The sequence below is a fragment of the Ovis aries genome, chromosome 15 (assembly GCF_016772045.2).
Source record: "Ovis aries strain OAR_USU_Benz2616 breed Rambouillet chromosome 15, ARS-UI_Ramb_v3.0, whole genome shotgun sequence".
In the NCBI taxonomy this organism is placed as follows: Eukaryota; Metazoa; Chordata; class Mammalia; order Artiodactyla; family Bovidae; genus Ovis; species Ovis aries.
This window is the reverse complement of record NC_056068.1, coordinates 53,777,023-53,849,111: the sequence shown is the minus strand read 5'-3', so window position 1 is coordinate 53,849,111 and position 72,089 is coordinate 53,777,023. Positions and strand designations below refer to the sequence as shown.

Here is a 72,089-nt window from a genome sequence, read left to right as displayed (position 1 = left end):
TCTGGAATTGAGCTGCAGGAGTTGCTTGTATATTTTTGAGATTAGTTGTTTGTCAGTTGCTTCATTTGCTATTATTTTCTCCCATTCAGAAGGCTGTCTTTTCACCTTGCTCATAGTTTCCTTTGTTGTGCAGAAGCTTTTAATTTTAATTAGATCCCATTTGTTTATTTTTGCTTTTATTTCCAGTATTCTGGGAGGTGGATCATAGAGGATCCTGCTGTGATTTATGTCAGAGAGTGTTTTGCCTATGTTCTCCTCTAGGAGTTTTATAGTTCTGGTCTTACATTTAGATCTTTAATCCATTTTGAGTTTATTTTTGTGAATGGTGTTAGAAAGTGTTCTAGTTCATTCTTTTACAAGTGGTTGACCAGTTTTCCCAGCACCGCTTGTTAAAGAGATTGTCTTTAATCCATTGTATATTCTTGCCTCCCTTGTCGAAGATAAGGTGTCCATAGGCGTGTGGATTTATCTCTGGGCTTTCTATTTTGTTCCATTGATCTATATTTCTGTCTTTGTGCCAGTACCATACTGTCTTGATGACTATGGCTTTGTAGTAGAGGCTGAAGTCAGGCAGGTTGATTCCTCCAGTTCCATTCTTCTTTCTCAAGATTGCTTTGGCTATTTGAGGTCTTTTGTATTTCCATACAAATTGTGAAATTATTCATTCTATCTCTGTGAAAAATATCGCTGGTAGCTTGATAGGGATTGCATTGAATCTGTAGATTGCTTTGGGTAGTGTACTCATTTTCACTATATTGATTCTTCTGATCCATGAACATGGTCTATTTCTCCATCTATGAGTGTCCTCTTTGATTCCTTTCAGCAGTGTTTTATAGTTTTCTATATATAGGTCTTTAGTTTCTTTAGGTAGATATATTCCTAAGTATTTTATTCTTTTCATTGCAATGGTGAATGGAATTGTTTCCTTAACTTCTTTTTCTGCTTTCTCATTATTAGTGTATAGGAATGCAAGGGATTTCTGTGTGTTGATTTCATATTCTGCAACTTTACTATATTTATTGATTAGCTCTAATGATTTTCTGGTGGAGTCTTTAGGGTTTTCTACATAGAAGATCATGTCATCTGCAAAGAGGGAGAGTTTTACTTCTTCTTTTCCAATTTGGATTCCTTTTATTTCTTTTTCTGTTCTGATTGCTGTGGCCAAAACTTCCAGAACTATGTTGAATAGTAGCGGTGAAAGTGGGCATCCTTGTCTTGTTCCTGACTTTAGGGGAAATGCTTTCAGTTTTTCACCATTGAGGATAATGTTTGCTGTGGGTTTGTCATATATAGCTTTTATTATGTTGAGGTATGTTCCTTCTATTCCTGCTTTCTGGAGAGTTTTTTTTTTTTATCATAAATGGATGTTGAATTTTGTGAAAGGCTTTCTCTGCATCTATTGAGATAATCATATGGCTTTTATTTTTCAATTTGTTAATGTGGTGAATTACATTGATTGATTTGCGGATATTGAAGAATCCTTGTATCCCTGGGATAAAGCCCACTTGGTCATGGTGTATGATCTTTTTAATGTGTTGCTGGATTCTGATTGCTAGAATTTTGTTAAGGATTTTTGCATCTATGTTCATCAGTGATATCGACCTGTAGTTTTCTTTCCTTGTGGCGTCTTTGTCAGGTTTTGGTATTAGGGTGATGGTGGCCTCATGGAATGAGTTTGGAAGTTTACCTTCCTTTGCAATTTTCTGGAAGAGTTTGAGTAGGATAGGTGTTAGCTCTTGTTGAAATTTTTGGTAGAATTCAGCTGTGAAGCCATCTGGACCTGGGCTTTTGTTTGCTGGAAGATTTCTGATTACAGTTTCAATTTCCGTGCTTGTAATGGGTCTGTTAAGATTTTCTATTTCTTCCTGGTTAAGTTTTGCAAAGTTGTACTTATTCTAAGAATTTGTCCATTTCTTCCACGTTGTCCATTTTATTGGCATATAATTGCTGATAGTAGTCTCTTATGATCCTTTGCATTTCTGTGTTGTCTGTTGGGATCTCTCCATTTTCATTTCTAATTTTATTGATTTGATTTTTCTCCCTTGTTTCTTGATGAGTCTGGCTAATGGTTTGTCAATTTTATTTATCCTTTCAAAGAACCAGCTTTTGGCTTTGTTGATTTTTGCTATGGTCTCTTTTATTTCTTTTGCATTTATTTATACCCTAATTTTTAAGATTTCTTTCCTTCTGCTAACCCTGGGGTTCTCCAATTCTTCCTTTTCTAGTTGCTTTAGTTGTAGAGTTAGGTTATTTATTTGACTCTTTTCTTGTTTCTTGAGGTATGCCTGTATTGCTATGAACTTTCCCCTTAACACTGCTTTTATAGTGTCCCATAGATTTTGGGTTGTTGTGTTTTCATTTTCATTAGTTTCTATGCATATTTTGATTTCTTTTTTGATTTCTTTTATGATTTGTTGGTTATTCAGAAGCATGTTTTTCAGCCTCCATATGCTGGAATTTTTAATAGTTTTTCTCCTGTAATTGAGATCTAATCTTAATGCATTATGGTCAGAAAAGATGCTTGGAATGATTTCAATTTTTTGAATTTATCAAGTTTAGATTTATGGCCCAGGATATGATCTATTCTGGAGAAGGTTCCATGAGCACTTGAGAAAAAGGTGAAATTCATTATTTTGGGGTGAAATGTCCTATAGATATCAATTAGGTCCAACTGGTCTCTTGTATCATTTAAAGTTTGTGTTTCTTTGTTAATTTTCTGTTTAGTTGATCTGTCCATAGGTGTGAGTGGGGTATTAAAGTCTCCCACTATTATTGTGTTATTGTTAATTTCCCCTTTCATACTTGTTAGCATTTGTCTTACATATTGTGGTGCTCCTATGTTGGGTGCATATATATTTTAGTTGTTATATCTTCTTCTTGGATTGATTCTTTGATCATTATGTAGTGGCCTTCTTTGTCTCTTTTCACAGCCTTTGTTTTAAAGTCTATTTTATCTGATATGAGTATAGCTACTCCTGCTTTCTTTTGTTCTCTAGTTGTGTGGAATATCTTTTTCCAGCCCTTCACTTTCAGTCTGTGTGTGTCCCTTGTTTTGAGGTGGGTCTCTTGTAGACAACATATATAAGGGTCTTGTTTTTGTATCCAAAAACAAGCCAGTCTTTGTCTTTTGGTTGGGACATTCAACCCATTTACATTTAAGGTAATTATTGATAAGTATGATACCGTTGCCATTTACTTTATTGTTTTGGGTTCAGGTTTATATACCCTTTTTGTGTTTCCTGTCTAGAGAATATCCTTTAGAATTTGTTGGAGAGCTGGTTTGGTGGTGCTGAATTCTCTCAGCTTTTGCTTGTCTGTAAAGCTTTTGATTTCTCCTTCGTATTTGAATGAGATCCTTGCCGGGTACAGTAATCTGGGCTGTAGGTTATTGTCTTTCATCACTTTAAGTATGTCTTGCCATTCCCTCCTGGCCTGAAGAGTTTTTATTGAAAGATCAGCTGTTATCCTTATGGGAATCCCCTTGTGTGTTATTTGTTGTTTTTCCCTTGCTGCTTTTAATATTTGTTCTTTGTGTTTGACCTTTGTTAACTTGATTAGTATGTGTCTTGGGGTGTTTTGCCTTGTGTTTATCCTGTTTGGGACTCTCTGGGTTTCTTGGACTTGGGTGATTATTTCCTTCCCCACTTTAGGGAAGTTTTCAACTATTATCTCCTCAAGTATTTTCTCATGGTCTTTCCTTTTGTCTTCTTCTGGGACTCCTATAATTCAAATGTTGGAGCATTTCATATTGTCCTGGAGATCTCTGAGATTGTCCTCATTTCTTTTAGTTCGTTTTTCTTTTTTCCTCTCTGATTCATTTATTTCTACCATCTATCTTCTATTTGACTAATCCTATCTTCTGTCTCCGTTATTCTACTATTTGTTGTCTCCAGAGTGTTTCTAATTTCATTTAGTGCATTATTCATTATATATTGACTCTTTTTTATTTCTTCTAGGTCCTTGTTAAACCTTTCTTGCATCTTCTCAATCCTTCTCTCCAGGCTATTTATCTGTGATTCCATTTTGATGTCAAGATTTTGGATCATTTTCACTATCATTATTTGGAATTCTTTCTCAGGTAGATTCCCTATCTCTTCCTCTTTTGTTTGGTTCAGTGGGCACTTATCCTGTTCCTTTACCTGCTGGGTATTCATCTGTCTCTTCATCTTGGTTATATTACTGCGTCTGGGGTGGCCTTTCTGTATTCTTACGGTTTGTGGCATTCTCTTTATTATGGAGTTTCCTCACTGTGGATGGGGTTGTATCAATGGCTTGTCAAGGTTTCTTGGTTAGGGAAGCTTGTGTTGGTGTTCTGGTTGGTGGAGCTGGATTTCTTCTCTCTCGAGTGAAATGAAGTGTCCAGTAATGAGTTATGAGATGTCAGTGGTTTTGGAGTAACTGGAGCTGCCTGTATATTGAAGCTCAGGGGTGTGTTCCTGTGTTGCTGGAGAATTTGTGTGGTATTTCGTGCTCTGGAACTTGTTGGCCCTTGGATGGTGCTTGGTTTCAGTGTAGGTATGGAGGCATTTGATGAGCTCCTATCGATTAATATACCCTGGAGTCAGGAGTTCTCTGGTGTTCTCAGGATTTGGACTTAAGCCTCCTGCTTCTGGTTTTCAGTTTTATTTTTACAGTAGCCTCAAGACTTCTCCATCTGTACAGCACTGATGATAAAACATCTAGGTTAGATATGAAAAGTTTCTCCACATTGAGGGACACCCAGAGAGATTCACTGAGTTACATCAAGAAGAGAAGAGGGAGGGGGGAGTTAGAGGTGACTGGAATGAGATGAGGTGGGATCAGAAGAGGAGAGAGCAAGCTAGCCAGTAATCCCTTATGTGTGCTCCACTGTCTGGACCACTCAGAGATGTTCATGGAGTTATACAGAGAAGAGGAGAGGGAGGAAGGAGACAGAGGTGGCGAGGAGGGTAAAAGAGGGAAATGAAAAGGAGAGAGAGAGATCCAGCCAGTAAACAGTTCCCTAAGTATTCTCCACCGTCTGGGACACAGAGATTCACAGAGTTGGGTAGAGAGGAGAAGAGGGAGGCAGGAGACAGAGGCAACCTGGTGGAGAAAAAGGAGAGTCCAAAGGAGGAGAGAGTGGTCAAGCCAGTAATCTCGCTCTCAAGTAAAAATGGGTACTGAAGATTGGGTTTTTGAAGGTACAAAATTGATAACAAATACCAAAAAGCAAAGATTAAAACTCTAGAGTAGAGGTTGGATTTTCAAAAATACAATATTAAGGAAAAGATGAAGAAGATGAAAGAAAAAAAAAGTCACAAGAATTATTAAAAAAAAAAAAAAAACAACCACCAGGAAAAAATATATGGTGTTTGCTTTAAGAACTTAAAAATTAAAAAAATATTAACATTTAAAAAAAAGAAGAAAAAGAAAAGAAAAAACCAAGACAACAAAAAAAGAATGATCGTAAAAATAGTAAAGGTATATCTGGGACTTTCTCTGGTGTTGTTGTGGGCAGTGTGGGGTCAGTTCATTTTCGGATAGTTCCTTGGTCGGGCTTATATTTCTTAAGATGTATACTTCCAAGGCGGTTCCCTCTGTTTTAGCTTCTTCTGTTTGCTGGTCTCTTCAGTGTCTGTTTTCCGCCTTGACACAAGGGGGACAGTGGTGGGCACTTTTTTTTTAAGGCTCACTTGTTCAGTCGTGCTGTGGGGAGGGAGGGATGCTGCAAACAAATAACACAGGCATTTGCTCGCAGTGTCTCAGCCACACTGGACCTGTCCCCGCTCATGGCACACACCACTCAGGCTCTAGGTTGCTCCGCCGGGAACCGTCTGAGGCTGGCCCTCGGCTGCATGCACCTCCCTGGTCTGAGCCGCTCAAGCTCAGGCACTCACGTAGTCCTCAGAGGAGCAGACTCAGTTTGGCCTGCATTTTGTGCCCTTCCCGGGTCCGAGCAGCTCGGGAGTTTGGCGAGAGCAGTTGCTGTGACTTATCACTTTTCCCATCCCTGCTGCTCAGTTTTCTGTGTATGCAACTGGCGCCCATTTTTAGGTAGATGGTGACTGTCCAGAACCCCAAGAAGTCTTAGTTAGCAAAGAAACTTGCTTGCAGTTTGGAAATTTTTCTGGGGCTGCGATTGCCCCCTTCTGGCCCTTCTGGCTCTGGTTGCCTGTCACCAGAGGGGGATGGTCTGCAACTGGCTAATTCTGTTCCATCCTTTGTTCTGTGCGCGGTCCTGGCGGTGTCTTCTGTTAGAGCTTTTCACGTGGTAGCTATCCCACAGTCTGGTTTGCTAGCCCAAGTTAGTTCGCTCTGGTTACGCTTGGGGCATTCCAGCCCGATTCTTAAAAGCACTGCAGCCTGCACCTCTCTGCCCAGCCCCTGCTTGCTAGAGACGGATGCAGGCGTCTGCGCTGCTTCTCCGCTGGGGGAGTTACCGTTGGGCTCGTAATCTGTTGCTTTTAATTATTTATTTATTTTTCCTCCCTGTTATGTTGCCCTCTGTGCTCCCAAGGCTTGCCACAGACTCGGCCACTAGAGTGTTTCCTGGTGTTTGGAAAGTTTTCTCTTTTAAGACTCCCTTCCCGGGATGGAGCTCCCTCCCTACTTCTTTTGTTTCTTTTTTCCATCTTTTATATTTTTCCTACCTGTTTTTGAAGACAATGATCCGCTTTTCTGGGTGCCCGATGTCCTCTGCCAGCATTCAGAAGTTGTTTTGTGAAGTTTACTCAGCGTTGAAATGTACTTTTGATGAATTTATGATGGAGAAAGTAGTCTCCCCGTCCTATTCCTCTGCCATCTTAGGATGGCCCCCCACCTTATGCTTTTGATGTACCTGCTCCCCTGCCTCAGCTTGGCTCAATCCAGGTACCACCAGATGGCATACAGGATACTGATATCCAGGATCTTGTGAATAGAAGGGCTATGAAGACCACACTGCAGAGAATGACTGGGAAGGGCAGCAGGAGCATTAGTGGTTAGCAGTGTGAAGGAATGTGCTCTCCGCATATGCCTAGCACCAACAGCACTGTCCTGCCCAACCCTCACCACAGGAGGAAGGAATCAGACTCTTTTGACTTCAAAGAAAAGGGAACACAGCCTGGGCAGTGTCACATTGGGAACCTGGGTTTGAAGCCACATAGATCTAATTTCAAACTCACTTGTTTCCACTGCACAAGGCCACTTATTCACTCCAGTCTTCCCTTCCATCTCACTCTGTCTAGTTAAGTATTCTGTATTTACCACATGCTTAATAAATCACTGGGAGAGTTGTGATTGGATTAATTGTTTCTAGTTTATACTGTTGGGACCTCAGAGAAAAGGAGACATTCTTTCTGCCCAGCCCCTTTCTACCTACCCTCAGTCCATCTTTCCATAGATAAATCCCACCAGATCTCCCCTCTAATTCAACTTCTCATAACTTTCAAGCACAGCCCAAGCAGCTCAGCCTGGCATTCAGGCTCCTCACAGCTGGCCTGAATTCCTCTTGCTCCAGCCTTACTCACCCACATGCACCCTGGGCTCCTGCCACACTGAACTACTCAGTGTTCTTAGAACTCCCTGAGCTCCTTCAACCTCTTAGCATTTACTTCTGCACTATCCTCTGCCTGCCCTGCCCTTTCCTGCTGAATGAGGGAGAGAGAAAGAAACCAACCTGTCACTGACCTGTAGGCCAGGACTGAAGCAGGGCTACAATCAGGCCCAGTGAGGAATTTCCCTTTGACCTATGACTCTGGGTCCTTACCACAGGCTAATCCCAGCTTCCTCTCACAGGTGGGGGATCTGTGGGGCTGAAACTAATTTGATGTCAGTAGAACCTCATTCTCAGGGAACGTTGCTCCCCCTTAAACCCACTCACTCCACTCCACACCATACACTCATACTGTTAAAGAAGGTCAATTTCCACTTTCACTCCATCTGAAAATAGAACAGACTGTGCTGTCATTCCTGGTAGGCATCCAGGAAGAGGGGACATTTGACTCAATTTAAATAGTAGTAAAATTCATAAGCCAGACAAAGTAGGTTGAAGCTACACAGAGCCCCTATGATGCATCAGGTGCTGGTGATACAACTGTGGACTGGCAGAAATTCCCGGCCTTCTCAAGCTGACTCTCACAAATCTGGAGGAAGGAGGTAAAATGTCACTGGAGACAAAGTGTCCAGGGTTTTTACTTGAATTTTATTTATTTATTTTGTCACTACAGTATGAAAAGTCAAAGTCACTCAGTCATATCCGAATCTTTGTGACCCATGTATATCCATGGAATTCTCCAAGCCAGAATACTGGAGTGGATTGCCTTTCCCTTCTCCAGGGGATCTTTCCAACCCAGGGATCAAACCCAGGTTCCCACATCACAGATAGATTCTTTACCAACTGAGCCACAAGGGAAGCCCAACGTGAAGCAAAAGATAAAGAGCAGTGTGGGGGAAGAGCAGGGGAAGAGCCTTGCTAGGTCTCTGCCCTTAGGCATAATCAAGTCTGTGTGGGCCACTCCCACGTTCAGAAAACCAGCTCTAGAGAATAAAACCAAGTTGTTAATAATGGGGAAAACTTTCAGTTTTAGGACAAACATTTTGTTTAGATGTGTTACAAGAGCATGTGTTAGTTTTTTATTTAGAAAAAAAAATGTTAGGAAAAACCGCATTCCCCCTTGACCAAAAGACCTCTGCCACGCTCCCCCACCCCAACCTTGCTCTCACACTGGGCTCACCCTTTAACCCTTGTTAGCAGGCAAAATCCTAGCTTGGGAGTCTTTCAGGGCTTCCCTGGTGGTTCAGAGGTTTAAAGCTTCTGCCTGCAATGTGGGAGACCTGGGTTTGATCCCTGGGTCGGGAAGATCCCCCGGAGAAGGAAATGGCAACCCACTCCAGTATTCTTGCCTGGAGAATCCCATGGGCGGAGGAGCCTGGTGGGCTATAGTCCATGGGGTTGCAATGAGTCAGACACGACTGAGCTAATTCACTTTCATTTCAGTCCTGAGGAAGGGAGACCCACTTCTTTTATCTCATAACACCAAAGGGGAAAAATGTAAAACCTTCCCTTACAGAGGCCCAGAGAGGGTATGCATGTTGGCAAAGCTCACACAGCAAGCTAGTAGGGTGGAACCTGACATTCAATTCTACTATTTTGGCTCCGTTGTGCACTAAACATTCATTTATTCAATAAACATTTATCAACACCATTCTTCTAGGAGCTGGAGATGCAACTGAGAACAAGACCAACTATTTGAAAGGAGCTTACCTTCTTGTGTGAGTGTGTGAATTATAGGAGGGAGGAAAGAAAACAGTAAAGAAAAAAACAACCCACTGAAAAGTATTTGTTTCTGGGCCCTGAGTCCTTCATGACAGTCTTAGTTGACTTTTCCAGCCACTGCTTTTCCTCTCCACTAAATGCCTGCTCTATGTCCAATGTGAACCAGCTGTTTAATATATGTATGGTGTTAGCTTCTGCACTGGAAGCCCTTAGTCTCCTGTAGCCTAAAAGCCCTGTCTTGTGGACCCATCTCCTAACTTTCTCAGGAAAGGGGCACCTTCTGTCCAAAGTGCCAGTCTCCCTATACCAGGGGAAGTAATCTTTTCTTAAAGACCCTGCTTAAAGATATTTATACTATGACAATAAAGAGGCAACTTGGAGAATATCACATAAACACATGACCATTTAAAAATGTAAAAATGCTCACACCTTTGACCCACCTAGGGCCTTGCTGTGTGGGCATCTCAGCCTGTGTCCTCCAGGCAGACAACCTCCTGCAACACCCAGATCACTCGGGTTGCCTAGTCCAATCTCTGAGGGCTTGTGGGCTGTTGCTGTGCTAGTGCCTGCAATACACCCTCAGTTACTTCACTCCAGGTGTCACAGCATCCTATGGATGTGTCAGCTGGACTTAGGGCCTTGCATGGAACTGATAAAGTGAGGCAGAATTCATGGCGAGTGACTCAGAGATTAGGTTGTAGAATGTACGTGGTTTCTATCTGTGTGTGTGTGTGTGTGTGTGTGTGTGTGTGTGTGCGCGTTAGTCTCCTTCTAGAACTTTTGCTCTATCTACCTTGTGACTGGCTTACTCTGGAGAATCCTGGTGAGTAGCAATTGGCAGCATGATGGAGAGGCCCACATGCAGGGCTCTTAAGCCTTCTGCCAGCAACTGCATAGAAGAGCTTGGGAGTGAATCCTCCAGCCCCACTCTAAGCTCTGTAACTGTCCCCTCCTGGAGCAAGTTGACAGCCTCCTCCTGGGTGAACTGAATTGGAACCTTTAGGTGCTTCCAGTTCCCTGGGGACATAGTTGACAACTCACTTACTTATTGTCACGGCTTCTTCACTCCAAGCTAGCCTACAATATGAGTAACTAACTGGTTGGATGGCATCACAGACTCAATGGACATGAGTTTGAGTAAGCTCTGGGAGTTGATGATGGAGAGGGAAACCTGGTGTGCTGCAGTCCATGGGGTTGCAAAGAGTCAGACACGACTGAGAGACTAAAATGAACTGAAATGTGATATAGGACTCTGGGTTGGGAGAGCAGGTTTTCAGGTTAGGTGATGTGTGCTGGCATCTGACAAGAAGTGGACTTCAGTCATTTATTTTGGCCATGCCATGCAGTATATGGGATCTTATTTCCCTGCATGCACGTGTACCAAGTCGCTTCAGTCAAGTTTGACTCCTTGTGACACTGTGGGTTGTAGCCTGCCAGCCTCTCTGTCCATGGGGTGCTCCAGGTAAGAATACTGGAGTGGGTTACATGCCCTCAGCCAGGGGATCTTTCCGACCCAGAGACTGAACCCATGTCTCTTGCTTCTCCTACATTGGCAGGTGGGTTCTCTATCACTAGCACCACCTGGGAAGGCCCTTAGATCCCCGACCAAGGATATAATCCCAGTTCCCTGCACACCTGCATTAGAAACATGAAGTCTTAATCACTGGACCTCCAGAAAAGTCCCAGGAGGTGACCTTTGATTGCACAAATTGAGGAGATAAGGAGTCAAAGGAAAGAGATCAGCAGTTCCCCTGACACTGCAGGTGGAAGAGCAGGAACTCTGAGAATAACCATCCAGCCATCCTCAGAGATGTGGACATAACAAATCCTTGCCCCCTTTAGCCACTAATGTCTGCACCAGTTCAATACCCAGTACTAGAAAACTGCAGTGGGCAGGTACTTCTGTCTTGGCAAATCTTGCGCATCCTTCATGGTCCTGTGCACTTGCCACTTCCTCCCTCTTCCTTGGTGGAAACCATCATTCCCCCTCTCAACCACACTGCTCTTGATTTCCACCTCTCTTGAGACCCTATAGCACCCACCTCTTAGGGTCAGAAGAGGCCAACATGAGATATTGGGCACATTTACAACCAGAATCTAATTACATCTACTCCCCATCACTCCTCACAAGCCATAGAATGACCAGTGATCTCAAAATATTATTTTCCCCACTCATAAACCCAAGCTATGAATTGTGATGCTTTTTTCTCTGAAAACAAAACTGAAGTTTAAAAAGGATGTGACTTGCAAAGTCACTGAAAAGGGCTGGGCCAGGCTTAGACCCAAATTTACATTCACAAAATAATCCCACCTCCATTTGTACATATTGGTGTGATTGGCTTCTGGAAGGAAAATAACTTGCTTTCCTACTCTAGATGTGAGAGTTCACAGTACTGGCCCTACCCTACCATCCTGTCCCTCACTCCTGATGTGTGTAGCAGACCCAGTGACCCAGAATTCATCTCATCAGAGGCATGTCCCCATCTGCCCTGCTTGCAGACACTGACCATTCACTCCTCATGTTCCTTCTCTGGCTGGTCTGCCCTGTGTCTGCACATAGCCTCCTCCTTGTCTCCCACAAAACAGGGCAGAGGTGGTAAGTTGGAGCTGACTGGTGAGGGAGGAATAGGTAACATGCCATTCTCTGGCCTACCTGAGCCACCATCTGGGAAGGGGACACAGGGCAGCAGGGCTTCAGGGCCAGACTGGGATTAAATGGGAGGCTTTGACCAGTGCTCCCAGATGGGGAGTAGGGTGGAGGAAAAGAAGAAGACTGAATCAATCCTTTCATTGATGAATTGACATTTATGGAGGTCCTTTCTATGTCAAGGTCAAGGCTGAAGTTACAAATGAGGAGTAGTGGCCACATCATGGAGCTCTCAGCCCATGTGACATCAAAGTTGAGGTCAGAGGTCATCACAGTCCCTTGGGGAAACTGAGATTCAGACAGAGGGTGAAGAGGTCTGCCCCTGGTCATTCATCCAGTGACAGAGCTCAAGTCTCTTTCCGTACTTTAGGGCCCTTCTGGCTGGCACTCTGGGGCTCAGAGGATTCAGAAACTCAGAAGTGCAAGGATAAGTCAGGGGATTGTGGCCTTACCCTCCTCTTCATCTCAGGGAGGGAGGAGCTGAGACAGGCAGGTTGCAGGATGGAGGAACTTGTATGAGAAAATTGCAGCTGGGGGCTGCTTCTGTGCTATCACTCAAGGCAGAGGAAAAGAAACCTGCTAATTGGAGCTGCTCTTGTCCTGCCCATTGAGCGACAGGACCACAGATGACGGAGACATAGACATCATTCTCTCCAAGCATCTCTTTCATTTCTCAAGTGGGCAGAACCAAGGAGAGGGCCCACTACAGAGGAGTCAGTGCAGGAGAGCAAATCACTGATGCCAGAGTCTGGTCTCCTTTGCCACAGAGCTAGCTGTGACCCAGGGCCTGCCATGGGGTGGAGATGCAGGAATCAGCGAAGGCTCTGGAGATGTGTTCAACAGACACTTCCAGGAAACCTTCTGGGATCACAGCACCTCCCTCCATCCTTCTTAATGCCAGCCCTGCCGTTTGGGACAGCCACTCCTCTGGAGAGGTACTCAGCAGAACTCCAAGTGTTGGTCTTTTGGGACATTGTACTTGAGCTTGTGAGTTGCAAAGAGGTTTCTCAGCTCCTTGATGTAGCACTGGTGCAGCCTGTCCACCTCCTCCTGGGAGGGATGTGGTGTCTTCTGCACTTTGATCGGCTTCCCCACTGCAAGACACAGAGCTGAGTAGTGGCCCAGAGCAAAGAGAAATGTCTAAATATCTGAAGAGATCCTGCTAAGTCTATGCATTAAAGTGCATGCCCATTATTTAGAGGAAAATTCCTCAGGCTCTCATTCACAGCCTGTTGATTGCTATTTTATGCACAATACTAACAGGCTTTAACTCAACCTTTTTAATTTAATTTAACCCTTTTAATTTAACCTTTAATTTAATTTAATTCAACCTTTTTAATTTAATTTAACCCTTGTATTCACCTTCTCCAATCAGCCTTTTGAGATTCTCCTTTCAGAATCAAAGCCTCCTCTCTGGGATAATAAAAGTCAAGTAGATTCTGATTCAAGTTTCAACATCCTTACTCAAGGGCAGGGTGATCTTTTGGAAGTGATTTACTTTCTCTGAGTCTACATTCACCATCAATAAAATGGGGATGATAATCCCTGCTTCCAAAGTTGTTGGGAAAACTGAGCAGTTGCATGTAAGGAGCCTGTGCAGTGCCTGCCACACAGTAGGTGCTCAGAAATCAGTAGTGGAGAATGGTCTGTTTATCTCAGTTAGAATTCCCTCCCCAAACTGCTTTACACTGATCTGTGTGTCTGTTTCTCAATCTAGAACGTGAGTTCCATGAGGTCAAGAATGTGTCTGGCCTTTGTTCACGTCCCTTTGAAGCCCAAGCCCAAGCCCGTTGTTGTGCAGCCCTTCCCCCTCCCAGTCCAGGTCTAGGCTCACCCGTGGTGGTGATAGGCCAGCAGTAGGGCATAAAACCAACGCTGTATTGGAAGACTCCATGGCCATAGAAGAGCGGGATGGAGAATCTCATGGTCTTTAGAAGTCGGTCCTGGAACCAGTGCAACCAGGAGCCAGGAGAGTTCTCAACCTGGTCAAATATGTCATTCTCCCCAAAGGAGAAGATCGGCACCAGAGCTACCCTAGAGGGAGACAGGAGAGAGCGCGTGTGGAGGGGCAAGAAGGCACAAGCTGGTCACCCAACTTTCCTCAGGGACTTATGAACAGGAACTCAAGCAGAGGACAGAGCCCTGGACCAAAAGTAGGAGGCCTCAGGTGTCTCTCAGACCTGCTATGGCCTAGCTTTATGATTTCAGGCAGGTCATGGCTCCTCTCAGGGCCACCAACTGGCAGTGGGATTGTTACCGAGTACAAGCTCTGCTTGGTGAAAGATAGGCCAATGAATCTGAGATGTACTGTTGGGATGAGGAAGGGACTTTTTCAGGAGCTGGTTGACAGAGAAGATGGCAGGCTAGCACCTCAAAATAACCATCTTGTCAGGGCCTGGTTGCCAGGTTCTGTTATGGATCAGAGGTGGGGAGGAGGTGAGGAAACAAAGTAAAAATTGCCAGGAGCCAGCACAGGCGATCCCACCCATGACAAGGTCATGCGGAAGAGACCTGATGGGCAAGGCAGATCAGGACTCGAGGGACCCCCTGGACCTGCTTGAGCATCTACCCCCAAACCAGAATCTGTCTGTCCTACTATTTTATTCCTTTCACCAACTCTTCTGACATTAATGAGGGGGCTATCCCTGACCCTTTCTCTGGAGAAAATCAACCTAGGGCTCTAGTTAATAAGCCTCCTGGGCATAATAGCAGTGTTTCAATTCAAACCCCTTTGATGACTCTCTAACTTGCCTGACAGGTTTATCCAGACTTTTATAACTATGCATGTGATTGTTCACAGCTTCCCAACCACGAGAGGCACGGTAAGCTTAAAACATCTTAAAGATATAGAGCTTTTCAAAGAGTTAAAAATTATTAGAATAGTACTGGTGAAGGGTTTCATTGTTGAGCCAATGCTTGCTGCCAGTTTTCATATCTCTTATTCGTTGGGAGTACATTGATTAATATAGTTGATATATAGAAAATATAAGCAGTAGCCTTGGCATTAATAACATTAGACCTTGAGTTAATAAATTCTCTCTCTTTGTTGTAACCCAATGTACCCTTGATCTGTGAAGAATGTAACTTTATTTAGTATTTTCTGAGAGTGGCGCCAGACTTTAGATAGAAACACTTTTAGAGAAAATAAGTTTTCTGGTTGACTAACCTTTATCAGAAAAAAGGGTCATAAAATGTTAACAGGCTTCCTGGCCAGATGATGTAAATCACCTAAGACCTATGTATACAGATAGGTATGCAGAAAGAAAGCCTGGTCTCGATAAGGGTCAGGACTGCTGACCCCGCATGACTCTGCATCTTCCATTATTCCCTATGTACAACTTAAGGTATAAAAGCTCTCTGTGAAAATAACGCTGTGGGCCTTGCTCACTGAAGCTTGGTCTCCCCGTGTCATTCTTTCTTTCATTCTCTCTCTCTCTTTCTCTTTCCTTTTCAGGCTGATCCCCTGGAGCACAGAGGCTCTCTGAGTTCACTTTCCTGCCTGGGCTTCTAAGACCCTCTCGAGAAGGTGCTGTGCACCTTCGCCACATCGAGAGGGCGCCTGAGGCCTTTGTGAACAGAGCAAGTCCCATGCTGGGGCTTTATTGGCTTTCTGTGTAAACCAAGGAATATCAACCTCTTCCTCTCCTCTACTTTCTTAACTGCAACATTCATTCATTCTTTCTTTTCCCCTCTCCTCCCCCCCCCCCCACCTCCCCGCCGATGCCGTTCATCCTGAGGGTGCCCCTGGATCCTGCTGGGGCTGGACCCCAGCAAAAAAATACTATTTGATCCTTGCAAACATCCCCTAGAATGGTAAATTTCAGGTAGGGGAATATATTAGCTTCACTTCCTTGCAATCCTTCACAGGTGGGTGGCTCAGGTTATCTTCCTTAGGCAGGCCATTATGTGGGCCTTCACTAACAAAGCGTAGTTTTCATTCCAATCCCAAAGAAAGGCAATGCCAAGGAATGTTAAAACTACCACACAATTGCACTTATCTCACACACTAACAAAGTAATGCTAGCTAGAGGATGGATGGCACACTGACTCGATGGACATGAGTTTGAGCAAGCTCTGGGAGTTTGTGATAGACAGGGAAGCCTGGCTTGCTGCAACCCATGGGATCGCAAAGGGTCTAACACAACTGAGTGACTTAACTCAACTGAAAAAAAGCTGCAAGCTGAGAGTTTAAGGCACAGAAGCAGATCCAGCATAAATTCAAAATTAACCCTTCCCAGTTATGTGACAGGGAGACCAGAATACTGCCGAGAAACATCACAGGTATAAAACAACTGCAAAATTTCTGGAAAAATCTCTTTGGCTCTGGCTTGTTTCTATTCTTCACAGATGTTTTAAGATGAGAGACAGCTCTAAGCTATGCCCCAAACTCCATTCACCTAAATTCCCTAGGTCTCAAATGTAACACAAGCTTTCAGCAATATAATCCAAAAGATGTAATCCTTTAGTCACAAAATCTTTCTTCTAGAGTCATCTCTGGGTATTTGGGCATGAAACAGTACATTGGTCACCAAGACAGACTCTTCATTGTCAGTGGATTGAGACTCTCCTTGCCAAAATAGAATCTGCATTTGCCTCTGCAGTCTTCCCTCCAAAATACAATCCTTGCCAATATCCAGCTAAACTCTGAACCCTCTTCCCAATACCCATGTATCAGGGCGAGCCTGATGAAGCCTTTGCGATTCTGCAGGACCAGCTTGTAGGCTCCAGGCCTGGCAGCCAATGCTTCCTGGATGCCCCCAACAACGATGGACAGCAGATTGCCACCTCCTTTCCTGCTCAGAATGGGAGCAGCACTCTCCTTGTCTGCTGAGACCAGCCCTGGGGAGAAAGGAAGGTGGTCACATACAGTGTAAAGGAGGCAAGAATGGTTCAGGAGTATGTGGCCTGGGTTCTACTCTAGACCTCAGCTGGGAGTCCCCTGATGACAGGCTTTGAGCACTACCCCTTTTCCCAACTCCCCCACCATGGTCATCACTGAGCACAGATCTGTGGGAAATGCTTCTTTGGGTCTCATCTCCTGTCTACCACACATTTACTTGGAAGAAGTACGGAACATTTGACTGCCCTCCTTAAAATCCCTCCTCATGCCTTCAGCCCTCACAGTTCCTGGGATACCCGGAGTAGGAGGACTCACCCATTGACACGATGTAATCTCTGAAGAAAGGGAAGCAGAACCACATGTTCAGCATCATCAAATGTGAGCAGATGCCTGGGAAAACTGAGGAGAAGCCCATGCCCTCCATGCACAAGTTGGTAAAAGCTCCAATCACCCCAATTCCATGAGGGTGGAAGCCAGCAAGGTAGTTCCGGGAGGGGTCCAGCTCGGCAGTCTTGACCAGCTGAAGGAGCAGCAACCTGGTGAATCAGAGCTTCATCTTGTGCCTTTGCTGGTCCACCTGCTGACTTTCTGTGCTGACCTCTTTTATGTGTTTCCTGTGCCCAAGTGCTTTCTCACCCCCATGTGAGTTTCCTGAGATAAGAGACAGCCTGTCTGAACATCCTCGTTCCTGTTGCAGGCCTGGAGCAGAGGAGATGCTCTGGGAGAACATGGAATGACGAGGGAGAGAATGGATCCATGAAAGGATGAAGCTGATACAGCTCACCAGGGGATGAAGGGCCCCTGCACAAGGCAGAGGCAAGACTCCTGGGAGGGTGACAGGGACACAAATCCCTGTCCTATGTGAAGGGAGACTTTGTCCCAGGCAGAGCCCACACAGAATGAAGGAACCATCGCAGGAGGGGGTGAGCATCTCTCCAAGAACTGTGGCAGCTGGAGTTCAGCCCTGGGTGGAGGGCTGATCCCTGAATCCCTGTGACTCAGTGTAAGAGACTCCAGTGTGCTGGGAAGTGGGGGCAGAGAAGAGGGGCACAAGTCTCTAGTGATGGGAGGGGAGGGCTCAGGGAGGTATCTTGCCAACTCTGCAGCACTTCTTAACACCTGGTCACAGCCTGCCCACAGAACTGCATCCCTGCTCAGGCTTTGGTCTGTGTAGATACTGCTGCTCTGGGATATGAAGTCTTCCCATGGAAACCCAGCTCCTGGATTGAACTTCAGCATGAGGTGGAAGCAGCTTTTTCTGGGGAAAACACTACCTGATTCTCCACCATTAGCTGCTCAGGAAGCCCATAGGTTATGTTTAGCAAGCTCCAATGCTCAGACATAGTCTCCTAATTCCACTAGAAACTACTATTAGGTGGCAGCTCTAGAGTAAGAGTCATAGAGTGCAAAGACTTGTGATGTGGAGTAGCTGCAGTAGAGTTGTTAAGACAAGGAATGTTGTTTGCCTGCCTTCAATCCAGCGGCCACTGTAGCTGCCACTGACAATGGGGATTGAAAGGAATTCAAGATGGAGGGAAATAGGATACTGGTCATAGAGAGTGAGGATGCACATCAAAGGAATAATTGCAGTGAGCCCAGATTTTGCATCTCTCCATATATAGAAAACCATTAATATCATTACTTGAGTTTGCTCTTTGACTGGCAGTAATCTTCTGATGTTTAACTACATATTTTTGGTTTTGTTTTTGTTTTGTTTTGTTTTGTTTTTCTCAGCAAAAACCCGTAAATCCTGACTTCTCCCTTACCTATTGGAACAGCTCCTCAGAGATTACTGAGAGGCTATCTCCTGACTACTGTCCTTAGTAAGGTCTCAGAACAAAGCCCCTCATAACTTTTAGGTTGTGCATATCTTTTCAGTAGACAGCAGAGACTCCATGGCCCCCTACCTCCTGCCACCTTAAGATCTCTGCAAGGCTTGCTCCCCAGGTGTGTGGATGACTTGGGAGTTCTTTGCCAGTCACAGTGCCACCTGCAGACCTCAGTCCAGGACAGAGGCATCAAATTACATGTCATCTCTCCCTCTGTCTTCTCTGCCTTCTGCAGGTGCTGATGCCAAAGGCCTGCACTGGCCAACAATCCCAAACACTGTGCAGGTGGGATTTTTGCAAATAAGGCTCATTTTCCCAAAATTTCGATAGTTCCCAACTGACAAAACCTCCAGGGGAGATACCTAGCTAGAGGAGGGACAGAAGAGATGTAGATGAGACAGACACAGAGCCATGCCACACATTTTTTCTGCCAGAGATGCCGTTGACAGCAGTTCCAGGTGTGAAATAGAGCCAGAGAGCAGCTTCAGGTGTGAAAAGAGAGCCAGATGCTGTCCTTAGAAGCCCCAGGATCATCTGATGTCTTATGGAATCCACACAACCCAGTGATGTATGTGGCAGCATTTCCGCTTTACACATGAAGAAATCAAGGCTCAGAGAGCATGTGTAACTCACCCAAAGTCATACAACTGGCATGTTGCAGACCCTGTATTAGAACCTTTGATGTCCACCTTCAGACTTCGAATACGTGTCTTCAGACATCAAATACACAGAAGACTATACATTCTTCTCTCCTGTGTCCTAAGGAAAGCCATTTGTCCCTGCCTGGCACTTCTCTGTGTCCCAAATGCACTTCCCTTCTTGTCCCCACTGGACAATTAACCATCACAGCTGCTTACATCCAAGGGTTTAGTCTGTCTGAGATTTAGGAAAGGAACCAAAGATCTGTTCACTAAAATTCAGGGACTGTATCACTAAGGACTGATACTTGGGGCGAGAGTAAGAGATAGGCAGAAAAGGAGTAATCAGACTGTTTTGTGGATCCATGGGAAAACTGAGATTCAGAATGGGCAAAGCTCTGTCCAAGGAAACACAGCATATCAGAGTTGGGGCAGGATACTTCCTGAGGGCTCTCTGTTCTGTTTCTATCCTCAAAGCTAATACACAAACTTTAAAAACAATAAAAGAACCTGCTCTATATTCTTGCTCACATCTTCCTCCATCTCTGGATGTCAGACTCATCGTCTGATAAATTGTGGTCTAGATGCTGCCTTAAAATTTATGTTTATTACAGATTCCTTCACTCCAAACTTGGACTACTGAAGGTTTTACACCAGTAAGATACTTAAGTGTGCTGCACTACATGGCCTACAAGGTTCCTCAAATCCTGTTCATTCATCAGTCCTCATAGTGGCCTCACGTCACTGAAGTTGGACGACCATAATCAGACAGAAACTGACTCTTCCTCTAGCCACAGTGTGGTGATAGCCTGTCACCTGTCTCCCATCCCAATATTCTGCTCACTGCACACAGGGTCACACTTCCCCATGGACACGTGGGGACTATGGTACTGACCACTCCCTAGTCAGCCCCTTACTCACCGAGATGGGGAAATAGTCCTTCATGTACTTCCATAAGGTCCAGTGCTTTATGAAAGCACTCTGCCTGCCCCCCTGCTGTGGCGTGTCTCAATCCAGGTACCACCAGATCGCATACAGGATACTGATCATCCAGAATCTTGTGGACAGGAGGCCAATGAAGACTACACAGCAGATCAAGTCTGGGAAGGGAAGCAGGAACCATTAGTGGTCAGTGGTGTGAAGGAACGAGCTCTCCTTTATGCCCAGCCTGCATTGTTCTGTCCAGTCCTCACCCTAGGAGGAAGAGATCAGCTTCCCAAGGCTTCAAAAGGAGAGAATGCAGTCAACACCACCAGTGTCACATCGAGAGCCTGGAGTTGGCCTAAATTCAAACTCACATTTTCCCACTGCAGCAGACTGCTTTGTCAGTTGTTCTTGCCTCTCCACCTCCCTCTCTGTATTCACCAGGTGCTCAATAAATGCCTGGTGGAAATGTAACAGGATAAACTCTTTCTGGTATCCATTCTTTAGAACCCCAGAGAAAAGATATTCTTTCTAGCCAGTACACTTCCTGTCTAACCCCAGCCCATCTTTCCACAGATAATTCCACCATGAAAGTGAAAGTGAAGTCATGTCCAATTCTTTGCGACCCCATGGACTGTAGCCACCAGGCTCCTCCATCCATGGGATTTTCCAGGCAAGAATACTGGAGTGGGTTGCCATTTCCTCCTCCAGGAGATCTTCCTGACACAGGGATTGAACCCGTGTCTCCCAAATTGTAGGCAGACCCTTTACCATCTGAGCCACAGGGAAATGTATATCCCCCCTTTAGTTAAAGTCTGCCCATGACTTCTCATAACTTTGAGGCTCAGCTCAGACAGCTCAGCCTGGCCTCAAGCTCCCTACTGCTGGTCAGACTCCTCTTACTCCATCCTCACTCACCCACCTGCAGCCCATATTCTGGCCACACTAATCTGATCAGTGTGGATACAACTCCCTGAGCTCTTTAGCTTTGCTGAACTCTTTCCTCTGTTGCCAGGCCCTGTCCTGGTGAAGGAGGGAGGGAGGAAGAGGGCTGCTCATGCCTGGCCTGATCATCAGGAGTGCAGCAGTTCTAGGAGCAGTTGCAGTGAGAAATTCCTCCCAGACTTAAGATTCTGAGTCCTTTTCACAGGCAAATCTCAGCTTTGACTCAGGGTGAGGTGGTCTGCGGGGCTATCTTTAATCTGATGCCAATGGAGCCTCACTGTTAGAGAATACTGCATCTTTTCCATTCCATTCCCTACACTCAACATCATGTGCTCATACTCTTAAAAAAGGTCAACCACCACTTGTAGTCTATTCGAAAGTAGGGTAAACTGGGCCTGTCATTCATGGCAGAGGAGACTTTTGACCCAGTCTGCGTAGTACTTGAATGTGCGCTAAATTGCTTCAGTGGTGTCTGATTCTTTGCAACCCTATGGGCTGTAGCCCACCAGGCTCCTCTGTCCAGAGGGTGCTCCAGGCAACACTGGAGTGAGTTGTCATGCCCTCCTCTAGGAGATCTTCGAGACCCAGGGATCGAACTCACATTTCCTGAAGCTACTGCACTAGAGAAAGATTCTCTATTGCTGAGCCACCAGGGAAGCCCAGTCTGAGCAGTAGCAAAATGCTTAAATCAAAGTAGTTTGGGGCTCACAAAGGCTTGCTTTCTATAGAGTACCTACAATGTGCCAAGTGGTGGTGGTACAGCTGTGAACAACAGACAGGAATTCCTGCCCTCATGGTGCTGACTTCAGTGTTGTGTTTGGGATACTTGTTTGGTTATTTAATTTTTATGGTGGTAAAATATATTTAACACAATACTTATCATCCAAATGACTCTTCAGTATTTTCTTTTTAAGTTTTCATTAAAGTATAGTTCATTTACAATGTGGTATTAGTTTCAGGTGTATAGGGAAAAAATCTGTTATACACATAAGTATATCCACTCTGATTTTTCTTTTTATTCTTTCCCCATATATGTCATTACAGAGGACTGAGTAGAGATCCCTGTGATATACAGCAGGTTTTTAATGTTATCTTTTGTATATACAGTAGTGTTATTTGTTAGTCCAAATCTCCCAATTCATCCTTCCCCCTTATCCCCTGGTAACCATAAGTTTTTTTTTTCTTCTGCTTCTGTTTTGTAAATGTGTACATTTGTACCTCTTTTTTGATTCTGCATATAAGTGACATTTGTCTTTCTTTGGCGATCTTCACTCAGTTTTGCAAACTCTAGGTCCAAACTCTAGGACCAAACTCTAGGTCCATACAAATGCCTTAATTTGTCCCTTTTTATGACTGAGTAATATTCCATTACCTATATTACCACATATTTTTTATCCATTATTCTAATGGATATTTAGGTGGCTTCCATGTCCTAACTATTGTAAATGTGCAGTTATAAACATTGGGGTGCTTGTATCTTTTCAAATTATGGGCTCATGAGAGAGGTCTTATGGAGAAAAGTATGGAGATTTCTTATAGAACTAAAATAGAGCAACCATGGTATCCACCATTCCCACTCCTGGGCATATACTTGGAATGGTTTTTGAGAGTCAATTTGGCAGCTTTAAATTAATTCACACTGTCGTGTAAGTATACCAGCCTTTATCTCAGAACTCTTGTCATCTTCCTAAACTGAACCTCTGTACCCATGAAACAAGAACCATCCAGGTCGAGAGAACAGAACCAAGTTGTTAATAGCAGGTCCTTGTAGGGTAGGATTTGGGGGAAGTCTTTGACTTTCAGAACACACATTTTGTTTCAATGTGTTAAAATAGCATGTATTTGTTTTTCAGTCAGAAAAAGAGAATTTTAAAATGGAGGCATTTCTACTTGATCAGAAACAACACCCCCCATCTAAACATCTCTCTCACTCTGGGCTCACCCTTTAATTCCTGTCAGTAGGCAAAATCCTAACTTGGGTGTATTTTCAGTCCCTGAAGAAAGGAAATACCTTTCCCCTCATAACACCAAGGAGAAAAGATGCAAAACCCCACTTTACCAAGACCCAGAGAGGGTATTCAGGTTGGCTAATCTCACACAGAAAGCTAGTAGGATGAGTGGTGGTTTCAATTCAAGTATTATGTCCATATCATGATCTCAACATTCATTCATTCAACAAATATTTAGCAACATCAACTCTTCTAGGAGACGGAGATGCAGATGAGAACAAGACCAACAATGTGAAAGGAGCTTACCTTCCTGTGTGAGTATGTGAATTACAGAGCAGAGGAAATAAACAGATTAAACAAGTAACCCACTGGAAAGTATTTTTTTTCTGGGACTTGAGTCTTCAGTGACAGGTCCTTGTTGACCTTTCTGGCCACTTCTTCGCTCCTCCCCAAACACCTGCTCTATGCCCAGCATGAACCATCTGTTTACTATATGTGCAGCATTTACTGGCTCCCTGGAAAACCTTATTTTGTGCCATTTTGTACATTCTGCCCTGTAGACTCATCTCCTAATATCAGTGAAAAAGAGCTCCTTCTCTTCACCCACTCCCAGTCTCCCTAGGCAGAAGTAAGTAATCCTTTCCGAAAAGGCTGAATTGCAAATATTTCAGATATTGGGGCTCAAGAGGCAACTAGGAGGATACTACATAGACACAAAATCATTTAAAATGCAAGCATTTAAAATGTAAAAGCCATTCCTCACTCATGGGCTGTACAAATACAAAAAAATCAGGGGGCTGGTCTTCACCCATGAGTCTACATAGTGATCGCTATTATAGATTGTAACCTTGTAATCAAGCAGGACCTATGCAGTCTTCCTGGAAAATATCACTCATGTCCTCTGCCTACCTCTTATTTGTAGAAAATCTTCAGCTTCCTAAGCCTTCACCAAATTTCAAAAATAAAGACAAAAAGAAAAGAAAACAGTCAAGCAAGAAAATAAATAACAGTTTAACCATTCCACAAATTTCAAAGACTATTAGCTTGTTTCCAAGAGCCATAGATAATATTGAGACTTATATTTGAATGGTTTTGCAGATACTGAACCCCCAGCAGGTGGAGGAAGTTGCTCACCAGCCCGTAGACCTCAGACAAGGGGAAACCAGAAAGTTGATGATGGTGACTCCCAGTTACCTCACCACCAAGCAATCAGATGCTTCTCTAGAAGCTGATCATGCACCCAGCATCTCTACCTCACCCAATCTCTAGACACCGTTCCCTGGTAATCAAAGGGGTTTCAGGCATTTTGAGCTTTAACTCTCTGGACTCCTTGCTTGGATCCTGTATTAAAACCTGCAGTTTCTGGGGCGGTCCTAAGATGGTGGAGGAATAGGACGGGAAGACCACTTTCTCCCTCACAAATTCCTCAAAAGTACATTTCAACACTGAGCAAACTCCACAAAACAACTTCTGTAGGCTGGCAGAGGACATCAGGCAACCAGAAAAGCAGACCATTGTCTTCAAAAACAGGTAGGAAAAAATATAAAAGATGAAAAAGGAGACAAAGGAGGTGGGGAGGGAGCTCCGTCCGGGGAAGGGAATTTTAAGAAGAGAGGTTTCCAAACACCAGGAAACACTCTCCCTGCCGAGTCTGTGGCGAGCCTTGGAAACACAGAGGGCAACATAACAGGAAGGGAAAAATAAAGAAATAATTAAAACCAACAGATTACAAGCCAACAGTAACTCCCCCAGCGGAAAAGTAGCACAGATGCCTGCATCCGCCACTAGGAAGTGGGGGCAGGGCAGGGAAGAGCGGGAGGCGCGGGCTGCAGTGCTTTGTAAGAATCGGGCAGGAACGCCCTACACGCAACCAGAACAATCTAACTTGGGCTAGCAAACCAGACTGTGGGATAGCTACCACGCGAAAAGTTCGAACATAAGACACCTCCAGGACTGAGCACAGAACAAAGGACGGAACGTAAAAAGCTGGCTGCAGACCATCCCCCGCCAGGGACAGGCAGCCAGAGCCGTAAGGGCTGGAAAGGGGCAATTGCAGACCCGGAGAGACTTCACTTACCAAACTGAAAGCAGGCTTCTTTGCTAAGACTTCTGGGGGAGCTGGACAGTCACCATCTGCCTCGCAAGGGGCGCCAGCGGTCCACCCAGAAAACTGAGCAGCAGAGGCAGAAAAGGCGACAAGTAGCAGCTATCGCACTCGCCAAACTCCTGAGCTACTCGGACCCAGGAAGGGCACAAAATGCAGTCCCAACCGAATCTGTGTCTCTGAGGGCTACCTGAGCGCCGAACCTGAGCGGCTTAGACTGGGGAAGTGCACGCAGCCTAGGGCCGGCCTCAGACGTTTCCTAGCTGAGCCTTGTAGAGCCGGAGCGGTTTGTACGCCGCGAGAAGGGACAGGTCCAGCAGGGCTGAGACACTCTGTGCACACGACAGCACTATTGGTTTGCAGCATCCCCCCTCCCCACAGCACGACTGAACTAGTGAGCCTAAAAAACCAGCATAAAGAAGAAGTTAAACAGAGGGAACCGCCTTGGAAGTGACCCCACAATGCCCACAACATCAGAGAAGGGCCAGATATATTTTTACTATTTTTAAAATCATTCCTTTTTTTTCTTTTTTCTAACTTTTTTTTAAAATAGTTAAGTCTTCTATTTCTCCTCTAATTTTTATTTCTATAACCTATTATTAATATTCCAAAAAAAAGACTTTTTTTTTTAAGGCAAACACTATATATAGTCTTTGGGTGGTTATTGGTGTTTGTTTGTTTGTTTGTTTTTTAATAATTCTTGTGGCTTTTTTTTTCTTTTTTCCTTTTTCCTTCTGCTTCTTTTCTTTAATATTGTATTTTTGAAAATCCAACCTCTTCTCTAGATTTTTAATCTTTGCTCTTCAGTTTTTGTTGTCAATTTTGTACATTTAAAAACCCAAACTTCACTACCCAAGTTTACCTGAGAGCGAGATTACTGGCTTGACCACTGTCTCCTCCTTTGGACTCTCCTTTTTCTCCACCAGGTGGCCTCTGTCTCATTTCTCCCCCATCTCTTCTCTATCCAACTCTGTGAATCTCTGTGTGTTCCAGACAGTGGAGAACACCTAAGGAACTGGTTACTGGCAGGATTTGTCTCTCTCCTTCTCATTCCTCTCTCTTATCCTCCTGAAACCTCTGTCTACTTCCTCCCACTCCTCTTCCCCATATAACTCCATAAATACCTCTGAGCGGTCCAGACTATGGAGCACACATAAGGAAGTGACTACTGGCTAGCTTGCTCTCTCCTCTTTTGATCTCACCGCATCTCATTCCAGTTACCTCTAACTATCCCCTCCCTCTTCTCTTCTCCTTGTAACTCAGTGAACCTCTCTGGGTGTCCCTCAATGTGGAGAAACTTTTCATCTTTAACCTAGATGTTTTATCATCGGTGCTGTATAGATGGAGAAGTCTAGAGGCTACTGTAAAAATAAAACTGAAAACCAGAAGCAGGAGGCTTAAGTCCAAAGCCTGAAAACATCAGAGAACTCCTGTATTCAGGGAACATTAAGCAATAGGAGCTCAACAAATGCCTCCATACCTACACTGAAACCAAGCTCCACCCAAGGACCAACAAGTTCCAGAACAAGACATACCACACAAATTCTCCAGCAACACAGGAACACACTCCTGAGCTTCAATATACAGGCAGCTCAAAGTTACTCCAAAACCTTTGACGTCTCATAAACCATTACTGATCACTCCACTGCACTCCAGAGAGAAGAAACCCAGCTCCACCCACCAGAACTCCAACACAAGCCTCCCTAACCAGGAAACCTAGACAAGCCACTGATACAACCCCACCCAAAGTGAGGAAGCTCCATAAGAAAGAGAACTCCACAAATTACCAGAATATAAAAAGGCCACCCCAAATGCAGCAATATAATCAAGATGAAGAGACAGAGGAATACTCAGCAGGTAAAGGAACAGGAGGGTTGCCCACCAAACCAAACAAAAGAGGAAGAGGTAGGGAATCTACCTGAGAAAGAATTCCAAATATTGATAGTGAAAATGATCCAAAATCTTGAAATCAAAACGGAATCACAGATAAATAGCCTAGAGACAAGGATTGAGAATATGCAAGAAAGGTTTAACAAGGACCTAGAAGAAATAAAAAAGAGTCAATATATAATGAATAACACAATAAATGAGATCAGAAACACTCTGGAAGCAACAAATAGCAGAATAACGGAGACAGAAGAGAGGATTAGTGAAATAGAAGATAGAATGGTAGAAATAAATGAATCAGAGAGGAAACAAGAAAAACAAATTAAAAGAAATGAGGACAATCTCAGAAACCTCCAGGACGATATGAAATGCTCCAACATCCGAATTATAGGAGTCCCAGAAGAAGAAGACAAAAGAAAGACCATGAGAAAATCCTTGAGGAGATAATAGTTGAAAACTTCCCTAAAGTGGGGAAGGAAATAATCACCCAAGTCCAAGAAACACGGAGAGTTCCAAATAGGATAAACCCAAGGCGAAACACCCCAAGACACATATTAATCAAATTAACAAAGATCAAACACAAAGAACAAATATTAAAAGCAGCATGGGAAAAACAACAAATGACACACAAGGGGATTCCCATAAGGATAACAGCTGATCTTTCAATAGAAACTCTTCAGGCCAGGAGGGAATGGCAAGACATACTTAAAGTGATGAAAGAAAATAACCTACAGCCCAGATTACTGTACCCAGCAAGGATCTCATTCAAATATGAAGGAGAAATCAAAAGCTTTACAGACAAGCAAAAGCTGAGAGAATTCAGCACCACCAAACCAACTCTCCAACAAATTCTAAAGGATATTCTCTAGACAGGAAACACAAAAAGGGTATATAAACCCGAACCCAAAACAATAAAGTAAATGGTAACAGGATCATACTTATCCATAATTACCTTAAACGTAAATGGGTTGAATGCCCCAACCAAAAGGCAAAGACTGGCCGAATGGATACAAAAACAAGACCCCTCTATATGCTGCTTACAAGAGACCCACCTCAAAACAAGGGACACATACAGACTGAAAGTGAAGGGCTGGAAAAAGATATACCACGCAAATAGAGACCAAAAGAAAGCAGGAGTGGCAATACTCATATCCGATAAAATAGACTTTAAAACAAAGGCTGTGAAAAGAGACAAAGAAGGCCACTACATAATGATCCAAGGATCAATCCAAGAAGAAGATATAACAATTATAAATATATATGCACCCAATATAGGAGCACCGCAATATGTAAGACAAATGCTAACAAGTATGAAAGGGGAAATCAACAATAACACAATAATAGTGGGAGACTTTAATACCCCACTCACACCTATGGACATATCAACTAAACAGAAAATCAACAAAGAAACACAAACTTTAAATGATACATTAGACCAGTTAGACCTAATTGATATCTATAGGACATTTCACCCCAAAACAATGAATTTCACCTTTTTCTCAAGTGCTCATGGAACCTTCTCCAGGATAGATCACATCCTGGGCCATAAATCTAAACTTGATAAATTCAAAAAATTGAAATCATTCCAAGCATCTTTTCTGACCATAATGCAGTAAGATTAGACCTCAATTACAGGAGAAAAACTATTAAAAATTCCAACATATGGAGGTTGAACAACACACTTCTGAATAACCAACAAATCACAGAAGAAATCAGAAAAGAAATCAAAATATGCATAGAAACTAATGAAAATGAAAACACAACAACCCAAAACCTGTGGGACACTATAAAAGCAGTGCTAAGGGGAAAGTTCATAGCAATACAGGCATACCTCAAGAAACAAGAAAAAAGTCAAATAAACAACCTAACTCTACAACTAAAGCAACTAGAAAAGGAAGAATTGGAGAACCCCAGAGTTAGTAGAAGGAAAGAAATCTTAAAAATTAGGGCAGAAATAAATGCAAAAGAAATAAAAGAGACCATAGCAAAAATCAACAAAGCCAAAAGCTGGTTCTTTGAAAGGATAAATAAAATTGACAAACCATTAGCCAGACTCATCAAGAAGCAAAGAGAGAAAAATCAAATCAATAAAATTAGAAATGAAAATGGAGAGATCACAACAGACAACACAGAAATACAAAGGATCATAAGAGACTACTATCAGCGATTATATGCCAATAAAATGGACAACGTGGAAGAAATGGACAAATTCCTAGAAAAGTACAATTTTCCAAAACTGAACCAGGAAGAAATAGAAAATCTTAACAGACCCATCACAAGCACGGAAATTGAAACTGTCATCAGAAATCTTCCAGCAAACAAAAGCCCAGGTCCAGATGGCTTCACAGCTGAATTCTACCAAAAATTTCGAGAAGAGCTAATACCTATCCTCCTCAAACTCTTCCAGAAAATTGCAGAGGAAGGTAAACTTCCAAACTCATTCTATGAGGCCACCATCACCCTAATACCAAAACCTGACAAAGATACTACAAAAAAAGAAAACTACAGGTCGATATCATTGATGAACATAGATGCAAAAATCCTCAACAAAATTCTAGCAATCAGAATCCACCAATACATTAAAAAGATCATATACCATGACCAAGTGGGCTTTATCCCAGGGATGCAAGGATTCTTCAATATCCGCAAATCAATCAATGTAATTCATCACATTAACAAATTGAAAAATAAAAACCATATGATTATCTCAATAGATGCAGAGAAGGCCTCTGACAAAATTCAACATCCATTTATGATAAAAACTCTCCAGAAAGCAGGAATAGAAGGAACATACCTCAACATAATAAAAGCTATATATGACAAACCCACAGCAAACATTATCCTCAATGGTGAAAAATTGAAAGCATTTCCCTAAAGTCAGGAACAAGACAAGGGTGTCCACTTTCACCACTACTATTCAACATAGTTTTGGAAGTTTTGGCCACAGCAATCAGAGCAGAAAAAGAAATAGAAGGAATCCAAATTGGAAAAGAAGAAGTAAAACTTTCACTGTTTGCAGATGACATGATCCTCTACATAGAAAACCCTAAAGACTCCACCAGAAAATTACTAGAGCTAATCAATGAATATAGTAAAGTTGCAGGATATAAAATCAACACACAGAAATCCCTTGCATTCCTATACACTAATAATGAGAAAGTAGAAAAAGAAATTAAGGAAACAATTCCATTCACCATTGCAACGAAAAGAATAATATACTTAGGAATATATTTACTGAAAGAAACTAAAGATCTATACATAGAAAACTATAAAACACTGGTGAAAGAAATCAAAGAGGACACTCATAGATGGAGAAATAGATGGAGAAATAGACCATGTTCATGGATCGGAAGAATCAATATAGTGAAAATAAGTATACTACCCAAAGCAATTTACAAATTCAATGCAATCCCTGTCAAGCTACCAGCCACATTTTTCACAGAACTAGAACAAATAATTTCAAGATTTGTATGGAAATACAAAAAACTCGAATAGCCAAAGCAATCTTGAGAAAGAAGAATGGAACTGGAGGAATCAACTTGCCTGACTTCAGGCTCTACTACAGAGCCACAGTCATCAAGACAGTATGGTACTGGCACAAAGACAGAAATATAGATCAATGGAACAAAATAGAAAGCCCAGAGATAAATCCACACACATATGGACACCTTATCTTTGACAAAGGAGGCAAGAATATACAATGGAGTAAAGACAATCTCTTTAACAAGCGATGCTGGGAAAACTGGTCAACCACTTGTAAAAGAATGAAACTAGATCATTTTCTAATACCATACACAAAAATAAACTCAAAATGGATTAAAGATCTAAATGTAAGACCAGAAACTATAAAACTCCTAGAGGAGAACATAGACAAAACACTCTCTGACATAAATCACAGCAGGATCCTCTATGATCCACCTCCCAGAATACTGTAAATAAAAGCAAAAATAAACAAATGGGATCTAATTAAAATTAAAAGCTTTTGCACAACAAAGGAAACTATGAGCAAGGTGAAAAGACAGCCTTCTGAATGGGAGAAAATAATAGCAAATGAAGCAACTGACAACTAATCTCAAAAATATACAAGCAACTTCTGCAACTCAATTCCAGAAAAATAAATGATCCAATCAAAAAATGGGCCAAAGAACTAAATAGGCATTTCTCCAAAGAAGATATACAGATGGCTAACAAACACATGAAAAGATGCTCAACATCACTCATTATTAGAGAAATGCAAATCAAAACCACAATGAGGTACCACTTCACACCAGTCAGAATGGCTGCGATCCAAAAATCTGCAAGCAATAAATGCTGGAGAGGGTGTGGAGAAAAGCGAACCCCCCCACACTGTTGGTGGGAATGCAAACTAGTACAGCCACTTTGGAGAACAGTGTGGAGATTCCTTAAAAAATTGCAAATAGAACTACCTTATGACCCAGCAATCCCACTGCTAGGCATACACACCGAGGAAACCAGAATTGAAAGAGACACATGTACCCCAATGTTCATCGCAGCACTGTTTATAATAGCCAGGACATGGAAACAACTTAGATGTCCATCAGCAGATGAATGGATAAGAAAGCAGTGGTACATATACACAATGGAGTATTACTCAGCCGTTAAAAAGAATACATTTGAATCAGTTCTGGTGAGATGGATGAAACTGGAGCCGATTATACAGAGTGAAGTAAGCCAGAAAGAAAAACACCAATACAGTATACTAACACTTATATATGGAATTTAGAAAGATGGCAATGACGACCCTATATGCAAGACAGCAAAAAAGACACAGATGTGTATAACGGACTTTTGGACTCAGAGGGAGAGGGAGAGGGGGAGGGGATGATTTGGGAGAATGGCATTGTAACATGTATACTATCATGTAAGAATTGAATCGCCAGTCTATGTCCGACGCAGGATACAGCATGCTTGGGGCTGGTGCAGGGTGATGACCCAGAGAGATGTTATGGGGAGGGAGGTGGGAGGGGGGTTCATGTTTGGGAACGCATGTACACCCGTGGTGGATTCATGTCAATATATGGCAAAACCAATACAGTATAAAAAAATATTTAAAAAAATTTTAAAAAAATTTTTAAAAAAGAAACCTGAAAAAAAAAACCCTGCAGTTTCTTTTACCACAACCTAGTGTCAGTAGAGCGGCTTTACTGTGTTCCCACAGCAGGCGCAAATTTGATTTAATAACAGCTGCTCACTGTCATCCCTCTCCCCCAACACCCCAACACCCCACACCCCTAAATTACAGCTTGTCTCCCACAGATTGGACCTCTTGTTCCTAAAGCCATCTTGGGGATCCTCTTTGCCTTGGGATAAAGGACAAGCATCTGTTCCTAGCATCAGAGGGTCCAGATGCCTTTTCTCAGCTTCCCTCTTTCTAGCACCATGCCCAGAGTTAGTTGACTCTCTGTCCTCCTCCAGACACTCCCAGGTCCCAGGCTGGGCTGACGTGGGCATGGACAGTCAGAGACACTCCTGTTGGCAAAAATTCACCAAGACCATGAGAGCAAAATGTCCCTCATCCCAGGTGACCCCCAGGCACTAGATTCAGCACCCACCTTGGAACCTGTATCTTTCCCCCATCAATGTACCATGTGCACCTGAAGGGGCAGGTGCCCATGGCCTCCCAGTCCCATCTCAGGTTTCCTTACACAGGATCAAGAAACTGAAGATCCACTTCAGGACCGCTAAGGTCTGCAACCTGCACTCCAGCGGCACAAACAAAGGTGCAAACTCCACCATGTTGATTCCTCTGCTTGCTCAGAAGGCTTCTCTGAGCTCGGCTGTGGTGTGAGATACCTGCCAGTTTTTGTCCTGACAGAGGTTACTACGCATTTATAGGGGCTGGGGGTGGGTGTCCATCCAGCCCTAGGGTATCATTGCAACAACCTGGCCACCACCAGTATCTTAGATAAAATCTTTAAAATTACCTGGCTTGGAGTAAACTTGTTACAGAGTAAGAGAAGTACAGTGGACTCTTCAGGCAATACATCATCTGCCAGATTACCTTTGCTCAAATCTTGCCCATTACTTGGTAAGTGAAGCAGCAAGTAAAGAACAATCCTGCCCTCTTTTCACCTACCGTATTACTTGGCTGCAGTAATTGTCTTCTTTCACCTGCCAAATCCATGGTTCTCATTTATAAATATGCAGTTCAGTTCAGTTCAGTTCAGTCGCTCAGTCATGTCCGACACTTTGCGACCCCATGGACTGTAGAACGCCACACTTCCCTGTCCAACACCAACTCCCAGAGCCTACACAAACTCATGTCCATTGAGTCGATGAGGCCATCCAAACATCTCATCCTCTGTTGTCTTCTTCTCCTCCTGCCTTCAATCTTTCCAGCATTAGGGTCTTCTCAAATGAGTCAGCTCTTCACATCAGGTGGCCAAAGTATTGGAATTTCAGCTTCAGCATCATTCTTTCCAATGAATATGCAGGACTGATTTCATTTAGGATGGACTGGTTGGATCTCCTTGCTGTCCAAGGGACTCTCAAGAGTCTTCTCCAACACCACAGTACAAAAGCATCAATTCTTCAGTGCTCAGCTTTCTTTATAGTCCAACTCTCACATCCATACATGACTACTGGGAAATCCAAAGCTTTGACTAGATGGACCTCTGTTGGCAAAGTAATGTCTTTGCTTTTTAATATGCTATCTAGGTGTTCATAACTTTTCTTCCAAGGAGCAAGTGTCTTTTAATTTCGTGGCTGTAGTCACCATCTGCAGTGATTTTGGAACCCCCCAAAATAAAGTCTGTCACTGTTTCCATTGTTTCCCCATCTATTTGCCATGAAGTGATGGGACCTGATGCCATGAACTTCATTTTCTGAATGTTGAGCTTTAAGCCAACTTTTTCACTCTCTTCTTTCACTTTCATCAAGAGGATCTTAGTTCTTCTTTGCTTTCTACCATAAGTGTGGTATCATCTGCATATCTGAGGTTATTGATATTTCTCCCAGCAATCTTGATTCCAGCTTGTGCTTCATCCACTCCAGCGTTTCTCATTATGTACTTTGCATGTAAGTTAAATAATAAACAGCCTTGACGTACTTCTTTCCTGATTTCGAAGCAATCTGTTGTTCCATGTCCAGTTCTGCTTGTTGCTTCTTGACCTGCATACAGGTCAGGAGGTCTGGTATTCCCATCTCTTGGAGAATTTTCCACAGTTTGTTGTGATCCTCAACAAACTGTGCCAAAGGCTTTGGCATAGTCAATAAAGCAGAAGTAGGTGTTTCTCTGGAACTCTCTTGCTTTTTTGATGATCCAACAGATGTTGGAAATATGATCTCTGGTTCCTCTGCCTTTTCTAAATCCAACTTGAACATCTGGAAGTTCACAGTTCATGTACTGTTGAAGTCTGGCCTGGAGAGTTTTGAGCATTACTTTGAAAGTGTGTGAGATGAGTGCAATTGTGTGGTAGTTTGAGCATTCTTTGGCATTGCCTTTCTTTGGGATTGGAATGAAAACTGACATTTTCCAGTCCTGTGGCCACTGCTGAGTTTTCCAAGTTTGTTGACATATTGAGTGCAGCACTTTCACAGCATCATCTTTTAGGATTTGAAATAGCTCAAATGGAATTCCATCACCTTCACCTCCACTAGCTTTGTTCATAGTGATGCTTCCTAAGGCCCACTTGACTTTGCATTCCAGGATGTCTGGCTCTAGGTGAGTGATCACACCATCGTGATTATCTGGGTTGTGAAGATCATTTTTTTATAGTCCTTCTGTGTATTCTTGCCACCTATTCTTAGTATCTTTTGCTTCTGTTAGGTCCATACCATTTCTGTCCTTTATTGTGCCCATCTTTGCATAAAATATTCCCTTGGCATCTCTAATTTTCTTGAAGAGATCTCTAGTCTTTCCCATTCTGTTGTTTTCCTCTATTTCTTTGCATTGATCACTAAGGAAGGCTTTCTTATCTCTTCTTACTATTCTTTGGAACTCTGCATTCAGATGGGTACATCTTTCCTTTTCTCCTTTGCTTTTCATTTCTAATACCTGAATGGTCTATTGATTTTCCCTACTTTCCTTAATTCAAGGCTGAATTTGGCAATAAGGAGCTCATGATCTGAGCCACAGTTAGCTCCCAGTCTTATTTTTGCTGACTGTATAAAGCTTCTCTATCTTTGGCTGCGAAGAATATAATCAATCTGATATCAGTATTGAACATCTGGTGATGACCATGTGTAAACTCTTCTCTTGTGTTGTTGGAAGAGGGGGTTTGCTATGACCAGGGCATTCTCTTGGCAAAACTCTATGAGCCTTTGCCCTGCTTCATTCTGTACTCCAAGGCCAAATTTGCCTGTTACTCCAGGTGTTTTTTGACTTCCTACTTTTGCATTCCAATCCCTTATAATGAAAAGGACATCTTTTTTGAGTGTTAGTTCTAAAAGGTCTTGTAGGTTTTCATAGAACCATTCAACTTCAGCTTCTTCAGCATTACTGTTTGGGGCATAGACTTAGATTACTGTGATATTGAATGGTTTGCCTTGGAAACGAACAGAGATCATTCTGTCACTTTTGAGATAGCATCCAAGTCTTGCATTTGGGCCTCTTTTGTGGACTGTGATGGCTACTCTATTTCTTCTAAGGGATTCTTGCCCACTGCAGTAGATATAATGGTCATCTGAGTTAAATTCACCCACTCCCATCTATTTTAGTTCACTGATTTCTAAAATGTCAAAGTTCACTCTTGCCATCTTCTGTTTGATCACTGCCAATTTGCCTTGACTCATGGACCTAACATTCCAAGTTCCTACACAATATTGCTCTTACAGCATCAGACTTTACTTCTGTCCCTAGTTACATCCACAACTGGGTGTTGTTTTTGCTTTGACTCCGTCTCTTTACATCAGGGTTAGGCATAAGCCCTCTTGGAGGAGGTCACCATTAACCCCACCATGGAGCCAGCAGAACTTACACAGGACTGGGAAACAGACTCTTGGAGGGCACAAATAAAACCTTGTGTGCACCAGGATCCAGAAGAAAGGAGAAATATGCAGTACCAGCTCCCATATAAATACCTCTCAGCCCCACCACCTCCTCCATCTCCTGCCCTGTTCCTTAGTTTGCCTAGACAGCACAACTCATGAAAGAGCCATCCAATTTCCATGCCCTCCCCTCCCATTCTGTCCTCCCTCTTCCAGACTTCAGATGCCACTGTACCATGGAACTGCCCTTGACAAGTTCACCACTGGCCTCCACGCTGCTGAATCCATGGTCAATTCTCAGCTGTCATCTTGACCTCTCAGCAGCCTCAAACATAGTTGCCCCGCCCTCATTGTTGAAACAACTTCACCTGTGGACACCACAGTCTCCTGGTTTCCCTCCTGCCCCTCTGGCTGCCCCTGGGTCTCCATGGTGGCTCTTATCCTTCACCAGGCTAAGTGTTTGTGGGCCCTTCTGTCCCCTCAGTCCCTGGATCCTACCTATTCTCTCTGCCTTCTCTCCCACAAAGACCTCTTCCAGGCTCATGGCCTTGGAGTCTGTCTACAGAATGAACACTTCCAAACTGCATCTCCAGCCTGACCTCCCCTTGTGCTCCAGACTTGACTGTGTAGGTGAGTACTTGACAACCTCCCTGGCAGTCTTCTCTGCACCTTCATCACAGCCTGTCTAAAACTGAACTGACTTCCCCTCACCTGCCCATGCTACAGTCTCCACATAGCCACAGAGCTTCCCAAAGTGGTCACACAGGGAACATCCGAGTCATCCAGTGCTTAGGACTCTGCCTTTCACAGTTGATTGCCTAGGTGCCTTGGAAACTTCATTGTGTTACACTACTTTCATAATGGAGTTTGAATATATTTGAAAATGTTTATCAGTACAGTTCAGTTCAGTCGCTCAGTCTTGTCTGACTCTTTGCAACCCCATGAATTGCAGCATGCCGGGCCTCCCCGTCCATCACCAACTCCCAGAGTTCACACAGACTCGTGTCCATTGTGTCAGTGATGCCATCCAGCCATCTCATCCTCGGTCATCCCCTTCTTCTCCTTCCCCCAATCCCTCCCAGCATCAAAGTCTTTTCCAATGAGTTATTTCTCCACTGACCTCCAGTAGCATATTGGGCAGCTACTGACCTGGGGAGTACCTCTTTCAGTATCCTATCATTTTGCCTTTTCATATTGTTCATGAGGTTCTCAAGGCAAGAACACTGAAGTGGCTTGCCATTCCCTTCTCCAGTGGGCCACATTCTGTCAGAACTCTTGAATATCATATCATCTAAGTTCATACTCTACTCTTTGGATGATTTAAATATCTTTTCCATCAGAAATCTGATTTCCACCCCCACAGCCAGTCACTTTGATGGATTCTGCTGACAGTATTCTCACTGGTCCCTGTCCCTGTGCCCTTATTCATCCCATAGACTCAAAAGCCCAAGGGATCATAGGTGCTTGCACAAGCTAGAGAAAAGTAGTACCAAGGTTTGTCACAAAAATGTAGCACCAATTTATACTTTTCCCAGAATGTTTGCAGTATCCTCTCTGGCCCTTAGTATGTACAAACATTGATAGCAAGTAAAGTGATATTAGGTTCTGGTCTTGATTTCCATTTCCTTATCATGAATGTTAAACATGGCTTCATTCATTGCATTTCCTCTCTGTGAAATGCTTTCAGAAGAGGGAAGAGAATGGAATTGGGCCGAGGAAGAAGTTGAACCAAAATGGCCCACCAGAGTGGTCTTCAATTGGGCTAAAGTGGCCAAGGCTGACCTCCCACCTGAATCTGTCTTAGGATCAGTTGCCCCTGTGCAGGCAGCTCTGCAGCTTGGACCAACCCTCCTTCCTTGAAGGTGCATCTGGGAGTCATTTTCCAAGGTCCTCCCTCAGGGCAGATTAGAAGAGCTCTGATGAGAGTTGAGACCAGTCCTGCATTGGCCACTTTCCAGCTGTGTAACTTCAAACAAGTCCTTCCTTTCCCAGAGACCCTCATCCTACCAGGTATCAGGGGGAGACACAGCCTGTAGTGACCTGTGTACAGCACTCAGCAGTCAACCAGGGTTTCTGTGCCCCTCACATCACAATCTCCTTACAGGCCAACAGCCAGGCAGCACCATACTTCCTGGGACAGTAAGGCTCCTGTGTGGTCTGAGGACCTGCCTGTGTCCACAAGCTGCCTGTTACTGGTTCCTGACAAGGTAAGTACAGAGTTGGAGAGGACTGCTCAAAAACCTTAGAGCAACATGTAGTTCTATGTGTAATTAAACTAATAATTTAAAATTGGATTGAATTCATTTTCTTTGTTTTCTTCATTTCTGGGTAATTTATATTGTATTTTACAAATGGGTGGCTTCCTGATGGCTCAGTGGTAAAAATTCTGCTTGCCAGTGCAGAAGACATGAGATTGATCCCTTGGTCAGGAATATTTCCTGGAGAAGGAAATGGCAACCGAGTTCAGTATTTTGGCCTGAGGAATCCCATGGACAGAGGAGTCTGGTGGGCTATACTTCATGGGATTGCAAAGAGTTGGACATGAATTAGTGACTAAATAACAGCAAAGAAAAGTCCATGGTTGGTTAGAAAAAAGAAATAATACCAAAATCTGGACCTGTACCACAACATATTGAGGTGATATGCCCACTAACTAGGGCAACTCCAACAAGAACATCAGACATTTTTAACACTATTTGAGGGAGGTGGCCCTTTTGATCCTTCATACTGATATTTACTGATAAGACCAGGTTTCAGGGCCCCTTTCAAAATAGCTGAGAGAAGGAATTTTCCTGCCCATCTATTTCTATCCATTCTCTCACTGGGGATATAACATGACTTATGTGGCACCTGTTCAACTTGTTGAAGAAGGAAACACTCAGGTTAGCTCTCTGGCCGAGAGTGAGGGGAAGACATAAATCTAAGAAAAGTCCAAACTAAGCTGGTGATTGACACAAACCTTCCCAGGTCTTTTAAATCCATTTCCAGGCATTTACGAACAAAAGGGATAAGGAAGAGGGCATTGGTTGTGCCCTCATTTAGGGATGAAGCTGTCATAGGTGCAGATGGGAGGGAAAGAGAGCTGTGTGTGCACACAGCACAGGCGGTATTGGGAGCTCGTGGCTACAGCTGGTGCCTTTGCTGTTTTCAGTGTGTGGTTCTCCCGAGTTTGAGGCCACAGTAGGCAGGGTGAGAGCAGGATGCCTGCTCAGGCAGCTTTTACACTGGGACCAGGATTCTAGATATGAACTTCATCTACATGAAGAGGTTACTGTCAGTTACACTGAGATACTGTGTGTGTAGCACCCACCCAGAGCCCAGCATGTAGCGGGTTCTTAGTGGCTCAGGGAGTTGACTCTGCCCTGCTGTGGGGTCATTAAGACAGATGCTCAATCCAGCCTGAGGCATTCACTGCCCCTCCATCTGGTCCACGACATGCTCCAGCTCAAGCACCTCCCAGGGCTCCTCCCTACCCAGGGAATAAATTCCTGACCCCTGGACTGGACAGAAGTTCCCCTAGACAGTAGGCCAGGCATCCTCAGGGACCCCGTCTGCCCTGATCCCCCTCTATCTCAATAGAATTTTGCTGCACAAAGGCCTAAACCTCAGCCTCCTGTTCCCTAAACCTCACCTTGACCATGACCCTCACCAGGAAGTGTCAACTACGTGCGCTCTGCCCTCTCTTTCCTCTCTGCCTTTGCTCCATCACCATCTCCCATGCTCCCACCTCTGCATCCTCTTGATCCCTAGCAAAGCCCAGTCCTCCTGAGATGGTGAGGCTGTGTTGGGACACATGGCTGCTGGAGACCTGTGCTGCTTGTCCTTTGTCCCACTTGTCATGTTCCAGTGTCACCAGGTTGGGCACCAGTAGGCCCTTTGTCCCCTGTGGGTAATGACGGCTGATAACTTGTTTCAGGTCAAAGGGCAGCCTGATTTCAGGAGGAGACTCAAGCTCATCCCAACCCTGAGAGCCTCTGAGCCTCTCTACAACAGCTGACAACTCCTGTGCTCCTCAGGCTCTCTGAGTCAGCCTGTGTGTTGTTGGGAGATCTTCCAATAAGACAAGGCCTCTCAGGAAGGCTAGGGTCACTGAGAGGGTATCAGTTAGCAGGTGCTGTGTAGTATTGGACCTTTGAAGCTCTTGACTCTCTGTATCCTTGGGGAGGCTGACTTTTCAACAAACTTCCAGGTATCTGTGCTTAAAACATGAAAGAACATTTTTGTTCACACAAAGTGCAGTGCAGATATAACTATTTGAGTACCTCTGTAGGCACAACTACCCTGAGATCAGGCTTTATGCTCCATCCTTTTGCAGTGATGTGGGAGATCCCTTTTCCTCTGGCCCAGATAGTCTTTCCCCATCCCCGATCCCTATCCAGGTGCCCTCAGTCTGATTGTCACCTTCTACTGCATCCCAGCCAGTCCTGGGCTCACAACCATGATTCCCACCTCTGACCTGGGCTCACACCTTGCCCTACCTGGGACCCTGATGTGTGGGCATCTCCGTCTGTGTCCTCCAGGCAGACTGCCTCCTGCAGCATCCACACATTGAAGTTGTCTAGTTTAATTTCTGAGGGCTCATGGGCTGTTGCTGTGGTAATGCCGACAAGATGTCTCCAGTGAAATCACCTCCAGGTGTCACATCCTCCTATTGACTGTGGCTTGGACTTAAGGACTCGCATCCAACTGAGAGCATAAGGTAGAATTGATGCCAAATGACTCAGAGGTTAGGTAGCAGAGGTGTATGGCTCGCTCCATCTCCGTCTCCCTCTCTGTCTCTCACTCTCCTTCATGACTGGCTTGCTCTGGAGAAGTCTGATGAGTGGCAACTACCAGGTAATTGACAAGCCCACAAGCAGGGCTCTGAAGCCTTCTGACAGAAGGTTTGTGAGTGAGCTTGAGAGTGGGTCCTCCAGCCCAAATCAAGGCTCTTGTCCCCTGACACTAGAACAGGTTGGCTGCCTCCTCATGAATGAACTGAGTAGGAAGCCTCAGTTGTTCCCAGTGCCCAGGGCATATAGTTGATTACTCATCCATTAATGCTCATGGTCTTTCTACCCCAAGTTAGTCCACAACATGAGTAACTGACTGTGATCAGGACAGTTAGTTGGGAGAGCAGGGGATCGGAACTGATGGGGTAGTGTGGTGCTGACTTGACAAACGAGGTGAAATTGATTTACCAAATTGAGGAGATAAGGTGTCCAAGGAAAGAAATCAGCAGTTCCCAAGACATGGTATATGAGAGAGCAGAAACTCATAGAAGAACCACCAAGCCATCCATAAAAGTAAGGACATAATAACTCCTTGCTGCCTTCAGACCCTGAGGTCTGAAGTGTTTCATTACCAAACACTGAAAAGTTGCAACGGGTGGGAATTAACCTCCTTGGCAAGTATTGCCCTTCCTTCATGGAACCACCCACCTCTTACCTCCTCCTTCCTCCCTAGTGGAAACCATCACTCTCTATTTCAAGCCTCCTGATCTTGATTTTCACCTCCCTTGGGAAAGAATAGCACCCACCTGATCAGGTCAGAATAGGCCATCATGAGATGCTGGGCACATATATGACCTGACTTCTAATTACACCTGCCCCCAACATTCCCTGTTGGCTCAGATGGTAAAGAATCCGCCTGCAATGCAGGAGACCTCAGTTCAATCCTTGGGTTGATAAGATCCCCTGGAGAAGGGAACAGCTTACCACTCTAGTATTCTGGCCTGGAGAAGTCCATGGACAGAGGAACCTAGCAGGCTTGAATCATGGGGTCCCAAAGAGTTGGACACAACTGAGTGACTTCACTTTCCCACCATTCCACACAGGATGTAGAAAGGTTAATTATCTCATTAACTGTATTCCACTCCTAAGAGTCAAGGTGCACATTGTGATACTTGTTTATCTGATAACAAAACTGAGGTTAGGAGGGGATGTGACTTGCACATGGTCACTGAAAAGGGCTAGGCCAGGCTTGGGTGAGTATTTACATTCTTGAGATGGACCTCATTCATAGTTATTGGAGTTCTTAGTTTCTGTTGCAAAAAAAATTATTTTCCCACACCAGGTGTTAAGGCTCAGTTGTACTGGCCCTATACTCCCATCCTGTCCCCTCACATATGTGTGTCGCTGACCAGTGGGCCAGAATACCTCTCATCAAAGGCATGTCCCCATCTGGCCTGCCTGCAGACACATAGGTCCATTCACTCCTCATGCTCCTTCTCTGAATGGTGTCCTGTGTCTGTACACAGGCTTCCCATTGTCTCCTACAGAATAGGGCAGAGGTGGTAAGTTGGAGCTGACTGGTCAGGGAGTAAGTGGTAACTTGCCATTCACTGGCCCATCTGATCCACCATCTGGGAAGGGGAAACATGTCAGCAGGGCCAGGTTGGGATTAAATTGGAGGCTGGACTAGTGCTCCTAGCCAGGGTGTGGGTTAGAAGAAGAGAAGAAGGCTGAAATAGAATGCTTTCATTGATAAACTGACATTTATGGAGCTCCCTTTTGTGTGAAGCTCAGGGCTGAAGTTACAAAGGATGAGTAGGAGCTATCTCATGGAGCTCTTAACTCATGCGACATCAGAGCTGTGGTCAGAGTTCAGCTTACTCACTCAGGAAAACAGAGACTCGGAAGAAGAGTGAAGAGGTCTGCACATGATCATTTAGCCAGTAACAGAGCTGGAGTCTCCTTCCCCACCTCGTGGACCCCTCTGGATGCCAACCTGGGGCTCAGATAATTCAGAAACTCAAAGGTGCCTGGATGAATAAGGAAGCTGTGGCCTGGCCTTCCTCTCCAGCTCTGCGAGGGAGGAGCTGGGACAGGAAGAATGCAGGATGCAGGACCTTCTAGGAGAAAGCCCTGCACTTGCTCTCTGTCTATGCTATCACTCAAGGGAGAGGAAGAGAAACCTGCTCACTGGGGCTGCTCTTTGTCCTGCTCATTGAGTGAGAGGATCACAAAGGACAGAGACACAGACATCATTCTCTCCCAGCATCTCTCCCATTTCTCAGGTGGGCAGACATGAAGAGGACCCATTACAGAGGAATCACAGCAGGAGAGCAAATCACTGATGCCAGAGTCTGGTCTCCTCTCCCAGAAGCCATCGGTGACCCAAGGCCTGGTATGGGATGGAGCTTCAGAGGCCAGTGAAGGCTCTGGAGTTGTGTTCAACAGACACCTCCAGGAAAACTTCTGGGATCACAGCATCTCCCTCCATCCTCCCTGATGCCAGCCCTGCCTTTTGGAGGAGCCCTACGTCTGGGGAGGCACTCAGCAGATCTTCAACTGTTGGTCTCTGGGGACATTGTGCTTGAGCTTGTGGGCTTCAGAGACATTTTCCAGCTCCTTCATGTAGCACTGGTACAGTCTGTCCACCTCCTCCTGGGAGGGACGTGGTGTCTTCTGCACCTCGATGGGCTTCCCCACTGCAAGACACAGAGGTGAGTGGTGGCCCAGAGCAGTAACCACTGAAGGTGCAGGCGCCCTTGGTTTTCCTACTACAATGGTCATCTGTGCAGGTAAGCACTCTTTCTCCCTCCCTTTCAATTATATTCTGCGTTATAGATTCCAAGAGGTTAGGTCAACTTCAAGATTCTGATATGTCAACAATACAGCCAGCAGGGATTTGCACACATTCAGTTTCAGTTCGGTTGCTCAGTCCTGTCAGACTCTTTGCGACCCATGGACTGCAGCATGCCACACTTCCCTGTCCATCACCAACTCCCAGAGCCTACTCAAACTCATATCCATTGCAGCGGTAACGCCATCCAACCATCTCATCCTCTGTCATCCCTTTCTCCTCCCACTTTCAATCTTTCCCAGCATCAGGGTCTTTCCCAATGTGTTGGTTCTTCACATCAGGTGGCCAAAGTATTGAATTTCAGCTTCAGCATCAGTCCTTCCAATGAATACTCAGGACTGATTTCCTTCAGGATGGACTGGTTGGATCTCTTTGCTGTCCAAGGGACTTTCAAGAATCTTCTCTAACACCACAGTTCAAAAACTTCTTTGGCGCTCAGCTTTCTTTATGGTCCAACTCTCACATCCATACATGACCACTGGAAAAACCATAGCTTTGACTAGATGGACCTTTGTTGGCAAAGTAATGTCTTTGCTTTTTAATATGCTGTTTAGGTTGGTCATAACTTTTCTTCCAAGGAGTGTCTTTTAATTTCATGGCTGCAGTCACCATCTACAGTGATTTTGGAGCCCCCCAAAATAAAGTCTGTCACTGTTTCCATTGTTTTCCCATCTATTTGCCATGAAGTGATGGGACCTGATGCCATGATCTAGTCTTCTGAATGTTGAATTTTCAGCCAACTTTTTCACTCTCCTCTTTCACTTTCATCAAGAGGCTCTTAGTTCTTTGCTTTCTGCCATAAGTGTGGTATCATCTGCATATCTGAGGTTATTGATATTTCTCCTGGCAATCTTGATTCCAATCTTGATTCCAGCAATCTTGCTTCATTCAGTCCAGCATTTCTCATGATGTACTCTGCATATTTTAAATAATAAACAGCCTTGATGTACTCCTTTGCCAATTTGGAACAGTCTGTTGTTCCATGTCCAGTTCTAGTTGTTTTTTCTTGACCTGCATACAGATTTCTCAGAAGGCATGTCAGGTGGTCTCGATTTTCCATCTCTTTCAGAATTTTCCACAGTTTGTTGTGATCCATGCAGTCAAAGGCTTTGACACAGTCAATAAAGCAGAAGTAGGTGTTTTTCTGGAACTCTCTTGCTTTTTTGATGATCCAACAGATGTCAGCAATTTGATCTCTGGTTCCTCTGCCTTTTCTAAATCCAGCTTGAACATCTGGAAGTTCATAGATCATGTACTTTTGAAACCTGGCTTGGATAATTTTCAGCATTACTTTGCTAGCATGTGAGATGAGCATGCACGTGTGATATATCTTCTGTCATCCTAACAATCCTAGTTGGAGAGAACCTTCTATTATTCCTGTTTGACTGCTGAGGAAATGAGGCTCAGGAAGGTTAAGTAACTTGTTTAAGGTCTCATGCTGCTGCTGCTAAGTTGCTTCAGTCTTGTTCGACTCTGTGCGACCCCATAGATGGCAGCCTACCAGGCTCTCCCGTCCCTGGGATTCTCCAGGCAAGAACACTGGAGTGGGTTGCGATTTCCTTCTCCAATGCATGAAAGTGAAAAGTGAAAGGGAATTCTCTCAGTTATGTCTGACTCTTAGTGACCCCATGGACTGCAGCCTACCAGGTTCCTCCATCCATGGGATTTTCCAGGCAAGTGTACTGGAGTGGGGTGCCATTGCCTTCTCCATAAGGTCTCATAGCTAGAAGCAATCAGTGTCATGGTGTAAGCCTTGGGAACGTGTTCTTAGCCTCAGGGGAAATGTGGATCTGGGAGTCTCAGATGCCATGATTGGGAGAGACTGTGTCTGTGGAAGGAGGTGGATCAGAAAGCAGCTGCCATGTCTTCTCTTGGAAATGGTCCTGAGGCAGCAGAACTATAAACATTCATGAGACTATCACCATACAATGCAAAGAAAGTTTGGTAGTTGGTTTGCCTGTACTCAAATAAGAAATGACTGAGTGAGTAGAGATGAACACCTCTATTAGTTCTGCCATTGGAACCTAGTTGGAATTCAAGAAGAAAGCAAATAGCTGAAAGATGTTGCTAAGTCTATAGAATAAAGCCCATGCCCATTGATTACAGGTAAATCCCTCTGGCTCTCCTTCAGAACCGGCTGATTACTACTTTACACACAATTCTAGCAGACGTGGAATGGTCTTCCATTGTATCCACCTTGTCAATTACTGTCATTAAACCCTGTGGTCAGAATTAAACACTCCTTGATGCTGCTACCCGGTCACCACATTCTCGTCACAGATAGGTGGCTTTGCAATCTTTGAAGCGCACCGGCTGCGGCAGAACTCGCAGAAGCATGGCCAAGAGGAGCTACCCCACATCCGAGGTCAGGGGCTGTGGCCGAGAGTACCAGGCTGCGACGGCGCAAGAGCGGCCGAGAGGAGCAACCCCACATCCAAGGAGCTGTGGCTGCGCAGGCACAGGAGGGCTGACAGGAGCCACTCCATGTTCAAGGTCAGGAGGGGCGGCTGTGAGGAGATACCCCTCGTCCAAGGTAAGGCACAGCGGCTGCACTTTGCTGGAGCAGCCGTGAAGAGATACCCTATGTCCAAGGTAAGAGAAACCCAGGTAAGATGGTAAGTGTTGCCAGGGGGCAGACACACTGAAACCATAATCACAGAAAACTAGTCAATCTAATCACATGGACCACAGCCTGGTCTAACTCAATGAAACTAAGCCATGCCTTGTGGGGCCACCCAAGACGGGCAGGTCATGGTGGAGAGATCTGACAGAATGTGGTCCACAGGAGAAGGGAATGGCAAACCACTTTAGTATTCCTGCCTTGAGAATTCCATGAACAGTATGAAAAGGCAAAATGATAGGATACTGAAAGAGGAACTCCCCAGGTCAATAGGTGCCCAATATGCTACTGGAGATCAGTGGAGAAATAACTCCAGAAAGAATGAAGGGATGGAGCCAAAGCAAAAACAATACCCAGCTGTGGATGTGACTAGTGATAGAAGCAAGGTCTGATGCTGTAAAGAGCAATATTGCATAGGAACCTGGAATGTTAGGTCCATGAATCAAGGCAAATTGGAAGTCGTCAAACAGGAAATGGCAAGAGTGAATGTCGACATTCTAGGAATCAGCAAACTAAAATGGACTGGAAGGGTGAATTTAACTGTGATGACCATTATATCTACTACTGTGGGCAGGAATCCCCTAGAAGAAATGGAGTAGCCATCATGGTCAACAAAAGAGTTCGAAATGCAGTACTTGGATGCAATCACAAAAATGACAGAATGATCTTTGTTCATTTCCAAGGCAAATCATTCAATATCACAGTAATCCAAGTCTATGGCCCAGCCAGTAACGCTGAAGAACCTGAAGTTGAATGGTTCTATGAAGACCTACAAGACCTTTTAGAACTAACATCCAAAAAAAGATGTCCTTTCATTATAGGGGACTGGAATGCAAAAGTAGGAAGTCAAGAAACACCTGGAGTAACAGATAAATTAGGCCTTGAAATACAGAATGAGCAGGGCAAAGGCTAATAGAGTTTTGCCAAGAGAGCTCACTGGTCATAGCAAACACCCTCTTCCAACAACACAAGAGAAGACTCTACACATGGACATCACCAGATGGTCAATACCGAAATCAGATTAATTATATTCTTTGCAGCCAAAGATGGAGAAGCTCTATACATTCAGCAAAACCAAGACCAGGAGATGACTGTCACTCAGATCATAAGCTCCTTATTGCCAAATTCAGACTTAAATTGAAGAAAGTAGGGAAAACCACTAGACCATTCAGGTATGACCTAAATCAAATCCCTTATGATTATATGTGGAAGTGATTATATGTGGAAGAAATAGATTTAAGGGCCTAGATCTGATAGATAGAGTACCTGATGAACTATGGCTGGAGGTTCGTGACAATGCACAGGAGACAGGGATCAAGACCATCCCCATGGAAAAGAAATGCAAAAAAGCCAAATGGCTGTCTGGGGAGGCCTTACAAATAGCTGTGAAAAGAAGAGAAGCGAAAAGCAAAGGAGAAAAGGAAAGATATAAGCATCTGAATCCAGAGTTCCAAAGAATAGCAAGGAGAAATAAGAAAGCCTTCCTCAGGGATCAATGCAAAGAAATAGAGGAAAACAACAGAATGGGAAAGACTAGAGCTCTCTTCCAGAAAGTTAGACATACCATGGAAATATTTCATGCAAAGATGGGCTTGATAAAAGATAGAAGTGGCATGGATGTAACAGAAGCAGGAGATATTAAGAAGAGGTGGCAAGAATACACAGAATAACTGTACAAAGATCTTCATGACCAAGATAATCACGATGGTGTGATCACTCACCTAGAGCCACACATCTGGAATGTGAAGGCAAGTGGCCTTAGAAAGCATCACTAAGAACAAAGCTAGTGGAGGTGATGGAATTCCACTTGAGCTATTTCAAATCCTGAAAGATGATGCTGTGAAAGTGCTACACTCAATATGCCAGCAAATTTGGAAAACTCAGCAGTGGCCACAGGAATGGCAAAGGTCAGTTTTCATTCCAATCCCAAAGAAAGGCAATGCCAAAGAATGCTCAAACTACCGCACAATTGCACTCATCTCACATGCTAGTAAAGTAATGCTCAAAATTCTCCAAGCCAGGCTTCAGCAATACATGAACCGTGAACTTCCAGATGTTCAAGTTGGATTTAGAAAAGGCATGGGAACCAGAGATCAAATTGCCAACATCCGCTGGATCATCGAAAAACCAAGAGAGTTCCGGAAAACTATCTATTTCTGCTTTATTGACTATGCCAAAGCCTTTGACTGTGTGGATCACAATAAACTGTGGAAAATTCAGAAAGAGATGGGAAAACCAGACCACCTGACCTGCCTCTTGAGAAACCTGTATGCAGGTCAGGAAGCAACAGTTCGAACTGGACATGGAACAACAGACTGGTTCCAAATAGGGAAAGGAATATATCAAGGCTGTATATTGTCACCCTGCTTATTTAATTATATGCAGAGTACATCATGAGAAATGCTGGACTGGAAGAAGCGCAAGCTGGAGTCAGTATTGCCAGGAGAAATATCAATATCCTCAGATATGCAGATGACACCATCCTTATGGCAGAAAGTGAAGAGGAACTCAAAAGCCTCTTGATGAAAGTGAAAGAGGAGAGTGAAAAAGTTGGCTTAAAGCTCAGTACTCAGAAATCGAAGATCATGGCATCTGGTCCCATCACTTAATGGCAAATTGATGGGGAAACAGTGGAAAGAGTCAACTCATGCGAAGAGTTGACTCATTGGAAAAACCCCTGATGCTGGGAGGGATTGCGGGCAGGAGGGGAAGGGTGTGACAGAGGATGAGATGGCTGGATGGCATCACTGACTCGATGGATGCAGTTTGAGTGAACTCCGGGAGTTGGTGAGGGACATGGAGGCCTGGCGTGCTGTGATTCATGGGGTCACAAAGAGTTGGACACGACTGAGCGACTGAACTGAACTGAACAGAAATGAATAGGGGCACAGTGGCCAGTAGCCACTACTGATTACTGAGCCCCTCTAGTCTGTCAGGCACTACACTGGCTCCTTTACATGCGGCAGCTTAGTTTTCCCAATAACTTGTGAGGTAGGACTCTCATCCAAATTTTATTAATTGCAAACCCAGACCCACAGAAGGTAAATCACTTCCAAGAGGTCACCTGCCCTTGATAACAACGTTGAGGTTTGATAAGGGTATTTGCCTTTTTATTATGCAAGACAGTTCCGTTCAGTCGGTGAGTCATGTCCGACTCTTTGCGATCCCATGAATTGCAGCACACCAGGCCTCCCTGTCCATCACCAACTCCCAGAGTTCACTCAAACTCATGTCCATTGAGTGAGTGATGCCTTCAAGCCATCTCATCCTCTGTCACACCCTTCTCCACCTGCCCCCAATCCCTTCCAGCATCAGAGTCTTTTCCAATGAGTCAACTATTTGCATGAGGTGGCCAAAGTATTGGAGTTTCAATGTCAACATCAGTCCTTTCAATGAACATTCAGGACTGATCTCCTTTAGGATGGACTGATTGGACCTCCTTGCAGTCCAAGGGACGCTCAAGAGTCTTCTCCAACACCACAGTTCAAAAGCATCAATTCTTTGGCGCTCATCTTTCTTTACAGTCCAACTCTCACATCCATACATGACCACTGGAAAAACAATAGCCTTGACTAGATGGACCTTAGTCGGCAAAGTAATGTCTCTGCTTTTGAATATGCTATCTAGGTTGGTCATAACTTTTCTTCCAAGGAGTAAGCATCTTTTAATTTCATGGCTGCAGTCACCATCTGCAGTGATTTTGGAGCCCCAAAAAATAAAGTCTGACACTGTTTCCACTGTTTCCCTATCTATTTCCCATGAAGTGATGGGATCAGATGCCATGATCTTCGTTTTCTGAGTACTGAGCTTTAAGCCAACTTTTTCACTCTCCTCTTTCACTTTCATCACGAGGTTTTTTAGTTTCTCTTCACTTTCTGCCATAAGGATGGTGTCATCTGCATATCTGAGGATATTGATATTTCTCCTGGCAATACTGACTCCAGCTTGCGCTTCTTCCAGTCCAGCATTTCTCATGACGTACTCTGCATACAAGTTAAATAAGCAGGGTGACAATATGCAGCCTTGACGTACTCCTTTCCCTATTTGGAACCAGTCTGTTTTTCCATGTCCAGTTCGAACTGTTGCTTCCTGACCTGCATACAGGTTTCTCAAGAGGCAGGTCAGGTGGTCTGGTTTTCCCATCTCTTTCTGAATTTTCCACAGTTTATTGTGATCCACACAGTCAAAGGATTTGGCATAGTCAATAAAGCAGAAATAGATAGTTTTCCGGAACTCTCTTGGTTTTTCGATGATCCAGCGGATGTTGGCAATTTGATCTCTGGTTCCTTTGCCTTTTCTAAATCCAACTTGAACATCTGGAAGTTCACGGTTCACGTATTGCTGAAGCCTGGCTTGGAGAATTTTGAGCATTACTTTACTAGCATGTGAGATGAGTGCAATTGTGCGGTAGTTTGAGTATTCTTTGGCATTGCCTTTCTTTGGGATTGGAATGAAAACTGACCTTTGCCATTCCTGTGGCCACTGCTGAGTTTTCCAAATTTGCTGGCATATTGAGTGTAGCACTTTCACAGCATCATCTTTCAGGATTTGAAATAGCTCAAGTGGAATTCCATCACCTCCACTAGCTTTGTTCTTAGTGATGTTTTCTAAGGCCACTTGCCTTCACATTCCAGATGTGTGGCTCTAGGTGAGTGATCACACCATCGTGATTATCTTGGTCATGAAGATCTTTGTACAGTTATTCTGTGTATTCTTGCCACCTCTTCTTAATATCTCCTGCTTCTGTTACATCCATGCCACTTCTATTTTTTATCAAGCCCATCTTTGCATGAAATATTTCCATGGTATGTCTAACTTTCTGGAAGAGAGCTCTAGTCTTTCCCATTCTGTTGTTTTCCTCTATTTCTTTGCATTGATCCCTGAGGAAGGCTTTCTTATTTCTCCTTGCTATTCTTTGGAACTCTGGATTCAGATGCTTATATCTTTCCTTTTCTCCTTTGCTTTTCGCTTCTCTTCTTTTCACAGCTATTTGTAAGGCCTCCCCAGACAGCCATTTGGCTTTTTTGCATTTCTTTTCCATGGGGATGGTCTTGATCCCTGTCTCCTGTACAATGTTACATACCTCATTCCATAGTTCATCAGGCACTCTATCTATCAGATCTAGGCCCTTAAACCTATTTCTCACTTCCACATATAATCATAAGGGATTTGATTTAGGTCATACCTGAATGGTCTAGTGGTTTTCCCTACTTTCTTCAATTTAAGTCTGAATTTGGCAATAAGCCCTATTACTCTTCTCATTCTAGACTTGCCTGTGTGTTTGTTTCACACTCTAGAATGTGTGTTCCACAAATTCAAATGTCTACTGGTCTATGTCCATTTCCCCTTACAGCAAAAGCCCAGGCCTCTTGCTCTGTAACCCTTCCTCTTCCCTGCCCAGGTCTAGGCTCAGCCACAGTGGTGATGGGCCGGTGGTAGGGCATAAGACCAAAGCTGTACTGAAAGACTCCATGGCCATAGAAGAGCAGAATAGAGCCTCCAGTGCTCTTGTGAAGTCGGTCCTGGAACCACCGCAACCAGGAACTAAGAGAGTTCTCAAACTGGTCATATATGTCATTCTCCCCAAAGGAGAAGATCGGCACCAGATCTTCCCTAGAGGGAAACAGGAGAGAGGGTGTGTAGAGACGAAAGAAGGCATAAGCTGGTCTGCTAGCCTCCTGAAGGGACCTAGTGAGCAGTAACTGGAGCAGAGGACAGAGCCCTAGCCAAAAGTAGGAGGCCTTGGGTGTCTCCCAGTCCTTCCCTGGTCTTATTTTATAACTTAAAGCAGGTCATGGCTCTTCTCTGGGCAACGACAAGCATTGGGCTTATTAATGACTCCAGGCTCACTCTGCTCTCCACAAGATAGGCCAATGAATCCGAGACTAAGTGTTGGGAGCCACATTAGGCATTACTGACAAAATGGAGGCACAGCCCCAACTCCCCCTCTTTGTCCCACAGGCACGGACCTGGGATGGAGGAGTTAGGCCTTGTGATTCTGACTTTTTTTTCCTTTCCTCGGCTGAGTTGACTGAAAAGAATATTAAGGTGCTTATTATTCTTAAAAGGAGCATAAGAAGGCACAAAGCCTTCTGCAACTGTGCTCAGAGAAAAATCCATAAAGTTAATCATTGACATTTGTTCAAGGATCTTTACAAAAGAGTTTTCCAGGATGAGCACATAGGCTGCAGCTTGAGGCCATAGGAAGGATTGTTATCTGAAACATATTTGTGAGGGAAATGTTTATGGCAAAGGAGTTTGCTGAATTTAGGGCTTAGGAATAATTAAATATAGTTAGAAGCTAAAGATTTAACAAATGTTATAATGTTAGCATATTTTACTATAGTTTATAGAGATTAGGAATTTTAGAGATATTAATATTAGAAGCCTTTTTAGGAGATAGTGAGATCAGGATACTAGGGGCAAACAGGATTTAGAAAGATAAGAAATAAACTGAGGTTTGTGGTATGCAGCCCAGATATAAGCACGAGTTACATTGTAATCACAAGTTAAAGTAAGCACAATTCTGAGAGAACCGCTGAAGCAGAAACTCTGCTTGAAGGACAACAATGATTTATGGAGACAATACATCTGGGTGAGGGGAAACTGAAAATGTCAAACCTCTGACCTAATGCTTTTGTCAAAGTATAAAAGAGAACCTAAAGCTTGAAATAAACACGCAGTCCAAGAAAACTAAATGAGAGGCTGCATCGTCACTTGCCGACACCACCCATCCCTTCAGGCTGATTCCCTGGCTGCTGGAGCTGGACTCTGGCAACTAAGTGTTGCAACGAGGAAGGGACTTTATTCTGAATGACTGACCAAGAAAATGGCAGATTCGTGCCTCATCTTGTCATCACCTGGTTGCCAAGTTCTTTTATGGATCAGAGATTGGGGGATAGGGGAGGAAACAAAGTAAAAAGACTATTTGATCCTTGCAAATGTCCACTAGAATGGCAAACTCACACAAGGGAATTTGTTATTTTACTCCCTTACAGTCTTTTAATGGTGGATGGCTCTTATAAGGTATAGTTTCGGCCGAGGCAGAAAAGGAGAGACAACCTCAATGGAAGTAGGTTACCTTTTCTCAGGCAAGGAGGGGCAACAGTCAGCCTAATGACCAGGCAGAGCACAAGAGGGATCAGGGAGGCTTCATATTTAAAGGGAGATTTGTGGAAGCCATAAGAGAAACATTAGTCAGGTGGGATGTTTTGGTTATTTAGTTGAGATGGCATTTGTAGTTGGGCAGGGGGTGATAAGTCTTCTGGGCAGGGGGTGATAAGTCTCTGGCAGATGTATGGGGTAGAAGGTTTCTGGACACAGGGTGATACGTCCCAGATAGATACAACTGGCCTGAAACATCAGGTCAGGGCGGGACCTAATGTTCGGTTTTATTTTCTCTGAAGTTAGATGATTCAGCAAGGACCTTTGAGACTGTTGTTTTCTTTTCTAGGCCCAAAGACTCCTTCATTCCAGACCCTCAAATCATAAAAAATGGGAAAAAGGGTGCCATATCTCTCTGGCAACTTCCTGCTGGATAGGGGCGATGGTTTCAGGTCTGGAACAGAGGATCATCCTAGGACCCAGGACTCTCCTTTTTGTGAGCTTGGGGTGAGACTCTCGAGAATAAGAATGATCTTGACCTGGTCTCGAGAGATGGCCCGAATCCGTTCTTGGAAAAAACTTTGAAAGAGATTGAAGAGACAGGGTCCAAATAAGAGGAATAAAATGGTAAGTACCAATGGTCCCCAAAAAGGGAGCACCAAGGGAGGGCCTGTTGGAACAGGTTTTGGGGAGTGTAAAGGTTTTGTAACTCTTATCTGTGACGTTCAGTTCTGTCTCTAAGTTCTTTGACTCTGCCCTGGACTATGCCCATTTCATTAACAAAATAGCAGCAGTCCTCTCCTAGGAAAAGGCAGGTCCCTCCTTTTTTCATGGTGAAAAGGTCCAGGGCTCACCTATTTTGTAGGTACACAGAAGCTAATGAGTTCATTTGTCTTTGGACTGAAACAAAGGACTCCACTACCTGCTCCATGTCTTCATTAAGTTCTTGGGACAGCTTGTAGTAGAAATGGGCTGAAGTCAAGAAGCCCCCAATCCCAGTGCCTAGGGCTGCTGCTATGCCAGACCCAATCAGGAGGGAGGCTATGACAGCTTGTCTTTTCCTGTGGGAAAATTTCCCCATAGGGGGTAATTTGTTCTACCAAATTTGTTCTAACAAATAGGTAGACTATTTGTTCTACCTCTTCTTCTTTTAGAAATGTTAGAGCCGGGGTCAGGAAGACCGAGATGCAAGGTCCGGGGCGGGGAGGTGGTCAAGGGGGAGAGATGAATATGCATAGGCCCCACAGAGAATGAAGATTTCCGGGTTGGTGCAATTATTTGTGCTGTTCCAGAGGACCCAAGTGGAACAGAAGGAGGGAGTGGAACTTGTAAGACCAGTGTAGTTGGGACTAGAGTAGTTGATACAGGTTAGGTTTGAAGAGGCTGAGAGTAGGACATTGTCAGAGACTGGCCCAATGAGTTGTGTAGCTTTTTGTTGGGAAGGGGGGGTATAGTTGCCTTGTGACAGCCAGGTTGAAGGTAAGGCAATTGCTATGTGTGGTGAGGGAGACTGACATGCATGTCCAACACTGGGATGTGTGTTGTGTGTACTGGAAGAATTGGAAAGAAGAATTGAGAAAGCAGGTAAGGTGTTGGTTGCCAAAGGGAGGTTTTAGGAGAGGCCTTAATTGGGAATGGAGGTCTAGGCATTTATAAGGCTCAGGGGTCGCCTGTAACTGGGAAATTATGTTCTTTATGATTTGTTCTTGTTTCTTTTCCTGATTTTAATCTAGTACCCCACCCCATCTGAGAACCCCCGGAGGGTAATGGGATAGAAACATGTTTCTTCTGTTTGGCCTATGGCAGGTGCTCACGAAACTCCCTCTCTTTTGTACTTTAACAGTGAGTAAGGATTTGGATTTCCCCGCAACGATGTTCATAGTGCATGGTCTTGGAGCCATATTAGAACATGAGGAATGAATATAGGAATAGATGTCTGAGCAGGGGTAGGGACTAGCCAGAAGGCTGGGGAGTGCAGCAAGGATAAGGAACGAGGGAGTCATGGGGCTGTTAGTTAGGCAGTGTGGAGGAAATAGCACCCTAGGAGTAGAACACAGCTAACAACTTAGGCCATACTGACAAAGAGATGAAGGATAGGTGACCAGTCCTGAGGGGAGACAGTTACTAGGCCTATAGCAAGGATTAAGATTAAGAGTGCAGTTATAATTAGAGAGACGGGGAGAGGCCAGTCAGTGCAAGGAGCAGAATGCTCCAAGTTGGTGGTTGCTTGAATCTGAGGAGGAACATTGTTCATTAGGCTGTAGAATGATGTGGAGAATGAGAGTGAAGAAATCAATTTTGTCTGGACTTAGGTTTCAGAAGGTCCCCTGGAGCCACGGTTGAGACACCAGCATGGTCAGATCTTCTAAGGACGTTCCTGTCGGGGCACTGGTCCAGAGGTCTTGAAGTAGTTGAGTCAGGAACAGCTGTAGGTTGAAGAGTGTCCAGGTCATTCAGTGACTTCTTGGATGGTTGACAGAGGTTGTTGCTGGGTGATTTTTCAGGAGGTAGGTTCTGTGAGGGACCTTTGATAGGGGTCAGTTAAGGAGGGCAGTGCAGGATCGGAGGTGACCCATTTTAGGCAAGAGAGGTGTACCCAGGAGACGACCTTCTCGAGTTTAGCTGCAGTTGGGGTAAGGAAGATGATTTTGAATGGTCCCTGCCACTTTGGGGTTAGGTCACCCTAGGGGTTATCAGACAGATAGACCATGCCCCCAGTTTGTAAAGGTGTCAAGGAGGCTTTGGGGTCAGGGGCAGGCAAGTTGTGGTTGATGTATTTCCAGGGGGCATTGCAGAGTTCCACCAGGAGAGAGAAGTGTAGGAAGCTTGTTATGGGAGGAGGTTCTGTGAGAGTCCACGAGGGAGCATGGGCCTTCTATACATCACCTCAAAGGGGCTCAGCCCCAGGGGCTTTCTGGGCAAAGCCCATACTCTGAGGAGAACAATCAGCAAAAGTTTAGTCCAATCCAGATGTACCTCAAGGGTTAGTTTGGTAAGAGTTTCTTTGATTATTCTATTCATCCTTTCTACCTTTCCTGAGGACTGGGGACGATATGGAATGTGAAATTTCTAGGGTATCTGTAAGAATTGGACAGATTGTTGGGTGACCTTGGACATAAATTTTGGGCCATTATCAGGCTGTAGGGATGAAGGCAGGCCAAACCTGGGGATAATTTCTGTGAGGAGGATTTGGGCCACAGTCTGCGCTCTTTTGTTTGTAGTGAGAAATGCTTCTTTTTACCCATCCCGAAAAGGTGTCCACAAGGACCAGGAGGAATCTGACTCTTTGAACCAGGGGCATATGAGTAAATTCTATCTGCCAATCCTGTGTTGGTAGGCTGCCTTGCATTTGATGGATTGGAAAGGATGTCGGTTTAAGATTGGGATTGGGAATAGTACATTGACATGTTTGACAGGGGCGGGTAAGGTTATCTAAATATTGTTGGTCAGCAGTGGATATGGGGAAGTGGTTATGGAGGAACTGTTGGAGTGTCTTGGATGAGGGATGAAAGCATGAGTGTAGATAAGAGAGGATTTCTCTGGTGGTGGGCAGGTTGGATGGAGTCAGGGCTAAGATGACAGGGGACTGGAGGGAAGGATGGCACAGTGCCATCTCCTTTGCCTTCTGGTCTGCAGCGTTGTTGTAGGCTGATATGAGACTTCCCTTTTGATGTCCCCTATAGTGGAGGATGGCAGCTTTGTTTGGTAAGAGTGTTGTCTCTAGAAGTTTGTGGATCAGGTCTGAATGGGGGATCCCTTTTGGGTTAGGAAACCTTTCTCTCTATATTAGGATGTTTGAGTGAAGTATGTTACAGGCATATTTGGAGTCTGTGTGGATGTTATGCCTTAGATTTTTAGCCAGAGTCAAAGCTCTGGTGAGAGCTATCAGTTCTGCCTGTTGGGAGGTGGTGGGAGGTGGCAGAGGTGAAGCTTCAATTGTCTGGGTCCCATGATTGTGACAAGGTCCCCCTGGATGATGGCATATCCTGCTGCGAAGGGTGGGGAATTTTTAGAGCTGCCATCAACGAACCAGTGTGGGGTGTCTGGGTCTAGGATGGGCTGATCTGTTAAATGTTGGAAGGGGTTTGGGGGAAGATCTACTGTCAGGCTGCAGCTATGTAGGAGAGGGTCTGTTGTAGAGGATGTGGGTGATAAGTTGGTGGGGTTAAGGGGAGAGCAGGGGGAAAATGAGAGCTGAAGGACAAGGAGAAAAGCATGTAGGACCTGTACCCTGGAAGGGGGAAGGGAGAGGAAAGCTTGATGTGGTAGTAAGTCTCGGAAGGTGTGTGGAGAACAGACTGTTAAAGGGGCATGCCTAGAGAGTTTATTTGCTTCGGGTACAAGGGCTGTGATAGCCATGGCCTGTATACAGGGAGGCCACTCCTTGGTCACCATGTCCAGCTGTTTTGATAGATAGGCTATGGGAGCCCAGGTGTCTCCAGCCCGCTGATATAGAAGTCCCAGGGCCTGTCCTTGGTCGGAATGGGCAAAGAGAAAGAATGGTCTGGTATGATCTGGCAGGTAGAGAGTTGGCAGTCAGAGGAGGCTCTGTGTGAGCTGGTAAATAGGATTGGCCAGCAAGGAGGGCTTAAAGAGGGGCTCATCCAGACATCCTTTAGTTGCCTCAGAGCGGCTTTGCAATGAGGGGGAAGTTAGGAATCCAGATACGGAAAAAGTTTAGGAGGCTGAGGATAGACAGGAGTTCCCTTTTTGTTTTTGGAAGTGGACAGTTAATTAAGGTCTTGATTCTATCTGGTGGAATAGTTCTTTGTTGGTGGGATATGGAGAGCCCCAGGTAGGTGACATTTGTCTGTACTACTTGGGCCTTGGATTGGGACACTCGATAACCCCAGGATCCCAGGGCCCCAAGGAGTTTGGCAGTATGTTGGAGGCAGAGTTTTCAGCTTGGGCTACAAAGGAGGAGGTCATCTACGTATTGGAGGAGATGACTCGGGGCTAGGTCAAGTGTCTGTAGGTCCTTTTGTAAAGCCTATCCCAAAAAGTGGGTGCTGTCTCTGAATGCCTGGGATAGAACTGTCCATGTTAGTTGCTGGGAAACATAAGTCTCAGGGTCTTGCCAGGTGAAGGTGAAAAGGGATTGGGAGAGGGAGTGGAGGGGGATGATGAAAAAGGTGTCTTTGAGATCTAATACCATGAAGTGGGTTGCAGACAGTAGGGTGTAAGGGTTAGGGACTACTGGGAGTGTCGGCATGATGGCCTCATTGATTTTTCACAGATCTTAGACCAGTGTCCAAGAGTTTGGTCCCTTCCTTACTGCCAGTATAGGGGTGTTGTGTGGTGAACGGGTAGGAATTAAGATAGAGGGTTGAAGAAGATGGTCTATGATAGGCTTAAGTCCCTTGTGGGCCCCTTGGGTGAGAGAGTACCATTGTTGGGTGATTATAGTCGAGGGGTCTTTTAGGGTAATGTGGACTGGGGGATGATGTTTGGCTATGGATGGGTGGTCAGTGTCCCAGATTTGGGGGTCTAAGGCGGGCAGATCCAAGGGAAGATCAGGGGTGAGGGATAGGGATGGTCCAGGTGCCATCTGTGTGCAGAATATAGAGACTGTATTGAGGTGGAGTAGGGTAATAAAGACCCCCAATTTGGATAACAAATCTCTCCCTGGGAGTGCCATCAGACACTGAGACATTGTGAGGAATGAGTGTATGAGGGCTGATTTTCCAAATTAACAAGAGTAATGGAGGGCTGATTTGGGGCATTAAGGGAACTCCAGAGACCCTCTTGATTGTGAGTTCTGAGTCTTGAGTTGGGCCAGAGTAGGAAGTTAAGAGAGAGAAAGTGGCTCCAGTTTTTACTGTAAAGGAGGTCTTTTTCTGGCCACTACCGGAGTTCACTCAGACTCACGTCCATCGAGTCCGTGATGCCATCCAGCCATCTCATCCTGGGTCGTCCCCTTCTCCTCCTGCCCCCAATCCCTCCCAGCATCAGAGTCTTTTCCAATGAGTCAACTCTTCGCATGAAGTGTCCAAAGTACTGGAGCTTCAGCTTTAGCATCATTCCTTCCAAAAAAATCCTAGGGTTGATCTTCAGAATGGACTGGTTGGATCTCCTTGCAGTCCAAGGGACCCTCAAGAGTCTTCTCCAACACCGCAGTTCAAACGCATCAATTCTTCAAACGCATCAATTCTTCAGTGCTCAGCCTTCTTCACAGTCCAACTCTCACATCCATACATGACCACAGGAAAAACCATAGCCTTGACTAGGTGGACCTTAGTCAGCAAAGTAATGTCTCTGCTCTTGAATATACTATCTAGGTTGGTCACAACTTTTCTTCCAAGGAGTAAGCGTCTTTTAATTTCATGGCTGCAGTCACGATCTGCAGTGATTTTGGAGCCCAAAAATATAAAGTCTGACACTGTTTCTACTGTTTCCCCATCTATTTCCCATGAAGTGATGGGAAAAGACTCTGATGCTGGAAGAGATTGGGGGCAGGAGGAGAAGGGGACGACCCAGGATGAGATGGCTGGATGGCATCACGGACTCGATAGACGTAAGTCTGAGTGAACTCCGGGAGATGGTGATGGACAGGGAGGCCTGGCGTGCTGCGATTCATGGGGTCGCCAAGAGTCGGACACGACTGAGTGACTGAACTGAACTGAACTGAACCCCATCTACCCTAAGTTCCGAGCTCGTGTCTGGGACACAGGCCGGGGGGCTGGAACCCGGGCCCATCATTGGAACAACTCTCATAGGGTTGGACTGGGGTTCTGGGGATAAGTGGGGATCTCTCCAGGGGTGCCAGGGTGTCCCTGTGGACATTCCACTCTCCAGGTCTGGAAGGTAGGGACCTCCCCAGGGGTCCCAGGGCATCCCTGGAGACAGTGCATCTTCCAGTGTCCCCATTGACCACAAGTTGGGCATGCTTTTGTGGGGGCTTCAGGTTCGGGCTTGCCTTTGCTCAGTGTCCTGACTGGTTGCATCGGAAGCAGGGTCCAGGGCGGGTCTTAAGTCCCAGTCTGGGATGACTTAGGCTGGGCTGATCTCTTCCCTTAATTGCTGCCGCCAAAAAAGGCATATTTAGCTTTTCTCTCAAGGTCTTTTTTCTCTGTTAGCCTCCTCCTCTATATTATTGAACACCTTGAAGGCTACTTCTAGAAGGTCTCTTTGGGGAGTCCCAGGGCCCTTATCTAGTTGTCGAAGCTTGCGCCTGATGTCGGGGTGGACTGGCTGATGAATTAAACATGAAGGTAGAGTAACCCAGCAGGGGTGGTGATATCTAGGTTGGTATACTTCTGGACTGCCTCTGTGAGGCGTACCAAGAATAAGGCTGGATTTTCATCTGCCCCTTGGGTGATTTCCCTGACTTTATCATAATTGACATGGATATGAGTATTTTTCTGTTCTAGAATGCAGGTAATCATATGATTGAGTCTCCTAACACCTGGGTCACCAGGCTGGTAAGTCCAGTGGGGATCTAACTGAGGCACCACCCCATCAGCAACTGGGCTATCCTGATCTTGGTTATGTAAATGATCAGCATGGGCTTTCGCTGCTTGCCAGATACAGTCTTTTTCATCTGGGGTGAGAGTGGCATTTAGGATATAATAGACGTCACTCTATGTGAAGTTATAGGCCTGGGAGAGTCTCAGGAATTCTTTTCTGTATCTGGTAGGATTTTCAGAAAATGATCCCAACTTTTCTTCTATCTGGCTCATGTCTGACAATGAAAATGGCACATGGACTCGGGTGGGGCCCTCTGGTCCTGCCACCTCTCTCAGAGGAAACACGTGTTGGGTACGTGACCTGTGTGGCAGTGGTGGAGGGAAGGGGGAAGGGGGAGTTGGGGAGATGGGGTAGCGGGGTCGAGGGGAAGTCAGGAGAAGTTTTGAGGTCAGTAGGTGTGTTGGATGAGGGGGAAGGATAGGGTTGGCGGGGTGGTGGGTAGGGAGGGGGCTCATCTGCGGGGTCAAATTCCCAGGGTGTGGAAGGTCGAGGTCAGCTGTTAGTTGAGGAAGAAGAGCCTTTTTGCTTGGGAGGCAAGGTGCATAGAAGGACCTCGTGGGTGGAGCAGGCCTTGCATAGGGAAGGCCTGCTCCAAAAGGCCCAAAAGCCTTGGGCATATGGGGCTCAGACCACTTGCCATTCCATTTAAGGAAGTCGGTGAGATTTTGAAGAATGTTAAAGTCAAATGTGCCGACTTCAGGCCAGTGGTCTTGATTGTCAAATTGGTATTGAGGCCAGATCTGTATACAGAGTGGTTTTAAGTGGTTAGCTTTGAGTTCAGTGAGTAATAGTGATTTGAAATTTGTGAGAACACAGGCCAGAGGGGAATCTTTGGGGACAGACTGGCCAGACCCCGTAACTGAAAGGCAAGCAGAGGCTCCTACTGGAGCCTATTGAAGGCAAGCAGAGGCTCCTATTCGCAGTCACGGTAGGAGTTATGAGAAGAGAGCTCTGTGTTAGATGGAGCGTTCCCCACCGTTGCCTACAGAGTGGCCCTAGGCTGGGGGTCCCTGGGACCCGGAGAGGACTGAGTTCTAGGGTGCCTCTAGAACACCGTCCAGATCCTGCCTCAATCTAGGGGCCTGCTTGAGAGGACTGTTGCATGTAGAGTGGTCGAATGGCAAGAGTTCCCCATTCCACAGGCCATCAGAGAGAGAAAGAGGAAGAGGGTAGAGCCGAGGCCTGGGGGTACTCGAAGCACCAATAAAGCCTTAGCACAAGGCTTGTACCGCTCACAAAGGCACTAATGTCCCCAAGGGGAACTTACAAGCCCCAGCAGAAAGTGAACTTTCTGGGGTGTTCATGCTCCCAGACTCCTGGAAAAGGGAAAACAATGAGAGGGAGGGGGAGAGAGAGAGAGGGTGTGTGTGAGACGAGTGCTTCGCCCTCTCCTGGGTTCGGCACCAAGAATATAAGGTATAGTTTCCCCCGAGGCAGAAAAGGAGAGACGACCTCAACGGAAGTGGGTTACCTTTATTCAGGCAAGGAGGGGTGACAGTCAGCCTAATGACCAGGCTGAAGCCAAGAGGGATCAGGGAGGCTTCATATTTAAAGGGAGATTTGTGGAAGCCATAAGGGAAACGTTAGGCAGGATGTTTTGGGTATTCTTTAGTTGAGATGGCATTTGTAGTTGGGCAGGGGGTGATAAGTCTTCTGGGCAGGGGGATGCTCTGGGAGGCTGTAGAACAGAGGGGGAGAACAGACCCATGAGTGGATGAAGCTGATATAGCCCACCAGGGAAGGAAGGCCCCCTGCCCAAGGCAGAGGTGAGACTCCTAGGAGGGTGACAGGGACCCAAGCCCCTGTCCTACATGAAACCCTGTCCCAGGCAGAGCCCATCCAAAATGAAGGAGCCATTGCAGGAGGGAGTGAGCATCTCTTCAAGGACTGTGGCAGCTGGAGTTCTGTCCCGGGTGGAGGGCAGGACCCCTGAGTCACTGTGACTCAGTGTAAGAGACCCCAGGGTGCTGAAGGTAGGTAGGGGCTGGGAGGAGAGGCGTGAAGTCTCTAGTGATGCCCGCAGGTGTGGGTGGAGAAGGGCCAGGGAGCTGTCATGCCAAGTCTGTAGGACTTCCTGATGCCAGGTCATAGCCTGCCCACAGCACTGCGCACCTGCTCAGGCCTTGGTCTGTGTAGACACTGCTGCTCCAGGAAAATGATATCTTACACAGAAACCCAGCTCCTGGACTGATCTTCAGCATGAGGGGGAAGCAGTTGTACCTGGGGATAACCTGATTTTCCACCATTAGCTCTTAGGAAAGCCCATAGGGTGCATTTAGAAAACTCCAGTGCTCAGAAGTAAGTCTCCTGCTTTTGCTAGAAACTCTACCACTAGGTAGTAGCTCATAGAGTCACAGTGCAAATGCTTGTGATGTGGAGTAGGCCCAGCAGAGTTGTTAGGACAAGGAATGTTGCTTGCCTGCCTTCAAGCCAGCAGCCACTGTAGCTGCTGCTGACAATGGGCCTTGAAAGGAACTCAAGATGGAGGAAATAGGTTACTGGTTACAGAGAGTGAGGATGCACATCAGAGGAATAATTGCAATGAGCCCAGCTTTTTATCTCCCCATATGTAGAAAAATCATTAATTGGAGATGTGTGCTTTTTGACTGGCAATAATCTTTTGATGTTTGACTACATGTTTTTGTTTTTTTTCCCCCTCAAAAACCCGTAAGTCCTGACTCCTCCCATTTTACCTTCTAGAACACCTTCTCAGAGATTCCTGAGAGGCTATTTCCAGCCTACAGTACTTAGCAGTGTGTCAGAACAAAACCCCTGACAGCTTTTAGGTTATGCACTTGTTTTCAGTAGACAGCAGAGACTCCCTGGCCCCCTATTCACTGCCATCCTAAGAACACTGCAAGGCCTGTAAAGGCTCTGTAAAGGTTTGTGGATGTCTTGGAAGTTCTCCTGGGAGGTGACGAGTCCAGAATCTGCGTGCCACAGTGCCCCCTGCAGGCCTCAGTCCAGGACAGGGGAGTCAAAGTGCATATCATCATTCCCTCTGCTGGCCACACAGGGGTACTGCCCACCCTCTGCAGGTGTTGATGCCACAGGACTGCAGTGAAAGTGAAAATGAAAATCGCTCAGTCCTATGGACTCTTTGCAACCTCATGGACCACACAGAGCATGGAACTGTCCAGGCCAGAACACTGTAGTGGGTAGTGGTTCCCTTCTCCAGAGGATCTTCCTAACCCAGGGATCAAACCCAGGTCTCCCACATCGCAGGGAGATTCTTTACCAGTCGAGCCCCCAAGGAAACCCACAATTCTGAACTCTGTGCAGGTGAAATTTCTGCAAATCAGGCCCAGTTTCCCACAATTTTAACAGTGCCTTATTTGAGAAATCCTCTCAGAAGCACAGACATGCTCAGAATGATTTTTATGCCAGATGTGCAATCGACAGCCCCTCCAGGTATGAAAGGAGAGCCAGATGCTGTCCTTAGAAGTCCCCAGAATGACCTGATGTCTCATGGAACCCACACAATGCAATGATGTACGTGGCAGCATTTCCACTTTACACATGAAGAAACTGAAGCTCAGAGAGCATGTGTAACTCACCCAAGGTCACACAGCTGCTATGTTGCAGACCCTGTATTAGAACCTATGATGTCCACTCCTAGAGGTGTCACTATACATTCTTCTCTCCTGTGTCCAGAGAGGGCCACCTGTCCCTGCCTGGCTCCTCTCTGTGTCCACATTACCTTCCTCTTCCTGTCCCCACTAGAAAATTTACCATCACAGCTGCTTACATCCAAGGGTTTAGCCTGTCTGGGATTCAGCAATGGACAAAGGTCAGTTCATTCAAATTCAGGGGCCTGCATCCCTAAGGACTTATCCTTGGGTCCAGGGTCAAGTTTACAAAATGGGCATAAGGTACCATGAGTCAGTGATCAGAGGTTAAGAGATAGGTAGAAGAGGAGGAATTGGACTGTTTAGCAGATCCCTGGGGAAACTGAGATTCAGAATGAGTAAAGTTCTGTCTAAGGACACACAGCATATCAAAGTTGGGGCAGGATACATCCTGAGAGCTCTCTGTTCTGATTCTAACCTCAGAGCGAATGCACACACTTTAAAATCAATAAAAGACCCTGCTCTATGTCCTTGATCACACTTTCTTTCCTCTTAGGGTATCAGTATCCTCATCTGATGAAGTGTCAGCTAGATGCTCTCGGAAATTTTTGTTTTCGTTGCAGATTCCTTCACCCCACTGTAAAATCTGTAAATTAAAGATTTACACCTGGAAGATACATATGCTGCACTTCATGGCCTACTGGGTTCCTCAAATTCTGTTTTTTTCATCAAGTCCTCATAGTGGCCTCACCTCACTGAAGTTGGAGAACTGCAGCCAGACAGAAGCTGACTTTTCCACTGACCACAGAGTGGTGGAAACCTGCCTCCTGCTTCCCAGCCCAATATTCTGCTCACTGCACACAGGGTCACACTTCTCCATGGACTCATGGGGACTATGGTCCTGACCACTCCCTAGCCAGCCCCATACTCACTGAGATGGGGAAACAGTCCTTCATGCACTACCATACAGCCCAGCATTTTATGAAAGCACTCTGCCTGCCCCCTTGCCATGGTGTGTCTCAATCCAGGTACCACCAGATTACATACAGGATACTGATCATCCAGAATCTTGTGAACAGGAGGCCAGTGAAAACTACATAGCAGATAATGTCTGGGAAGGGAAGCAGAATAAGCCATCCTCATCTACCCAGCACTAGCAGCACTGTCCAGTCCAGCCCTCACCCCTGAAGGAAGAGATCAGCTTTCCAAGGCTTCAAGGAGGAGCAAATGCAGTCAACACCACCAGTGTCACATTGAGAGCCTGGATTTGAAACCAGTTGGCCTAATTTCAAACTTGCATTTTCCCACTGCACCAGATTGCTTATTCACTTGTGTCTTCCCCACCCACCTCCCTTGTCTGTATTCACCAGGTGTTCAAGAAACACCTGATGGAGATGTGACAGGATGGACTCTTTCCGGTATCCATTCTTTAGAACCCCAGAGAAAAGGCATTCTTTCTACCCAGCCCACTTCTTGTCTACCCTCACCTCAACATAGATAAATCCCACCACATTCCCCCTTTAGTTAAAGTCCCCCCATGACTTCTTATTACTTTGAGGCTCAGCTCAAGCAGCTCAGCCTGAGCTCGAGCTCCCCACTGGTGGCCCAAACCCTCTCTTGTTCCAGTCTCACCACATGCACCTCATGTTCCAGCTACGCTAAGCTGCTCAGTTGATACAACTCCCAGGTTCTTTAGTTTTGCTGACCTCTTTCTTTTGCTGCCAGGCCCTGTTCTGCTGAAGGAAGGAGGGAGGAAGAGGACAACTCAGGCCTGGTCTGTTCATCAGGACTGCAGCAGGGCCAGAGACAGCCCCAGTGAGCAATTCCTCCCAGACTTATAATTCTGAGTCCCTTTCACAGACTAATCTGTGCTTTGACTCTTGGTCACATGGTCTGTGGGTCTGTCTATAATCTCATACCAATGGAACCTCACTGTTAGAGAATACTGTGTCCTCTCCATTCCATTCCCTTCATTCAACACCCTGTTCTTATACTCTTAAAGAAGTTCATCCTCCACCTGTAGTCTATTTGAAAGTAGGGTAAACCGGGCCTGTTATTCATAGCCTAATTCCTGGAGAAGGGGACTTTTCACCCAGCCTGAATAGTGCATGTGTGGGTATTAAGTTGCTTCAGTTGTGTCTGACTCTTTGTAACCATGTGGGCTATAGCCAGCCAGGCTCCTCTGTCCATGGCATTCTCCAGGCAAGAATACCGGAGTGAGTTGCCATGCCCTCCTCCAGGGGATCTTCCCAACCCAGGGATCAAACCCACATCTCCTATGGCTCCTGCATTACAGGCAGATTCTTTTGATGTTTAACTACATGTTTTGTTTCTTTCCTCCTCAAAAACCTGTAAGTCCTGACTCTTCCCATTTTACCTTCTAGAACACTTCCTCAGAGATTCCTGAGAGGCTGTCTTCTGCCTACAGTACTCAGTACTCAGTAGCTGAGCTACTGGGGAACCCCTGTCTGAATAGTAAAATGCATAAGCCAAAATAGATTAGGGTTCACAAAGCCTGTTTCTACAGAGCACCTACAACATGCCAGGTGCTGGAGGAACAGCCATGAACAACAGACAGGAAGTCCTGCCCTTGTGGTGTTGAATTCAGTGTTGTGTTTGGAGCACTTTGTTTTGTCATTTCAATTTTTATGGTGGTAAAATGTCTTTAACAAAATACTTGTTACTGAAATGACTCTTTGGTATTTTATTATTGTTTTAAAGTTTTATTAGATTATAATTCGTTTACAATGTTGTATTAGTTTCAGGCGTATAGAGAGGTAAATCTGTTATACACTTACATATATCCACTCTGTTTCTTTTTTTTTCTTTTTAAATTCTTTTCCTATATAGACCATTACAGAGCACTGAGTAGAGATCCCTGTGCTATACAGCAGGTTCTTATTGTCATCTATTGTATATACAGTAGTGTTATTTGCCAATCCAAATCTGTCAATTTATCCTTCTCCCTTAGCCCCTGGTATCTATAAGTTTTTTTCTCTACTTCTGTTTTGTAAATAAGTAGATTAGTATACCTTTTTCTGATTGTGCATATAAGTGATATCATGTGATATTTGTCTTTCTTTGACTATCTTCACTCAGTTTGACAATCTCCAGGTCCATACATGTTACTGAAAATGGCATTAATTTGTTCCTTTTTTAAGACTGAGTAATATTCCATTATCATAATACCTTATCTTCTATATCCATTACTCTAATGGATAGATAGGTGGCTTTGATGTCCTAGCTATTGTAAATGTGCTGTTATGAACACTGGGGTGTTTGTATCTTTTCAAACTATGGGCTCATGAGAGAGGTCTTATGGAGAACAGTATGGAAATTCCTTCTAAAATTAAACTAAAGCAATCATAGGACCCAGCAATCCCACTTCTTGGCATACACTCAAAATGATTTTTGAGAGACAATTTGGCAGCATTAAGTTAATTCACACTACTGTGTAAATATACCAGCCTGTATCTCAGAACTCTTTTCATCTTCCTAAACTGAACTTCTGTATCCACGAAACAGAAACTCCCATCCAGATTGAGAGAATAAAACCAAGTTGTTAACAGCAGTTACTTGTAGGGTAGGATTTGGTGGAAGTCTTTCACTTTCAGAACACATATTTTGTTTGGATATGTTAAAATAGCATGTATTTATTTTTTAGTCAGAAATAAAGAATTTAAAAATACTGGCATTTCCACTTGATCAGATAGAAGTACCCACATTTAAATATCTCCCTCACTCTGGGCTCACCCTTTAAATCCTGTCAGCAGGCTAAATCCTAACTTGGGTGTATTTTTCAGTCCCTGAAGAAAGGAAACCCCTTCTTGCCCCTCATAGCACCAAGAAGGAAAAAATGTAATATTCCACTTTATTGAAACCCAGAGAAGATATCCACATTGGATAAATTCACATAGAAAACTAGTAGGATGAGCAATAGTTTCAATTCTACTATCATGTCCAAATCATGCTCCCAACATTTATTCATTCAACAAACATTTATCAACATCAACTCTTCTAGGAGATGGAGATGCAGATGAGAACAAGACCAACTATTTGAAAGAAGCTTACCTTCTGCATGAGTTTGTGAATTATAGAGAAGAGGAAAGAAACAGATAAAACAAGTAACCCATTGGAAAGTGTTTCTTTCTGTGATCTGAGTCTTCAGTGACGGGCCAGACTTTAGTGACCTTCCTGGCCACTTCCCTAATCACTTTCTCTGTGCCCAGTGTGAACCAGCTATTCACTACATTTGCAGTGTTTACTGACTCCCTGGAAATCCTTACTTACATGCCAGCCTGTGCATTCTGCCCTGTAGACTCATCTTGTAATATCATTGGAGAAGAGCCCCTTCTCTCCACCTACTGCCAGTCTCACTGGACCAGAAGGAAGTAATCCATTTTGAATTGTAAATATTTCAGACATTTGTGCTCAAGAGGCAACTTGGAGTATATTATATAGGCACAACATTATTTAAAATGCAAGCATTTAAAATGTAAAAACCATTCTTCGCTCACGGGCTGTACAAATACAGAAACCATCAGGGGACTGGTTTTGCCTCATGAGTCTACATGTTGACCCCCTTTGTAGATTGTGACCTTGTAATCGAGCAGGACCTATACAGCCCTCCTGGGAAAGATTCCTCATGTCCTCTGCCTACCTCTTATTTGTTGAAAATCTTCAGTTTTCTAAGCTTTCTCCAAATTTTGAAAATAAAATTATTAAGAGAAATCATAAACACAGAAACAAAGGAAAACAGTCAAGCAAGAAAAAGAAGTAAGAGTTTAACAATTCCACAAATTCAAAGACTTTTAGTTTGTTCCTGAGAGCTGAAGATAATATTAAGACTCATCTTTGAGAGGTTTTGTAGATACTGAGCCTCAGCAGGTGGAGGAAGTTGCTTACCAGCCCATAGACCTCAGACAAGGGGAAACCAGAAGGTTGATGATGGTGGCTCCACGTTACCTCACCACCAAGTAATCAGGCGATTGTCTAGGAGTTGATCATACATCCAGCATCTCTACCTCACCCAATCTGCAGACACCGATCCCTGGTAATCAAAGGGGTTTGAGACATTTTGAGCCTTAGTTCCCTGAACTTCTTCCTTGGCCCCTGCAATAAAGCCTGCAGTTTGTTTCACCACAACCCAGGGTCAGTAGAGAGGCTTTACAGTGTTCCCACATGCATACCCAAATCTAATTTGCTAACAGCTGCTCCCTGTCATCTGTCTCCTGCAACACCCCAACCAAGAAGATTCTTAAATTACAGCTTGTCTCCCACAGATTGGACCTTGTCACTCCTGTACCTAAAGCCCTCCTGGGGATCCTGTTTGCCCTTGAGATAAGGACCAAGGTACAAGCTACTGTTCCTGGCTCAGAGGGTCTGGATGCCTTTTCTCAGCTGCCCTTCTTCGAGTGCCAGGCCCAAGGTTACTTGAATCTCTGTCCTCCTCTGGACACTCCCAGGTCCCAGGCTGAGCTGATGTGGTAATGGACAGTCAGACATCTCCTGTTGGCAAAGCTCCCCCAAGGCCCTGTGAGCAAGAAGTCCCTCATCCCAGGTGATCCCCAGGCAATGAGCTCAGCATCCACCTTAGGACCTGTATCTTTCCCCATCAATGCACCATGTGCACCTGAAACGGCAGGTGTCCATGGCCTCCCAAATCCATCTCAGCTTTCCTTACGCAGGGCCAAGTAAGAGAAGATCAACTGCAGGACCGCAAAGGTCTGCAGCCTGCGTTCCAGTGGCACAAACAAAGGTGCAAACTCCACCATGCTGATTCCTCTGCTTCCTCTGGAGGCTTCTCTGAGCTCTGCTGTGGTCTGAGACACCTGCTGGGTTTTGTTGCTGCCAGAAGTTGCTAAGCGTTTGTGTGGGCTGGGGTGTTTTTGTGGTGGGTCCAGCCAGCCCTAGAATCTCATTGCACCTACCCTGGCAGAGACCAGTAGCCTAGATGAAAACTTTTGACTCACCTGGCCTGGATTAACTTATTACAGAGATAGAGAAGTGCAGTGGACTCTTCAGGCAATACATTATCTGCCAGATCACCTTTGCTCAAATCTTGCCCAATACTTGGCAAGGGAAGCAGCAAGTGTAGGGCAAGCTTGCCCTCTTCCCAGCTACTCAATTACTTGGCTAAGTTATTGTCTTCTTTCACCTGCCACGTTCATGGTTCCCCTTTACAAATAATCAGTACAAGCTCCCATATAAATATCTCTAGTCCCCACCATCTCCTCCATCTCCTGCAATTTTTCTCAGTTTGCCTGGACAGCACAACACATGGAAGAGTCGTCTGATTTCCACACCCTCCCCTGCCATTCTGTCCTTCCTCCTCTTGACTTCAGATGCCACTGTTCCATGGAACTGCCCTTGATAACTTCACCAGTGGTTTCCAAACTGCTAAATCTAATGGTCAGTTCTCAGCTCTGGTCTTGAACTTTCAGCAGCCTCAGTCATAGCTGTTCCCTCCCTCTTCTTGAAGTCACTTGGTCTGTGGACACCACACTCTTCTGGTTTCCCTCCTGCTCCTCTGGCTGCCCCTGGGTCTCCATGGTGGCTCTTATCCTTCACCAGACTAAGTGTTTCAGGGCCCCTCTGTCCCCTCAGTCCTTGAAACTCTTCTCTCTACCCTCTCTCCTGTAGAGACCTCATCCAGGCTCATGGCCTTGGAGTCTGTCTACAGGAAGAACAATTCCAAACTGCGTCTCCAGCTCTGACCTCCCTCTCGGCTCCAGACTTAACTATGTAGGTGGGTACTTGACAACCTCCTTCACAGCCTGCTTGGCACTTCCATCACAGCCCGTCTAAAACTGAACTCGACTTCCTCTCACCCGTTCATGCTACAGTCTCCACATAGCCACAGAGCTTTCCAAAGTGGGCACACAGGGAATATCCTGGTCTTCCAGTGCCTAGTACTCTGCGTTTCATGGTTGAGCACCTAGGTGCCTTGGAATTTCATTGTGGTTACAGTGCTTTCCTAATGGAGGTGAGTGTCGGGAGCCAGCACAAGGAGTCCCACCCGTGGCAAAGGTCATAAGATTAAGGGGCCCGACAGGCAAAGGCGAATCGGGCCTTAAGGGAGCCTAGCTGGATTTTCTCGAGCATCTACCCCCAAAACCAGAGTCTGCCTGCCTTACTGTATTATGTTTTTTGTTTATGCTTCTGACATTAACAGGGGCTGTCCCCCACCACCTTCTTCTAAAAGGAATTAACTTAGAACTCCAGTTAATAAGTCTCCGGGGTGTAAAAAGAATGTCTCGGCTTAAACCCCTCTGATAGCTTTTTAACTTACCTGACCGGTCTGTCCGGATTTTTACAACTGTGCATGTGAATTGTTTACAGCCTCCCAATCTCGAGAGGCACTGAAAGCTTAAGAAATTCTAGGAAAAATCATTAGAATAAAACTGATTAAGGGTTTCATTGTTGAACCAACAGGTGAGTATTCTTGAAAATGTTTACAAGTCAGTTGAATATCATTTTATCACAAGTTCATGCTCTACTCTTTTGTGATTTAAATATCTCCTGCAATGGAAAGCTGCTTTCCACCACCACAGCCAGCCACTTTGATGGACTCTGACGACAACATTCTCTCTGGTCCCTGTCCCTGTGCCCTTATTCCTCCCACAGACTCATAAGCCAGAGTCAAGGGGTAGGTATGTGATTGCACAAGCTAAAGAGCAGTAGTGCCAGGCTTTTGTGTAAAAGTTTAGTATCCATGTAGACTCTGCATGGAATATGTGCAGTGTCCACAGATACATATCTTCTCTGGCCCTCTGTGTAGTCAGACATCTTATTTGCTGGTGTGTAGAATGATATCTAGAAAGTGAAAGTCACT

The 72,089-nt window shown here is 44.9% G+C and overlaps 2 pseudogenes; both read right to left on the bottom strand.

Moving 5' to 3' along the window:
• Nucleotides 1-12,002: 12,002 nt before the first annotated feature.
• Nucleotides 12,003-21,835, bottom strand: LOC101108161 (2-acylglycerol O-acyltransferase 2-like; annotated as a pseudogene).
• A 21,216-nt stretch (nt 21,836-43,051) lies between these two features.
• LOC106991624 (2-acylglycerol O-acyltransferase 2-like) lies at nt 43,052-70,072 on the bottom strand (annotated as a pseudogene).
• Nucleotides 70,073-72,089: the final 2,017 nt, after the last annotated feature.